The 72,089-nt window shown below is 42.8% G+C and overlaps 1 long non-coding RNA gene and 1 pseudogene across 1 annotated transcript; one reads left to right on the top strand and one right to left on the bottom strand.

The window, feature by feature from the left end:
- Window positions 1-24,218: 24,218 nt before the first annotated feature.
- On the bottom strand, window positions 24,219-26,737 carry LOC146689269 (uncharacterized). The gene is made up of 3 exons (XR_014916006.1): window positions 26,593-26,737; window positions 24,798-24,886; window positions 24,219-24,583 (listed from the first exon to the last, which is right to left on the bottom strand). It is a non-coding gene; the product is annotated as an uncharacterized LOC146689269 (long non-coding RNA).
- A 10,490-nt stretch (window positions 26,738-37,227) lies between these two features.
- LOC146689268 (uncharacterized) lies at window positions 37,228-38,483 on the top strand (annotated as a pseudogene).
- Window positions 38,484-72,089: the final 33,606 nt, after the last annotated feature.

The following is a 72,089-nucleotide window of genomic DNA, read 5'->3' as shown; positions in this document are numbered from 1 at the left end:
GAGGGTCTGGGTTTATTTGGGAGGTGGGGGTTAAGGTTCAAGGGGGTGCGATGTAATTAAAGCCGATGCTTTCTAACAGCATCTAACAGCAACACATTCAGAGACAGAACTCTTAAAACAAACCAGGGCTGGTTCACTGGTGAGTTTCTTATAGAGTGCTGCTACTCTCACACTTCATTAGGCACTTTCTTCCGAGTGGACCTGCCCACTGTGGTGCTTCCCCAATTTCAGATCCTTAAGATCTGAAGTTCTGAAGGGGGAGCAGCATGAACTCCAGCCCCTGACCCTCATATGTTCCTCCAGGTTTCTTTACCAAGAGTCTTATACTGAAAATGATTCTTTACCTTGACAGTTAAAATAAAGGGAAATGAAAGTTGCACCACCGTTCACCCCGTTGCCCAAATATGGCAACTTCTGGCTCCAAAACGCGATGTAATTAAAGCCAATGCTTTCTAACAGAACGTTGAGAGACAGAACTCTAAAAACAAACCTGGGCTGGTTCACTGGTGCGTTTCTTATAGAGTACAACATAAGATATCACATTCACCTTTAGGTGCACACCAAAAGAACCGCACCAACAGCCTCTTTAAAATGTCACGTTTTTGTATGTAAATAGATAAAAATGTCACTCATGTCACTGTTATGTGAATTTATGAGACCTCCTCGCTCAGGGTTTGATTCTCGATGTGATTAAAATGATGGCACTAAAATCTGTGCAGGAGCGATTTATATTTCCACTTGTTGATTTTTATTATTATTATTTTTATTTTTTTAGGGCACTTTTCCTCAGAGAAGGCCTGACTCTGTCAGCCAGCGTCAAATCCCCGCTGGGCTCCATCTCTAACTCCCCGTGGCATGTTTAAAGTATCAGCTCCTCTAAGCTAACTCCCTTGTTCATACCAATTGACTGGAGAAAAGAAGAAAATGCAATTTGGCCTCGAACTTTTTCTTATTTCTGGTATTTGGGCGTCTCTATGGAAACCGGGATTTGTTGACGGGACGCGTTGACAGGCGGCCTCGGCAGCCAAACACACAGAAATCCCCTCAACTCCTCATGAGGGCAATGCATGCAGGGAAAATCCTGTAAAAAGGCTCTCAGAGGGGGAGAGGAAGAGTACAAGCTTCGTCCTCTTCTGAGACCTGCAGCCGTTCGGCTTCACGCTCAGCTTCCTTCTTAAAAGACTCCAGGACAGACTCACTGTTTCTGGTTTCTCTGAAATAATACCTCTGCAAGAGAATGAATGATCACTGTTTAAATTTGGGTCAAAACAGCTCTGAAACAACGCTTTCAGCTCTTTATATGTTGATTTTAATTAGGTGCACTGGACAGAAACTTTTCCTCTATTTAAAGATTAATAACTTGTCACGTAAACATTGCAGCACCTCCATTTAAAGGCTTAAACTTTACCAAGAGCGCTTCGTCTTACGAATAAATTAATCAGCTACAGATTCTTTACACTCTGCCTAAAATCTGAATTATTAAAAGCTTTAAATCATGTCCACATGTGCACCAGATTATAGTTTAAATGCAGCGGGCCTACACATAAAGAAAACGTAACATTTTAGAGTTAACTGAACTGAAAAACATCATTCCTGTTAGCGAATTACTGGATCATGCTGGGTTAAATTTGTCACAACGAAGATGCCTTCATCACTACCATAGTACAAAACCCCCCAAAAAGCAGGAATGGTGTCTGTTTCTGCTTTAGAATAAAAGATAATTAAGATACTTTATTATTTATTTAGCAGCTTTAAAAAAGACACAAAAGTGCTAACAATGAAAAGAACTAGAAAAACAACATGAATACATACAGACATTGTCCTGTTGTTTTGGTGCAGACATCCGTTTGTGTACCCTTTTTTGAAGCTCCTGCTTAGCGACTGGTTGGCGAAAGGCTGCAGACCAGTTTTGGTCTTCCTTGCAAACTACAGGCAGTCACAGAAATCTGCTAGTTAGCCAATCAACCACAAGGAGGATTTTGGTGCAGCACGCTCTTTATGACCAATTTTCTCCCATCTGACAAACTTAGAAGGAAACATTGCTACTGCACGACTTGGTTTGAAAAAAAGCATCTTGTTTAGCATGTGGCTAAAATGCAACTTAATGTTAACCTAACCTTTACACAAAAGTTTAACATTTAGACTTTTTAATACACAACAGAGTGTAAAATATAAACTTAATATTAGTTAAGAGTCTGTCACAAATATGAAGCATAAATTCAGGGGCTCCGGGGATCCATGGGCAGGTAGGGGGAAAAAGGTGCTCCACACTTGCTCGCCAAACCATGCTCCGTTCGCTCCACTCTAAGCGCACTTGCGCACTTCACTCTGTGATCGGATTCACTTCGCAATAACACACCACGCCACACTGCCAGACACTCAGATATCCAGGAAGGAGGGTTACAGGACAGGTCCAGGACATCTATATACAAACAGACATGGAAATATCAAAACCAGGAAAACACAAGAGAAGACGGCAACAAGAAACTCTGAACTACTGTCTTAAGTAGTGGCCAGGGAAAACAGGATGTTAAGCCACAGGTGTATGATTACTTGCAGGTGCATGGGCTAAAGGCAGGAGGCCACTGTGAGCCCTAACCAAGCAGAGCGAAGACAAGAGAGAGAGAGAGAGAGAGAGAAAAGGAGGGCAAAACACAAACAAAACCATATGTAGCCTCGCTAGGCCGACTAGGCAGACACATGGACCATGACAGGACCAGGTGAACTCAATAAAGGAAGGCAGTGAAAACAGAAACACCCATCTTCAATCTTCAAAATACAACAGGAAGTAAAGTGACACTGGGACCGAACTGAAGATATTTTAATGCATTTTAAATATTTCAAATGTGAGGTCCATGTGACAGCCTCAGCTGCAAAGATGCGTCCTCCACCAAAGTTAAAGAACATGCAGCAACATTTAACAGATCCTCTCTTTGCGGTTTAAACTCGTTTCATAATGAAGTTCAGTTTGATGTTATCTGTGCAGCCTCGGTTTTCACCTTCACCGAGAAATGACAGCAGGCGTGAGCATTAATAAACTCTTGGTTTCATGTATTTCTGGGTCATTAGTTGCTCATCAGCTTCCTTCCTCTGTTGTTTTAGTTTCGCTCATTTCAAATATTTTTCTTTCGTTTCTTCCTGGCATTGCGTCCTTCTCTTCTTCCTCTTCTTGCCTCCTTGTTACCTCTCCTTTCTTCACTCGTTTTTGTTGATGACCTCTCGCCGACACGCCTCGTTGCTGTCTCTGAATCAGACCTGTAATTCGCTGCAGACCTGGCTTTGGGATGCAGGATGTTCTGGTTTCCTGCGGTGCTCAGAGAGGAGATGAGTGGGCAGAAATGGACACCAGCACCCGCTCCCACCACCACGCACACACACATACACACACACACACACATGCACAGGGGGTCTACCTGCAATGGGTGGATGGCAGGCGGTGTGGGTCAGCTCAGGTGGGTGTTTTCCCTGAGCTTTGAGCCCCGTGGAGAAAAGTTTGAATCCCACTCAGGAAATAATTGGTCTCACTTCCTTCTTCGCTGGCAGCTCCATCTGCCAGCATCGTAATGGAAGCTCTGTGTCAGATTTTCTCCAGAAGTGGATGCCTCGAAGAAAGGAGCTTAGTGAGGATTTACTGATGCACCGTCCTCCTTTTTCCCTCCTCACTCCGTCAGCCAGGAGATCGGCCGGATAACAAACCCGATTATTGACGATCGCTGGCCTGCAGCCTCCACGAGGCAGATCGGAGACTCGCTCATAGCTGGAAGCTGAGTGTGTCAGTGCTGGGAAACATCAGTAGCCTCCTTAAAGGATATTTAATGTTTAACTGGAAAATTCAATCACAAATACATTAAAACGTAAACTCTTCGCCCACTCCAACGATCATCAGTAAACCACTAAAATCTTTATTTTCTGGAATCTGCTTAACTCGCATTAAGATAATTTTTTATATAAATATATATTTTAGGGGGGCTTTTTAGCCTTTACTGGGAAAGGACAGTAAAGAGAAGTGAGGAGAGCTGGGAGAAGGAGCAGCATACGCAATAAAAAGCCAGAGAGGATTCAAACCCAGGCTTCTGCATTAAAATCACTCTTAGACATTTAGTTCTTCTGTGTTTGCACCACTGTCCTTTTATATTCTACGCTGTCATTCTAAAGCAGGGGTGGGCAACTCCAGGCCTCAAGGCCTGGTGTCCTGCAGGTTTTAGATGTGTCCTTGAACCAACACAGCTCATTTGAATGGCTAAATGACCTCCTCAACATGTCTTAAAGTTCTCCAGAGGCCTGGTAATGAACTAATCATGTGATTCAGGTGTGTTGACCCATATCTAAATATAATATGATATGATATCTAAAACCTGCGGGTCACCAGCCCTCGAGGCCTGGAGTTGCCCATCTCTGTTTTAAAGTAAAGACATTAGACAACATTATCGATCTTATGTTGGAAAGTTCTGAATGTGGAAGTGACAAACTTTTTGATGAAAACCAACTGAAAAACAATTACACGGAGCTCATGGTGAAGTATGGGCAGAAATCTGTGCCATCAGAAACTGAATTTGAATAAGTTCAATTTGAATTTGAATTGCTCAGATTGAATCTGAATTGTAACTTGAATAAATGCTTTTGAAAACTGAATTTGAATTAGTCTAATTTGAAATTGAATTTATGGTTTGAAAATGATCATCACTAAATTGAAATTGAATTTTATATTTTGAAAATGAATTGATTTGCTTTGAAACTGCATTTTATCCTTTAAAAATTCAGCTCTTGAATAATTTCAGTTTCACTTCTCACCATTCAGTTTCAGTTCTACAATTCAATTTCAGTTCCAAAATTCAGTTTTTTGGAACTTACATCCGGTTCCGGTTCAAGCGCAGATTAATAGAACTACGTTTTACTAGCGGACCGAAAGTGTTACTGACGGGAATCTACAGCGTCTTGAGCTGAATTAAGACTTCAGAAGTCATTCGTCATGTCGAATGACCAGTGGATAAACTCTCAGGTTGGTAATAAATGTACTACATGTATAAGAACAAGCGTCATGTTAACAAATGACAGCCGTACGGTAACTTTTATGCTTATTGCAGCTGCTAGCTAAAAACGCTAATTTAGCGTAGTTTGCCCTGAATTCAGCTTTGACAACAAAAATGATCGACTGTTTCTAGTAGAATTCCAAAGTTGTCATGTTGGACCCTCTCAGAGTACCCCCTCTGTATGCTTGCAGAGACCCCTACAGTAGGGAAACATGCAAAACGGTGCCCAAACCTTTGTATTTTAGCTTTATGTCTTACACAGCATCCCAACTCTTTAGCTAACTTAATAACTTTAGCTAAAGTGAATAGTTAGTCTAATTCATTAGTGCAGCATTACTGGATCACCTCTGTTTGAAGTGATATAATGTGATATACAACTATCACTGTGTTTAACTACCATAATAATTCTTCTACTGAGTGCATGCTTAATTAGATTTTTTTTTTTTTTTTTTTTTTTAAAGCATACTGCTCCATTACTATGTTTGACAGGCTGAAGTTGTCGGGTCACCTCCTAAATCGACCATCTGTTACAGGTGTTTTGTGCCAGAAATGGAGTGTCCACTGAAGACTGAAGATACTGAATCTCTACGCCTTGCCATTGATCCCTCTTGTGCCTTCATCTAGACAAGAGACATTAACTTAACCACTCTCATATGCTCTGAACCTACATCACCTTCCCTGACAGTCGTAGCTTGGCTCATCTGAGGGTGAAATTATAAGAATGTGTTATTTTGCAAAGTGCTCTCTAGGGTTCCTAAATAAAATATGGCATTGAGGTCATTTCTTTTGAATTAATCCCTTCTTCTGAAATATAAGAACCTCTCCTGGTTTTAATGGCACTTTGGATTTCTTTACTTTCTGTTCCACTTCCAAACCCAAATAGATGCTGACAAGCTGACACAGTAACATGGAAGAGGGAAAGACGTTGGAAAGGACTACTACAAATAAACCTAATGCCTAACAATGAAAAGTGTAAAATAAGAACAATAATAATAAAGATAAAAGATGAAGTAACACGTTTTTAGTATTTTATTTATTCCAAATGATCATCCAGATGTCTGTGACATGTGATGACAAACACCATAATGGAAGGCCTTAGTCATCACATGCTTAAACTCATCATATATTTTTGCATATGCTGAACAGGCAGTCAGACATGCTGTAACTGTGGGGTAGAAAACAGCATGAACACCTTACGGCAGGGGTCTCAAACTCCAGTCCTCGAAGGCATGGAAAAGTTGCATGACACTTTGACCGTTGAGGACTGGAGTTTGAGACCCCTGTCATACGGAATATGACAGGTGTGGTTGAACTGCATGAAGACTCTGAAGCTTCTCTTCTCTTCTGGCAGGACAAGAATGTGGCCTTGTCCTGTGAGCCACAGTAAGGATGTACTTAGAGTAGAACTGGACTGTCACCGGCCTCAGGCTCTTCACCCTTTTTAAAGACAAAGTAGTCATTTAGATAAAATATTAGATATTGTTTACCTGTAAATGCACAAAGTAAATTTAGAAATGTAATTATTGTCAAGAGTGAACAAGCACTGATAGTGTAATCTACAGCTGTGGCCAAACGTTTAGAGAATGAGAAGTGTTGTTTGCTTATTTACAAAGTTTGCTGTTTCAGTGATAGCTGTATATCATATTATATCACTTCAAACAGAGATGATCCAGTAATGCTGCACTAATGAATTAGACTAACTATTCACTTTAGCTAAAGTTATTAAGTTAGCTACAGAGTTGGGATGCTGTGTAAGACATAAAGCTAAAATACAAAGGTTTGGACACCGTTTTGCATGTTTCCCTACTGTAGGGGTCTCTGTAAGCATACAGAGGGGGTACTCTGAGAGGGTACAAGATGACAACTTTGGAATTCTACTAGAAACAGTCGATCATATTTGTTGTCAAAGCTGAATTCAGGGCAAACTACGCTAAATTAGCGTTTTTAGCTAGCAGCTACAATAAGCATAAAAGTTACCTTACGGCTATCATTTGTTAACATGACGCTTGTTCTTATACATGTAGTACATTTATTACCAACCTGAGAGTTTATCCGCTGGTCATTCGACATGACGAATGACTTCTGAAGTCTTAATTCAGCTCAAGACGCTGTAGATTCCCGTCGGTAACACTTTCGGTCCGCTAGTAAAACGTAGTTCTATTAATCTGCGCTTGAACCGGAACCGGATGTAAGTTCCAAAAAACTGAATTTTGGAACTGAAATTGAATTGTAGAACTGAAACTGAATGGTGAGAAGTGAAACTGAAATTATTCAAGAGCTGAATTTTTAAAGGATAAAATGCAGTTTCAAAGCAAATCAATTCATTTTCAAAATATAAAATTCAATTTCAATTTAGTGATGATCATTTTCAAACCATAAATTCAATTTCAAATTAGACTAATTCAAATTCAGTTTTCAAAAGCATTTATTCAAGTTACAATTCAGATTCAATCTGAGCAATTCAAATTCAAATTGAACTTATTCAAATTCAGTTTCTGATGGCACAGATTTCTGCCCATAGTGAAGACTTTCCAGAAACATCCATGAAAAATGGACATTTGAACATTTACAGCAGCGGTCCCCAACCTTTTTTGCGCCATGGTCCGGTTTAATGTCAGACAACATTTTGTCCATCACGGATAAATACAACAATATAAAATGACACGACCAAGACAAAAACTGTGGTATTTTGTAAATATAATAATAAACGTGAACTTACTGTGTAATTGTGTAATCTTTTTTGCGGCGTCCTCCTGAAATGCACCAACAACATTGAGAATAACATTCTCCTATCTGCCCCTTAATGCTCTTTGGTTGCTATGGTAATGTGCAAATATTTCTTTCAAAATCAGACAGACAACTACAATATGGGAAAAGACCCAGGGAAACCGAGTTAACCCTTTAAGACCTACCATAGAACCAAGTCCGCCAGAGCTTATATTATATTTTTACATACTGTGGAGCCATTTTTGGGAGCATTTCAAGTTGATATACATCAATACAACCATTATAGCCCAGATTTTAATAATATGTATTCATTAAGTGCATAGTAATTACATAAATTGCAAAAAAGTGCAATAAACTACAAAAAAATTGAAAATCGTTTTTGCTTTTTTAACATATATTTGTAGTTAGAGAAATTTAAGAGGCTTATCCCTCAAAACTGTAAATACAAAAAAGTTCCACAAAATAGTTTCCCACCACAGGAAATTTATTTTGAGTGTCTTCATAGTTTTATTTTTGAAATACACCAATTTTTATACACTGCAGGAAAAACGAAAATAAATATTATACTGCAAATTTGCAAAAAAGCAGCATATGCATCAAAATAAACTATTTCCAGCAGTGCAATATGAGTCCTAAGCATCCCAGAAACGACACAGAAAGTCAGAAAGTCAAAGATAACTTTTAAAATGACGAGTATAGGCCCTGAGGCCCTGATAGTAAAAAAGACTACATTTCCGCGAAAATGACGTCACTTCCGGTTTCGGGCAGGTAATGGCGGAAATGCAAAAGTTCGCGCTGAAGTCTATTCCAACGTAGGAAGTGTTATGACCAGCTGATTGGATCGGTAAAGCGTGTTTCTGGAATATTATGTTTTTGTTCCTGCAAGCGCTTTTTATGCAGTTTTTGCAAAGCTTTATGTGGAAGGAAACCGTGACCTAGGACAAGCTGATGGCATAAGATGTAAGTACAACTCCTCCGGTTTCATATGCAAAAAAAATTTTTGCGCTAGCTTACGTGGTTGCAGTGCTACCGGGATTTAAAAATAGTTACGCAAAACAGAGCGTGCCCGCTCCGATCGGCTGTAAAGGGTTAATGATAAAAACCCTGAAAACCATGAATTCCAAACCCGAGCCTAAACTGGTACCGGTACCAAACGACTACCGGTCCATGGCCCAGGGGTTTGGGACGGCTGATTTACAACCCTTTCTGCTTAATGCAGTTTGTCTAGCGTCCAGCAGAGGCTCTAGCAGCGAGTCAGTGCCTTCACAGCAAGAGAGTGGATCTCTTAAGATTTAAACTTTGCATTAATAGGGAGCATGGCCTGTTTGACTGTAGCTGGAAGCTGTCTTAGAGTCCCTGAGCTGGACCTCTGGACTGTGTTTGTGCTGTTGTCATTTTTAATGACATCATCTGGCCAAAAATATGGCTGCTGTGAGATTACTGTACTAACAGACCCTCCAAGAAGGCTGAGCTCCAGTTTTGGTGAAATTTAAGGATTTCATTTGGATATTAAGTAGCAGGTATCTGTGTCCTTGTGAGGTACCCGTATAGCTTGCTAACTATGCTAGCTAGCATTAAAAGATAATTTAGCAGTCCCCTCTTGTCCAAATATCGTCATTTCTCCAAAAAAACAACATTCCATTTTCCAAAAAGCTGATGCTGATGCTTTAACCCTTTAAGACCTACCATAGAACCAAGTCCGCCAGAGCTTATATTATATGTTTACATGCTGTAGTGCCATTTTTAGGAGCATTTCAAGTTGATATACATCAATACAACCAACCAGCCTTGCCCACTCCATTTTGCATAACTATTTTTAAATCCTGCAACCACATAAGCTAGCGCAATAATTTTTTTTTGCATATGAAACCGGAGGAGTTGTACTTACATCTTATGCCATCAGCTTGTCCTAGGTCACAGTTTCCTTCCATATAGCTTTGCAAAAAATGCATAAAAAGCAATTGCAGCAACAAAAACATAATATTCCAGAAACACGCTTTGCCGATCCAATCAGCTGTTTGTAACACTTCCTACGTCCATCAGCGCGAACTATCGCATGTCCGCCATGTCCTGCCCGAAACCGGAAGTGACGTCATTTTGCAGAAATGTAGGGGTGTTTGTTTTTTTTTACCATCAGGGCCTTATGAGCTTATACTGGTGTTTTTAAAAGTTATGTTTGACTTTATGACTTTCTGAATAGTTTCTGGGATGCTTAGGACTCATATTGCACTGCTGGAAAGAGTTTATTTTGATGCATATGCTGTTATTTTTGCAAATTTGCATTATAATATTTTTTTTCGATTTTCCTGCACTATATATAAATTGGTGCATTTCAAAAATAAAAATATGAAGCCACTCAAAATAAATTTCCTGTGGTGGGAAACTATTTTGTGGAACTTTTTTGTATTTACAGTTTTGAGGGATAAGCCTCTTAAATTTCTCTAACTAGAAATATATGTTAAAAAAACAAAAACGATTTTCAATTTTTTTGTAGTTTATTGCACTTTTTTGCAATTTATGTAATTACTGTGCACTTAATGCATGCATATTATTAAAATTTGGGCTATAATGGTTGTATTGATGTATATCAACTTGAAATGCTCCCAAAAATGGCACTACAACATGTAAAAATATAATATAAGCTCTGGCGGACTTGGTTCTATGGTAGGTCTTAAAGGATTAAAGGGTTAAAAGATATCCATCTTGTATATATTTAGCACATGTGTATATATTTAGCACATCTGTATATTTGTTCACAGTAGATCTGTATATCTGCCCATCTGTATAGCAATATAGAACATCTGTATGCTAAACAGATCATCTGTATATCTGTACGTATGTATACAACGGTACATCTGTACATTCGTCTGTTGTTCATCTGTAAATTACCATCAGATGTTTTGTTGTCTTGTAAAAATATCTCGTGCACTTCTTTGAGATGTGCTGTTGACTTAAAACATGCAGGCTTCTAACTCTGTGAATGTGCTGCACTTTTGATTAGTCTGAGTATTTAGCTCTACTGATCATGTGTGTAGAACATCTGACTATTGTTGAATAATAGAGTACTGCCCATGCACAGGACTCAGTTCCCATCCCAGGGGTCAAGCTGCTTGCTTGTAATGTCTCCTCAAGTAACATACAGTAAAAGCTTACAAGGAAACACAAATCCAGCGTCTTTACTTAACTCAAAAGCAAAGCAATTGAAATGTGCCAAATATTCAAGCAAACTGATCAACAAACAAAAGCTCTAGCAGCTCCAAAACAAACAACAGCAAAGATGGATCATTTGCATCACAAAATGAAGAAAAGACAACTAAAGAAATTCAAGACAAAGTCAGGCAATGGACAGTGTGCAACACAATCAGAACAGAGTCCTGCACATGCAATAACTAATTGCAACAACAGTGGCGGCAGCCATGAGGCAAAAAGAGATAAATGCCCAGCATATGTTAAGCAATGGCATAAATGCTAAAAATGAAATCACTTCCAGAAATGCGGTGAGTCATCACAAACAAGGGGATTTAAAAAGAGATTCTTAAACCCATTGAGATGCAAGCGCCCAGCAGCGATGAGGAAGTGTTCTTTGTGATTGTGGTTAGTCTGGACACTGTAAATCCCTGTTTTCTGCATAGGAATTACATATTCACTACTGTGCATGTCAATGGAAAACCAATTGTGCTCAAAGTGGATACCGGCACTAAATGTAATGTCACGCCAGCTGACCTTTTTGCACAACTGAAACAAGATGGAAAACTCCTGCTATCACAGAAAACCAAACTGGTGACATATGGAGGTGAGAAAAGTCAAACAGCTGGCACAGCTACAGTACATTCTTGGGCCAGTCTGCAGGCAAGAAATACCTCCTACAATTCTTTGTAGTGAAACGAGACGTACAACCTCTACTCAGCCTACCAGACTGTCTCCGCTTAGACTTAATCCTATTGAACAAAGAAATCCACCATGTAGCCATAGATGAGGAAAATAACTTTTTAGAACAGATCTTCTCAAGTATTCTGATCTCTTCGAAGATAAACTTGGTACACAGCAAATTCAAAAGTGTTAAATGTTTTGGTGTTAATAGTCTTCTTGCAAAAGTAGAGTTAATTTTACTCTAAGCAGAGTCACATTCTTTTAATGTAACTCTGAGGTGTAAAATGATAGTAGTTAAAATCGAGTGTTAAAAATGAGTGTTTCTCTGTCAAACCTGGAGGTGTTACAATGGAAACATTAACTCTTGACCTCTTAACTCTGAACTCCTACAGGGGCTATGACACCAATAGAGTAAATTCACAGACTCCGCCCCCAGCACGGCTCCAATCGAAGCTGAAGTGAAGCCGTTTCAGAACATTTTGCTCTACATATTTGAGTTGTTTGCCATGCTTGGTAAGTCATTTTTTCAAAGATTGTTTCAATTATTATTATGAGCTTTTACTTCTGTGGCTCTTTGGAGTTGAGACAAAGCTGTGTGAAAGGCATTAGCCATGTTGCTCACTGATAGCATAATATTCTGTTTTAGCTAGCTGAAAGGTATTGTTTGCAGGCAAATACCACAGCCTTGAAAAAAAGCTTGCATGTGAATTTTCAGTCAAACTTTTGGTCAAATACACCTAAAACAATGTCTAGAATGTGAAATGTTGGTATAATGGTGCTACTTGAAGCCTGAAAACGATCGCCCATAAAAAAAACGAGCAAACAGCAGTAGCAGACGTCCTGACTGGATTCTACGTTAGCATAGATCCCTCCAGAGTTTTGTGCACACGGTTTAGGTAAAAATGAAAAAGGTTGAGGTTTTACATTTAGTTCAGTATTACCTGTTGCCTGTGTCTTTGTCTTTTGGGAAAATACTTTACACAAGTAATGGCTCAAAGAGGATTTCTTTTTTTTTTTACTGTGCTGCAATTGTTTACTGGATTATTTGTGCCATTAATTAGTGTCAACTAATTTTTATTCAATCTCCGCACAGGATATGCTTGTGAAGATGGAATATGGGGGAGAGCAGAAGTGCGTTGAAGTTCCACAAAGGGATGAATGAAGGACATGCATATTGTATTGAAGAAATAAGTGATGAGAATGCTGTTATTTGCATTTACCATGTCAGACCTTTTGATAAACAAAATTCTAATGAAAGTGAGAACATGTATACTGTTACATCTTTCAGAAAATGTTTTGAAATTGTGGTGCACAGTTCAGAATAAATGTTTTTCAAAAACCATTGCATCTTTTTAGTAAATGTTTATTTCCAAAAGAAATTTCTAGAAGTTCAGAACAGTAAAATTCCCGCTTTTTAGAATGAATTAGAAGATAACTCTTACGTAGTTAAACTAAAATACTCTTTGTGTCATGGTCCTGGGTCATGCGACCCAGTGTTTTGTGTTTAACCTATTTTGATGATTATCATTTATTGTTTGTTTAGGTTCACTAGGTAGTCCAGCCAGTTGTATATGTTACCCTCGTATCAAGCCTCCCTTGCTCTTCGTGTGTTTATGTCTGTGTGTCTTGTATTGTCAAGTTCATGCTGTCGCGTCTGTCACCCCCCCCTGTACTACGCCTCCCCGGTTCATGTGTCATGTCTAATCTCCATGTTTCCTGTTTTACTTTGAAGGCCTGCATTCACTGTCAGTGTATTCAGTCTCACTCCTCCTGTCCTGTCGTTAAGTTCATGTGTGTCAGCTGTGTTCCCATGTGTGGCCACTTCCCCTGATCATCCCTCATGTGTATTTAGTCTCTGTGTTTCTTACAGTCTGTGTCGCGTCGTCTGTGTTCCCTCCCTCCGTGTTTCCATGCCCGGTCTGTTGTCTTCCAAGCCATAGCCTCACCATAGTTTGTTCCCAGTTTAGGTTTCTGTTTAGCCACGCTATCCCTGCTGTGTTTGTACACCTTGTTTTCAGCCATATTAAAGGCTCGCCTTCTGTTAAGCTCACTCCCGTCTGCTCACTTGTGTACGCACCTGGGTCCATTACACACACCACCGCACGGCCTGTCTCTGCAGACCGTGACACTTTGAGAGTTAATATATAAACTCTTAACACCAAGTGTTAAATTATCAACTCCAGACAGATTTGGTTTTTAACACTAAATCAGAGTTAACGTACCAACTCTCCAAAAAGAGTTAAATTAACACTCTCTGGTGTGGACCCATATAGACACTAATAGTGTTGAAATCAAATCTGACAGTGTTAATTTGGACATGCTGGATTTGCTGTGTAAGCTTCCGGTCACCTATTCCATGAACAGTGTTGGGGAGTAACGGAATACATGTATCGCCGTTACGTATTTAAAATACAAAATATGAGTAACTGTATTCCGTTACAGTTACCGTTTAAAAAGGTGGTATTTAGAATACAGTTACTTTGTTGAAATAAATGGAATACACAGCAGTATTTTCCTGTTTCATATTGTGGCGGGTCAGGACTGTTTGGGTTTTGTTTGACAGCTGTGATGTTCTGTTGTTCCAGGAGGCAGCGTTACGGTTGCCATGGTTACAGGGTGACGCTTGCCCTCTCTGCGACTGTGTGTTTCCTGGGTGAGAGAGAGGCCTTTTTGTTGTTGTTGTTGTGCTAAGCTAATAGGCAGAATGCTACAGGCATAGCCCTAAAGAATGTGGGCAGTGTAGTCCGTGCTGCTGGGAGAATGGACTGCCATACCCGTTATGTGTCTGTGAGCGCGAGGAGGGAGAAAAAGGGGAGTGGAAAGGTACGAGTTGTCATTGAGCAGAAACGGGAGCTGGAAGCATGTAAATATAATAATAACCACTGCAGCCAAAAAGAGTGCCTGACGAGCCCAGTTGTAAGTAAGCTATTAAGACTCGACTGTACACCGTGTTTGTGTTTTCCTCCAAAACAATAAGTTCCGTTGGAGCAGCCTTTCAACGCCTCTCTCTGTCCGCAAAATACCAGTACCAATGCAAGACAAGGTGTTACTAGTCTGCAGGCCGCATGTTTTCTTTCCCTCTCCCTTTGCCAGGTACACAGACTGCAGTCAATTTGGGATCAATTAGAGAAAGGAGGCTTTGATTGGACAAACCAGGAGTGCACACCCCGATAAGGAAACTCACCTGTGGCTGGGTGTATCTCTCTCTTCCTTGGAATTGTTTGGCACACATGTAGAGCTCCACTGGTGCATTTTGTTTGTTTGAAGGTTGTGGTAGGAGGACTAGGTGAGTCTGGGGACCTCATACACTTACTCACGTAGAATCTATTCTGTTAGAAACATTAGGTAAGTGGGTTGGTGCCACCCATTGTAATTTTTGAGCTTGTTTTGAGTTAAGGATTAGGGCTTTTTTTCCCTTCTTGTTTTTCTAGGGTAAGAGCTCAGCTAAGTTTTGGTTTGGTCTTTTTTTTGTGTTTTGTTGGGGGTTTTTTTGGAACAACCTAACTGTCCCTTTCTCGCCCACATATTTTTTTTGTATGAATTTGTGTAATTGTTTTTGTGAGAAAGCTGCTATTAAACTTGTCTCAGCATATAACACTTGTACTGAGTTTCTGGAGTTGTTGTAACCCATATTGAAGTATAGCTTGGATAATATGTACCAAAACATTAAAAATATATATATTAATCTTAGCATTTATACTAAGTTTATAGTGAATAAGCCATAGGTTCAGCAGTGAAAGAGTTAACTGTTCTGAAGTAAACGTGGGTTGCTCTTAGCCAATGAGCTGCTGCAATGTGGTGCAGTGCCCCGCCTTTCATCTCCATCTGAGAGAGCACAGGCTTTTCCTCCTCTCTCGTGAATCCCCCATGAGCACGCTAGCGAGGAAAAGGAGATGGAGATTCACTGAAACGAGGTACATTTAAAAAAAAAAAGTGATATAAACATAAGAGTTAGCCCATATGGAAAAGATATATATAAATCTTATAAAGTTTGTATCTGTCTTGTGTGAAACTTGTATGAAAAGCATATAAGAGTGAAAACACATATAAGATCCCTTGAAAAATTATATAATGAAACTTGTATGTTTTGGATACTTACTAAAACAATATATGAAAGTAATGAGAAAGTGGCCACTTTCATGAGTAAATCATGTAAGCCTTATATGATTTACTCATGAAAGTGGCCACTTTCATGAGTAATCACATATAAGTTTTTACTATTTCTTTTCCATATGGGAGTACTCGCTGCTTATGAAAAATTGTTTTATTGCATGTGTACTGCTAAGACGAGTAACTAGTTTGGTTTCTTTTACATTGTTTGGTCGAGGAAGGTCAGGAATTGGAGACGGCGCCATTTCATTGTTCCTGCGCCATCTCGCGCTCCTGCGCTATTCTTTTTTTGAGGTGAGCCAAGTGTTTTAATTGTTAATCGCTTATCTGCACTTTTCATGAGTTCATTGTAAGCAAAATGTTCTGGTATTTATTGGGAAATTGTTTACAGTGTTTTGTGGAAAACTTTATATTATTTACTGGAAAAAAAAAAAAGCATTTAAAACTGATGCACAGATTATTATCTGTTTTACTGTTTATTTTCCATTTGTAACATGGGTAACGTTACAAATAGTACATCTTAGGTGATAGCGAATTGTGAACTGTGATTATATGGGAATTTAATGTCCTATAACACTGTCGTTGACAGGTCAGGTTTTTTTCCTTAATGTTCTTCCTTTCAATGCATTGCAACGGATCCTGTAATCGATGGCGAGCCAATCCTGTTGACCAATTGACTTTTTCCTGTGCTGCATGGCAGAGTGTGGTAGGCCAGCTGCAACAAAAAAAAAACCACCACTTTGAACCTACTATTCCCCTTCTTCACACACATCCCCCTGGACTTACGGACGGTGATTACTGTGATTGTACCACATGGTTCTCATTGAGGAAAAACTGGTACCAAAAAGGGATACTTTCATTTGAAATGTTTTTGTATGTTTGTCATTAATTTTCTTTTTTTTCTGAATGAGTAAAAATACATAAGCTGGCATTTTCAAAACTCACAGTTGCCTTGAGTCTCATTCAGTTTGCCTTTCCTGTACACAGCCGAACCTACTAGTTCAATGCCGTGAGCCCTTTTGCATCAAATTTGGGTGAGGTACATTTTGATCTTAGCGTTTGGAGACACATTAGTGTTACACTGTGTTACCTCCTCCTGCCCTCGAGGGGGGCGTAATGCAAGGTTAAAGCAGAATTAATCTAGATGATCAATCTCCGCGTGATCGGTCCTGTCACTGGCCAACAGAAAGGGTGTTATCTGTCACGATCCTGGGTCTTAGGACCCAGTGTTTTGAGTTCTAGTTCATTTTGATGTTTATAGTATGTTTAGCTCATTAGGCCTCCTATGTTCATTTGCTTATTAGTTCCCCCTTGTGTTTCAACCCATGTTAAGTCTCCCCTGCCCTTCATGTCTCTCTGTGCCCCCTCTGTTCTGTTTATTGTGTGTCTTTGCATGTTTGAGTTTCTTGTTTTGTCACCCTGCATTGTGCATTATGTTCTCATGGTTGGTCTTTTGTTACTCCCTCTAGTCTAGTCTCTTGTGTTCAAAGCTGAGTATTTCCCTCTGTGTATTTTGGTTCTTAGACCTCTGCCTTATGGTTTGTCTCTGTTTCTTAGTTGCTGTCGCCACTGTGTCTAGTTCGCGTCTCTCTGTGATACTTCCTGTTTTACTTTGAAGGTCCATGCCTCATGTAAGTGTTTCTAGTTTTGCGTCTCTGTCTCGTCCAGCCTGATTACTCCCAGCTGTGCTCTCCTTCTGTGTCTCATTCCCTCGTTATCCCTCTGTGTATTTAAGCTCTGTGTTTCTCTTTGTCAGTGTCGTAGTCTCCCTCATAGCTGTGTGATTTTTCCCTGTGGCTCCTCGTGCTTTAGTCTCCCCAGTTTAAGTTTAGTACTGTTTTTTGTGTTTCACTTTATGCCAGCATTAAAGCTGTGTTTTTGAGTTTACGTTTCGTCTCCGTGAGTTTGCGTTTGGGTCCTTCTCCTGCCTGCCACACAGCCGAACCATGACAGTTATCTATGGTGGCAACCCACAAGAAAACTTATGCATAGATCCAAGTGATCTAAATAAAGCTCTGAAATGCCCGCAACAACCTATATGTACCATGGAGGAGGTAGCTGCACAAATGCCTAACTCCACAGTCTTTTCTGTCCTGGATGTGAAATGCTCCTTTTGGCAGATAACACTTGACCACATGTTATCCATGCACACAACTTTCAGCTCTCCATTTGGCAGAATGGCATATGAAATCAACTCAGCCAGCGAGGTGTTCCAGCGTGCAATGGAGCAGGTCTTTGCAGGATACCCCTGTGCTGTTATCATCGATGACATAATCATTGGTGGAAGAGATATGAAAGAGCATGAACATAATCTCAGAAAGGTACTTGACCGTGTGAGGGAAGTCAAACTGAGACTTAACCCCCTAAAGTGCAAATTCCACCTCAAAGAAGTCTGTTATGTTGGACATTTATTCACAAGAAAGGGCTTAAAGCGCGATTCCGCTAAGACCAAAGCAATTGATGAGATACCCACACCAGAAAACGTCACAGCCCCCCAACGCTTCTTATGGATGATTAATTATTTGGGAAAGTTCATTCCCAATTTCAGTGAGCCCTCAATCCCACTTTGTGAGCTAACATGAAAATACATACAGTGGCACTGGCTAAAGCAGCTTCAAGATGCATTTGCTTTAAAAAAAAACCAAAAAAAACCAGCCTAACCAGTCCATCCACTCTCAGCTCCAAGTCCGTACTGTGACGTCCAGAAACCCATCACATGCAAGTGATGGGACTTGGAGCTGCATGCCTTCAGGAAGGTGTCCCAATCGCCTACTCCTCTCGTACTCTGGCACAGACTGAGATGCGCTATGCGCAGATCAAGGAAGAGCTTCTTGGTGTTGTCTTCACATGTTCCGAATTCATCAAAATTGATCATCAGCCATTAGTCACAATCCTAAACAAATGTATACACGCAGCTCCAGCCAGATTGCAGTGCATGATGCTGAGACTGCAAAAGTGCAACTTCCAGATAGTATACAAAGAAGGCTCACAGATGCTGACATGCTGACATTTTGTCCCATAGTCCCACAACTTGGGCAGAGCGGCACAGTAATGAAAGGGCAGACTACGAGATCATGTCAGTCCAATACATCTCTTTCTCTAGGCTGACCGAACTGAGGGAACAAACTGCCTCTGATCCAGATCTACAGAAACTACAGGGAGTGCAGAATTATTAGGCAAATGAGTATTTTGTCCACATGATCCTCTTCATGCATGTTGTCTTACTCCAAGCTGTATAGGCTCGAAAGCCTACTACCAATTAAGCATATTAGGTGATGTGCAACTCTGTAATGAGAAGGGGTGTGGTCTAATGACATCAACACCCTATATCAGATGTGCATAATTATTAGGCAACGTTTCCTTTGGCAAAACGGGTCAAAAGAAGGACTTGACAGGCTCAGAAAAGTCAAAAATAGTGAGATATCCTGCAGAGGGATGCAGCAGTCTCAAAATTGCAAAGCTTCTGAAGCGTGATCATCGACCAATCAAGCATTTCATTCAAAATAGTCAACAGGGTCGCAAGAAGCGTGTGGAAAAACCAAGGCGCAAAATAACTGCCCATGAACTGAGAAAAGTCAAGCGTGCAGCTGCCAAGATGCCACTTGCCACCAGTTTGGCCATATTTCAGAGCTGCAACATCACTGGAGTGCCCAAAAGCACAAGGTGTGCAATACTCAGAGACATGGCCAAGGTAAGAAAGGCTGAAAGACGACCACCACTGAACAAGACACACAAGCTGAAACGTCAAGACTGGGCCAAGAAATATCTCAAGACTGATTTTTCTAAGGTTTTATGGACTGATGAAATGAGAGTGAGTCTTGATGGACCAGATGGATGGGCCCGTGGCTGGATTGGTAAAGGGCAGAGAGCTCCAGTCCGACTCAGACGCCAGCAAGGTGGAGGTGGAGTACTGGTTTGGGCTGGTATCATCAAAGATGAGCTTGTGGGGCCTTTTCGGGTTGAGGATGGAGTCAAGCTCAACTCCCAGTCCTACTGCCAGTTTCTGGAAGACACCCTCTTCAAGCAGTGGTACAGGAAGAAGTCTGCATCCTTCAAGAAAAACATGATTTTCATGCAGGACAATGCTCCATCACACGCGTCCAAGTACTCCACAGCGTGGCTGGCAAGAAAGGGTATAAAAGAAGAAAAACTAATGACATGGCCTCCTTGTTCACCTGATCTGAACCCCATTGAGAACCTGTGGTCCATCATCAAATGTGAGATTTACAAGGAGGGAAAACAGTACACCTCTCTGAACAGTGTCTGGGAGGCTGTGGTTGCTGCTGCACGCAATGTTGATGGTGAACAGATCAAAACACTGACAGAATCCATGGATGGCAGGCTTTTGAGTGTCCTTGCAAAGAAAGGTGGCTATATTGGTCGCTGATTGGTTTTTGTTTTGTTTTTGAATGTCAGAAATGTATATTTGTGAATGTGGAGATGTTATATTGGTGTCACTGGTAAAAGTAAATAATTGAAATGGGTATATATTTGTTTTTTGTTAAGTTGCCTAATAATAGTCACCTGCACACACAGATGTCCCCCTAAAATAGCTAAAACTAAAAACAAACTAAAAACTACTTCCAAAAACATTCAGCTTTGATATTACTGAGTTTTTTGGGTTCATTGAGAACATGGTTGTTGTTCAATAATAAAATTACTCCTCAAACATACAACTTGCCTAATAATTCTGCACTCCCTGTAAGCTCTGTCATCATGAAGGGCTGGCCTTACAGACAAACTTAGCTGTCCACAGAGATTCGTCAATACTACCCGTATCAAGATGAACTCACCAATTAAAGATGGCATTGTCATGAAAGGCCTGAAGACAGTGATCCCAGTCTTTACAAAAGGATTATATTGCTATCCTCCACAGAGGGCACCCAGGCACAGGATCTACTAAATGCAGGGCCCGTGGTAGCATGTTCTGGCCCACAATAATTGAAGATATAGAGCAGGAAACAACTGCATATCCAGTGGAATGATGGAATGGCCAACATCACCTGGTTGTAGTTGATTCCTACTCAGGTTGGTTTGAGGTACACTTGCTTCGTGACTTAACACCATCATTACAAAGCTCAAAAGACACTTTTCAGTCCATGGCTACCCGCACAAAGTAATATCAGACAATGCCACCCAGTTCACTAGCCAACCCTTCACAGACTTTGCTCTGGCCTAGGACTTGGTTCATGTGACAAGTAGCCCAGAATACCCACAGGCCAATGGACTAGCTCAGTGGTTCCCAAACTTTTTTTGCTAGGCCCCCCTTTATATTTACAAGAAAAATGTTCCCTAACCCTCTCTGTGCAAAATGGGTCCAAAAACATAAACAACTGTGGGATACTGTTTGTCCGGGATTTAGACAGGGGGAACAAATCGTGGCAGGATTAGCCTGATATTATTTGTATCCCACTGTAACTTTACTGTATAAAGAGCTAACATCTCCAAAATGTCAGGAGTAGTTAGTCATTTCAACAAGTGTTTGTGAACTAAAAATCAAGAATGTGGGATACTGTTTGTCCGTGATTTGAAGAGCCCAACGCTGCTCCCGACGAACGGAAAACCAATTCTGCAGGGGAGACCTACCTTGGCACTTGTGCAGGTAAAGCCAAAGGGAAGATATGCGTCACCATATTTTCATATTTTCTAGTCTTTGGCTTAGAATGAAGTTGGTTTGGAAACTTATTCAGCTATGCTTCATCTCCTGCTTTGCATCTGTGTGGGCGCCCCGTGCTAGCAGTGTCCAAGCTTTTTTTTTTTATTCCCCTTTTCATACCCCCCCCCCCCTCCCCCCAATGGCTAAACATGCTGTTTATAGTGTAAAGCAGTTGATGAAAAGGTCAAAGAGAGAGACACCAGATGTCTTCCTCAGCCTAATCAATCTCCGCAATGTGCCATGAGATTAAGCTGAGAGGCTGATGTCAAGGTAGACATGCACTATCCTACCTGTGTGTAAACATCTGTTAGTTCCCAGACCCAAAAGCAATACTGTTGTTAAGACAAGCCTATTTTTTTTTTTCTTGGTTTGTTTTTGCTATTCTTGTAAACTACATGTAACTTGATGTTGAAAAGGTGAAAAGGTGAAATGTTGAGTATGTTCTTACCAGTGAAACAGTTCCAGGTTTGAAGTGAATATAATGGTAGAATGTTATGGATAAGAATCTATTGTTAATGCATTATGCTGAAGATGATGTTAGTTGTTTATACAGCCATAAGTTAAAGAAAGGGGATGTAGAGCATCTGACTAGTGTTGTTGAATAATGGGGGTTTCCCATACCTGTTTGAAGCAAATAGTGCACTGCCCATACATGCAGTAAAATGCCTAACACAGGACTGGGTTCCCACCAACGGAGTCAAGCTGTTTGCATGTTATGTCTCCTCAGTTATACACAGTAAATCATGAATCATGAATCCAGGGTCTTTACTAAACGTCAAACGCTGTGGATGAGAAAATTTTATTTTCCCTGAAGTTCCAGGACAGTGAATTAGTGCAATCTCGGAGATTTATTCTGAGCTCTGCGATTTGTTCTATCGGGGAGGGCGGCAAGAAAACTCCTCCCATTTCTTCCTAATTGGATTTTGAGCAGAATATTCCAGAATATTCTCCACGTTTGCAGAAGAGAGAGTGGATTCTTCTTCAGATTCGGTGTCGGTTATCTCAGCCTTATTTGGAGGAGCTGTTCATTCCATCCTGCTTTTACATCTTTATGGACCTGTAGTGTTTGCTGGTTTTCTTCACGTGGGTTAGCACTGTTTGCAGGAAGTGTGGTGAAGGTTGTGTCAGGGCCACTCTGGTCCTAATGGTAATACCATAATGTGTGCACTGTTATAGATATGTGAGTGCAGTTATGTACTTTGTTGTTGTGACTCTGTGGTTGTAAATTGTTTTAAAATGTCTTGCGGATGGTCGGTGAAAGCACTGAAGGACGTCTCATGGAGGAAAGAAGAGGAAGGAAGCTTGTTCAGTGATTCTCCATATGTCCCCCAGACACTAGAGAAGCCAAACACTGAGGTTGGAAGTCATTAGGCAAAGGCTGGAGGGCACTGATGGTTCAAACAGCCCAGCAGCTTCAACACCCGGGGGTTTAAAAAAAATTCACAGCGGTTTCAAATTATTCCAGTGAAATCACAGTTCACCGTAAAATGTGCAGAAATATTTGCACACTGCGCCCATATTCAATTTAGGAATCACTATTAAACCGACATCCAGTTACATAAATTAAAACCACTGACAGCTACCAGTTCCAGAGTTCAGTCGACCGAATAAAACTTCCTCAGTTCCCCTGAGGTCCAGCAGAGGCTCCAGCAGTGAGTCAGCCCCCATAGACTCCCATGTTAAAACTTTACAGCAGAAATAAACATGTTTACAGCTTGATACACAAACTGTTTGGTCTCTATGGATCGTTTCCGTCATTCTTAACAACTGTTGGGGGGGAGGGAGATTTTAAATTAATTATGAATTATACCTCAATATTATTATTAATCAGTTATTATTGATCAGTATGAGGGGAAAGAGGATTTGGGGCCACAAACCCTGAAATCAGCAGGTTTGTTGAACTACTCTGGCTGATCTGTCATCACCAGCAGGTGAGGGTCACCACAAAACACAAACAGAATACTTCACAATGGAGGTTTCAGAACTGGAAAATAATACAATCAAAGCTGGTAAAAAAAACAAAACTTCCAAACATATATTTGTGAATACTAAAATAGCTGCAAAGCTGCAGGAGAAGTAGATTCATGGTAGGAAACATATTTAAGGTTTGTGGTGCTTTATGGAGATGTGAATGGTCACATGAAAGCAAAAGAAATCACCTGTGGTGCTTTGAACAGATGACTGGTGTCTTACAAAGACACTAGCAAAGTTGACCCAGACAACAAAGTAAAGCTAGTTTTCAGCTACGAGCCCGACACGAACCCGACGTATTAGCCAGAGGTCCCTTTACTACGGTTTGGAGCAGCTGACCTGTTTTATATACGCGCGGAATAGTTTTCTATTCGAGATTGCTGCAAAGATGAGCTTTTGAATGATTTTTGAATGTCAGAAATGTATATTTGTGAATGTGGAGATGCTATATTGGTGTCACTGGTAAAAATAAATAATTGAAATGGGTATATATTTGTTTTTTGTTAAGTTGCCTAATAATTATGCACAGTAATAGTCACCTGCACACACAGATATCCCCCTAAAATAGCTAAAACTAAAAACAAACTAAAAACTACTTCCAAAAACATTCAGCTTTGATATTACTGAGTTTTTTGGGTTCATTGAGAACATGGTTGTTGTTCAATAATAAAATTATTCCTCAAAAATACAACTTGCCTAATAATTCTGCACTCCCTGTATGTTGTGCTCTCCGGTTACTCTGGTATGAATGACTCTGAATTACTTTATGATAAATAACACACTATTGTCAAAAAACAGTGAAAGAATTCCAGATCACAAGTTTTTAGTTCAAAATACAAGTGACGACCTTTGACTTTAATCAGGTTTTATTTAATTGTGTCAGAGAAAACATCATGTGCTCTTCATGTAGCTGAGTACATTCAGTGTTTAAAACAGAAGTTGTGCAGGTCTGAGATCAGCAGTTTTCTGAAACACAAAACTGAGGTACTGTTAATGCTGATGTATAGTGACACAGTTACAGGGGTGATTAATCCTTTTGACTTTTTGTCTTTAAATTTATCAATAAAACAGCTGCAGCTTTCACTGACAACACATGCGGTACTTTAACCTTTGTACTATTTTCTTCAGTTCATTTTGGAGTTACTACAAAGATTGAAGATATAAGATGATCTGTCTGCTGTCACTGGGTGGTGCCTAGGTCTGAATCTGAGGACGGCTCCTGTAATCACAAACAGAACAGAATCATCACAAACTGAAATATAAAGTTTATCTCTCAAATCTGAAATAGAGCAGATCCTTCTCTGTCCTCACACACTCGGGATCTGAAGTTGTTCAGTCCTACAGTTCTGCCGACAGCTGACATATGAGCTGTTTATTTATTTATTTTTTTTAAAGGCATTATATACTAACACATTTTCTAATATCATGTTTACCTTTGAGTTGTTGATGCTTTATAAATGGACATCTGCAAAGATGAGATGATGGGGCAGGTTTCAGACAAGGTTCAGTCTGCTGCTGCATCCTGGTCACAACATACGGAGGTGTTATCAGCAGCAGTGTTGGTCAAGTTACTTGAAAAAAGTAATCAGTAACTAATTACTGATTACTTCCCCAAAAAAGTAATCCCGTTACTTTACTGATTACTTATTTTCAAAGGTAATTAATTATTTAGTTACTTAGTTACTTTTTAAAAACACGATTTACAACCTGAAGAGGTGATAAAGCGATAGATTTTTCAGCCCAGTTCTACTTTTTCTGCACAATTCATCGTACAAAATGTAATCAAATGGAAAAGTATCTTTTTTTTTAACTTGTTTTATCAGTTTTAATCTTTTAACTTTATGCATCAAGCAAAAATAAAATTATATGCACCATTCTCTGACTTGAATAAATTAGTTTAACATTTAAACCTATTTTCTGCACATTCCAGCACATAAAATAAAATATTTTTTGTGTTTACACTCAGTCTTTCAAATAGATGCAAGTAAAACACAGCAGAAAATAAATAAAGTCAAAGACTAGCGGTCCTGTTGCTCTATTTTCACCTGTGAGTGACGTAAATAGTGGCGTAGGCGGAGGTTTATCCTGGTGCAGGTGTGCGGCAGCGGTCAGTTGAAGAATCCGCGAGTTTCTCTGTGAATTTCCCATTACGTCGTTGCGCACTCGGTGCTTGTTTTTGGGGGGGTTTTTTCGCTGTAAAAAGAAGTTTTCTTCCCACACACAACGGACACTAATGTTTTTGTCACTTTTTATGGAATCAAACTTAAAGTAAGGTCAGTACTTCCACGCTTTAAACGCTGCACGCTCATACTCTCTGCAGCACTCGATATATTATCCATTGTTGATCTGCACACAGCTGTTGCCACGAATGTCGCACTCGCTTACGTCACTGTCATGAGACATTCTCGCAAAAAAAATCACGGTTTTAGTAACGCAGTAACGCAGCGTTCCTACGGGAAAGTAACGGTAATCTAATTACCGTTTTTGCAATAGTAATCCCTTACTTTACTAGTTACTTGAAAAAAGTAATCAGATTACAGTAACGTTACAAGTAACGCGTTACTGCCCATCTCTGATCAGCAGTGGTATTGAACAAGAAATATTAATGCTTCAAATTATTTGTCCTAAAGGATGCAAGCTGTACAGCATGCACATGTGACTTTGTGAACATAACTCATTAAAAATAATTCAGACAGTTTTTTAACCTGAATATTTGTAACAAACTCAGTAAAATAAAAATGCTAAAAAAAATAATCAGAGGAAAAATTTAACATTTAACTTAAGCTGCCAAGCGGAAGTAGTTGGTTTCAGTACATAAGTATCGGGCTTTGCTATTTAATCCGTAGCTATTGACTGATGAGGGGTTACTGAAGTGCCAGATTTTTAAAAGTTGGCGTTAATGTCCTTCCACATGTGGAAAGCGACAGAAAACATGCTGCTGTTTGCACATATTTAATAATCAGCTCTGCACAGGAGCAGAAGCAGAGTCCAGCCTGTTGCTCTTACAGTATAATACTCATAATAAAAGTACAGTAACCGTGGTTAGTCACTGAGCAGCCCGGTGCATTTCACTTGATTTCTTTAGTCAGGGTAAATTCATTCACCTGCCACGGGTTAGCTAAACGAACTTTACAAAACAAGTTTCCCCGACAGCCGAGTGCTCATCTTAGCTAGGTAGCTAGCTAAGGACCTAAATTACAGATTAGTTTACAAACACATTTAACTTACCAAAAATAATGCGGTGGGGCCTCAGGTCCTCCTGTCCGGTAGTCCAATTTACTGAAGAACACCTCAGGCTGTCACTTTGAAATAGTCGGTAATGTAAACGCTGGACCTCTCAGCATCTGCCATTCCCGAACAGACACATGCAAGTTTGTCGTGACCGCAGCCGCGACGTCAGTGTGTTCTCCAGTCATTGGTCAGCATTATAATATATGCAAATACATGCGGGTTGGAATCCCCGCCCCCCCAGCACGCCCCCGGACGCCAAACAGTGCCAGCAGAGTGAAACTGAAAAATGGATTGAAACAGAAAAAAAAATTGTAAGCGAAAACAAAAAAATTACAGTTTCAATTAATTGTTTTTCACTATCAATTTTTTTTTCAGTTTCAATACAAGATTTTTCAGTACATTTATTTCAGTTACAATATTTCTTTTCGGTTTCAATATTTTTTTCGGTTTCATTCCAAGGTGGCATCGTTCTGATCCCATACAGCTTCAGCATTGATCACAGCCTCCATCTGTTGTGCGTTTTCTCAGCATTTTTCCTCCATTTTCTATTGTGAATTACTCCCTTTGTTGTGTGTTATTTTTCCCATCCATTCCCAGGCTATTTCCATGAGTCACTCAAAGTGTTCTCTGCTGCGATCCAGGCCCAAAGTATTATTACAGACAGACTCCTTGTTTATGGTTTTCTCATCAATAAATGGCCTATTGTCTCCGGACACCGTGGGATTTAGTGTGGTGTCGTATTTTAATTTTTACTTTTAAACAGGAACACTGCTATAAATATTACATTTGTCCTCTGAAATAGTGTTTTCACAGGCAATTTCAAAAGTCAAAGCTGGGTGGGTGCCATTTATTGTAGCTTAATCCTTTCCTGCAGCACAGAGACAGTACTGTACTTTTTACAATATTACATTTATTTGACAGCTGCTTTTATGAGTTATTTTAGAGATTAACCCATAAGTGCATGCAGCGCTTGGACGCTGTGCCGCACAAGTGTGTATGTGTCTGGTTACAAAGCAGAAAAAATGTACTTTGTGTATGTTTATATTAGACAAGCTAATTAGCTTGGTTATTGGTTATTAGATAAGTTTGGAATACATTGTGAAATCATCCTCTGAATTTGGTCAGTTCACTTTTATTTATATAGCACCAAATCACAGCAACAGTTGCCTGAAGCCGCTTTACCAGTTAAAGGTTAAAGACAGAGAAAGTAGAGAAAGCCCCAACAATAAAGACAGCATTTTTCTGTGTGAGACAGTCTTCCACCATATTAACAGACACACTAGTATTCGCTAATATTAGCCAGATCTGATCTGATTGCTCCATGAATCAAAGTTAATGCTGAGTGTTATTAGGGCATCATTTATCATTATTCTGGAAGTGTCCTGAAAATTGGTGATTATGGATATTTATGCTGTCATTCCAGCTCATGTGTTAAACTACAGAAACACTTCTGAATTACCTTTGAGACTCATTCAAAATGAAGACTGTTTATATAAAAAATGAAAATACCTTCTGCATCTGGAAAGTGCGGCCATTGCTGAAGAGTTTTGCTTTCTCTCTAATGTTCAGCAGGGCACAACTCCACTGGTTGTAAAACAAAGTCTGACTGCGTGGAAGTCTATGAGACACTGATGCTATATCTCCCCTGATCTCTGCGCTTGGTAATAATCTCTGATGAGTTTAGTGTCTTATTGAATAAAGCACATTTGGCAGATTCTCATTTTCTTAAGTTATGGAACCATTAAAGTCCATTAAAGGATGATAAAGCAAAACCTTAGGGAGGGGATAGTCTACACTGCCCTGTGCTACTTCCATAACACAACTTAATGGTCTCTGGCAACATTTTTGGTCAAATTTAATAATTTAATCCCCTGAGAATATTTTGTTTTCTGACCTTTTAGTTTTTTGCACTACTGCATATATCAGCCGAAATATGGTGTAGAATGTGTGCTCCTTAGCAGTGATGTGTTGGTATATTAACCTAAGCAATCAGAATATTAACTTTTTGATTTTGGTAGTTGTTGTAAGTTTTGGCAACGAGCAGACAGCAAACTGCGTCATCGAAACTGACAAACACAAATAAATTTTCTTTTTTTTTCTCCAAAGAGTTAAAGTTAGACCCGTGGTTAAACCTTAAATGGTTAAATCCGTAACACTCTGTAGAACTCATTACTGATACAAATAAAAAATACATATTAAAATATTTTTAATCTCTGTGGGCACCAGAACACATTAGATAGTTTGAGAAATGTCAGACAGCTTCAAACTTGATGAACCTCCTAACCAAATAAAACCCTACCCCATACTTAACCCTACATGGGTTATCAATGAACTGGTGGATTTTAAGGTCCATCTGTTTTATTTTGCTGTTATTTTCCTTACATTTATCTCCATTTAGGAAAATAGAAAATCTTCTAACAGAAAAAATGTATGATACTATTCATTAGTTAAGCTGAGGTTTGCAGTTCCTCAGAGATCCACTCTGGGTCCTCTTTGTTTTGTTTGTTTGTTTGTTTTTTGCTTTTTGTATAAATTGTTCATCACTACTGTAACCACTGTGTATGTATGATAATCTTTTGAAAACTTTTTTTCTTTTCAAATATTAGGATGTGAACAAAACAAAATACAACCCTAGCTACTCTGTAACTAGTGACATGTTGGATGATCAAACCTTGAAAATCAAAAGTGTATTTCAGTTTCAGGTCAGTGCGTATGTATGCTGTATATATTTTAGATATTAGCATTTTCAGCCCTTATGAGAATCGTAAAACTCCAGAGAAAATCTTTTTGACACATTTTAAAACCGATGACAAAGACACTGCGAATGGCCCACTGGGGACACATTTATGTGGGAAGTTTATTCGATGGCTGTCAGCTGTTTATCTTCTGGTGTCAGATGTTAAAGGCAGAAATATGTCGGTGCACACATTCTGTGGTCAAACACACATTCTCATTGACCACATGTTAGACTGACGCTGCTTTCACGGCACTGGATTGGGTCTGGGTGTCTGATGATGGTCCTGGGTGGAGGATTGGGGAATTTTTGTTTAGTGGTTGGTTGGCTGGTGGATCTGGGTCTAAGCTCGAAGCGCCGCCAGCTGATGAAAAAATTTCCCGTCTGCTTTAAGTTTTAGCGAGCATTTTTCTCCTAATTACATTGTCTCGCCATGTAGGGCTGTAGAGTTTGTAGGTTGGGGGTAAAACTGGGGAAGGTGGGTGGGCATCGTTGCAAGGTCCAATACTAAACTGGCATGAAAGAAATTGGATATTGTCCTGCTCAGTGCAGGATTTGGCTCCTCGGCTATAAAAGAGGACCTCTGGCAGTCCTTTAAAGGTTTCAGGCTGTCCAAATCCACTTTTTTTCTTTTTCAGCTGAGACATGCTAAAAATAAAAACGGGCCTTTTTAAAGAGTGTGGCTTTTAATGGCAGCATGTAAAAATCTGCTATGTGTTAACAGCTTCACTGAGGCAAACCAAAGACATGCCTTAGCGGCCTCAAAACAAATTGGGAGGGCAAATGACAAAGCAGAAGGTGGCTTTCTTTCTTTCTTTCTTTTCATTTGGCTCTTTGTGCTTGTGTTTGATCAATGAAAGCAGCGGTGACGCCCTGAGACTTTACAGAAAATACACCCACTAAAAAAGCCAAAGATAAAAGAGGAACACAAAGCTCCAGAGTACACAAGCTCATAAAAAAGATCAGGATGTCGTCAGACTTTACCAGTTTACCCTTCAGTGTGCTCGTGCTCTCCAACACATTCTCTTCTGTAATATTTACTTTATGTAATATTTCACAGTCATCGAGGGTGTGACTTTTTTCTCGCCCCCGTTATAATCACACTCACAATGAATGACTGATGATGGCAGTCAGTTCATTCTGACAGCAGGAACAAAATGCTTATTTTTTGAGTTTTATGTGTTTTCATTCCAGAAGTAAATGAGATTTTTTTAGAAAAAATAGCTAGAGCTCCAGATGACAATTGATGGTGACACTTTTTTTTTTTTGTTATTTTTAAAATACTTGTCCAGTTCAGCTGCAAACACCTTTAGGGAAAGATCCAGGTTACAATAAAATGGTTGAAATTCATTTTAAAACATTGTGCTTTTTACATTTTAACCAGAAAAGAGTCAGCAGTCAGAGTTTTGTTGACCCATACCTACACCCCAATCTCCTTTGATTGTTTCTGTCATGAATTGGTGGGGAAAACGGACCCAAATGCTCGACTCTTCCAAGAAAAAAAAACAGTGAATTTATTTACAGTGAATAATATGAAGAATATATACAGTTCATTGACTACGGCCGACGATCGGCCAACCGTTTGTTCTGGTCTGCAGTCCCTAGGACCGCCGATCTAGTGGCTCACCAAGCTTGCTGACAGCGCCTCATGTGATGCTGGACGGACGGCACCACCAACTCACCTTCCATAATAGAGAGACGTGGGGGTTGGTAGCTCAGGGAAACCTTGAACGGTGAAACTCCGGTGGCTGTCGAGGTGCTGGAGTTGTGGGCGTACTCCACCCAGACCAGCTGGTCACTCCACATAGTCTGTTTCGAGGAGTCAGCTGCTTCCAGGTCTTGGTTGGTGCTCTCCACTTGTCCAGTGGTCTGGGAGTGAAAACCTGAGGACAGACTCACCTGGCCCCGGAGTTCGGAGCAGAACTCCCTCCACACTTGGGATGTGAACTGGGGCCCTCACTCAGAAACGATGTCTTGAGGGATTCCATTTAGAATTTTACAATAATTATTTTGTAAGTTTGAATGTCACATTAAAGGTAAATTCGAACCAGGAACCAGCAGTTTAAAATCTTAATCCAAGTTTTTGCTGACCCATTCACCTACCACAATCTTTTCTCCAACGCCAGTCTTTTGGGGTTTGGATCAGGAGTTATTATTATCATACTAATGAGGCAGTTAAAGGTAAATTAAACAATGCTGACTGTCAGTTTGAACCAGGAGGGAAGCAACAGAAAAAAACTGTAGGGTTTTATTGACCCAACCATGCACCCTGACCTCCTCCCAGTGCTGCTCATTCCCTGTACACCTACATCAGTCAGCTTTGATGTCCTTTGCAGGGTTTTCATTAGAAATAAAATCAATGTAGAAAACACTGGGCACAATTTTCAGGCTGCACATCTGTGCACTATCATGGCTTTATTATGCAAAAACTTCACAAGACACTGTAGCAATTACACAAGAATATCCAGTAATGTCCCTGCCTACAATTAAACACATTCACTTACCGAAAATCGGGGGCATCTGCTGTGGCAAATGGGTGCAAGATGCACTGCAAGTTGCCCTGTTGTCATCTGTTCTCGTAAAGTATAACCAAACTTTTGAGCGTTTGAGCTGCCATGTTTCCTGCCAGGTAAATGACGCTCCACAACGTGGTGACGTCATTCAGGGTGACTGGAATCGATAAGGGAATCATTTGCAAAAATGGCAAACAATTCCAAGGAATTAAAACAGTGGGAACCGGTTCTCAACAAGAACCGGGTTTCGATACCCATCCCTACTCTTCACTGTATTTATTTTCAGATTTGTAAGTTATACCTATGATTTTCTCTTTTTACCTGCACAGCTAGATTCACTGAAACTTGTAAGAGGATGTGACCCCTGACCCTCTGTCATATGAAAGTCCCACTAAGTTACAAACCAAAAAGTAAAAATGCTCTTTATTCGGGATTTGTATTAGACACCTGCTGCAGTATCAGCAGCAGGCCTGTGAGGGATCAGACAAACAGAAAGTAAAAGGACGGATTCTGTTGGATGAATAAGATTCAGGCCGGCAGGTCGGAAAACACCTTGGCCAGCCTCTGAGACAACCAGGGAAGGTTTAGGCACATGAATCCGGATCAAAACGCAGCAATCTGGCACTTTAACAGGCATTCTGACATGTTTGGCAGCACCACAGTTGTCCAATTACACCCCTTCTCATTTTTCCCCGCTGTCTTTAATAGTTAAGTGTGGACCAGTTGACCAGATGACTCCATAACGAAAAACCTCATCATATTTAACTTAATTTGCATTTTGGCCTCCTGCTTGGTGAGTTTCCGAGCTGGATAATCAGGCTGAGCTGTTCAGGAGGTGTTTTTCTGTTATGTGCTGGGAGATTTGGAAGATTTTACCACCATGATTGGATTAGGCCCGCAGGTCTAGTCTGTTGTGGTTTGAGCCTCTTCAAAGCCTCGCTCTGTGCTCAGCTTGCAGGAATGCCCATTACCTTGCGGTCGCTTGTCTCTCACAGAACTCCTGCAGCCAGCAGGTATCCCATCAGCCACTGCAGGCTGCTGTCAGAGCTCTGTGGTGGGGGTGGTGTATTTGATGGGGATACAGAGGTGAACATCACAACACTTTCCTGTGTGGGCCTCTGGAGCTGCAGGGTTTCCTTTGCGACTGACGCAGTATTTTGGTGTTTTTGTGGAGAAAATAGGACTTCAGCTGAAGGCCACACATCTATTTTTAATGCTCCAGCTTTAAATATACAGTGCTCTTTCTTTCCTCCGGGCTGAAACAATGCGTAAGAAATGTAAAAATGTAAAAGCTTTGTTTGGTTTGTGGCCTGTGGAGCCCCATGTGGCGTGCACCGTGTTATTTCCGGAGCTGGAATGAGTCGGAGTAGATATTTTGGATGTGTCATGCAGTGGGCCACCGCCCACGCCTGCAGCGGAATGCAGGCAGCGTCTTGTTTGATGTTGCAGCCGTGATGCAACCGTCGCTGCAGAAGGGTGTGCCCTCTCCGGCCCACGGCCTGACGCATTTCGCTGGGAAACTCCTTCCAAATTCCCACAGCTCCCAGTGAGCTGGGCTGGATTTGGACGACCGCCACGGCCCTGTGGGTCCGGCCGCTGTGGTCAAATAGGATTACAAACCACAAATCTGTGTTTGTAGTCCTTCAGCTAAAGTTAAAATCTTACCACATTTGTGGCCTGTTAGTTGAACGTAAACACGAGAGATGTTCAAACAAATAAATGCTTATTTTAGTTTAAAGCAACTCCACAATGAAAAAAATACCATTACAATGCATTAGGTAAGCCCAGAGGCCCATTTTATGCCAGGACAATTAAATAAATTAAAATTTTAAAAAAGAATTAACTCCAACACATATTTTGACTTGCTGTCTTCAAACACCACTCTTCAAAACTAAACAACCTCATGTGTGTACATAAGTTTAAATATCTGTATGGAAGTCAATTAGTGCCAAATAAGTAAACTACATAGATTCTAACTGGAAGTCCTCATCTTTATTGACTGTGTTCAGACAAGACACAGTAAGATTACACATATATACAATTTGCAACTGTATGGGAAAAAATCTACTTAAAATTCAAATATTCAAATGATTGAAAAAGGTCAACATAAATAACAGTATAAAAGCACCTAAAAAACGCATAAATGAGGCATAAAAATTAATTGATTTTAGCTTTGTTCGTTTATTTGGAGCCAAAATACCAATAAAATCACCTCACTCAACTGGTCTTTGATTGTTTTTTGTTTTGTTTTTTTTGTTTTTTAAGAATTTTAGAAAGCTTAAATGGAACATTTACAGTGATAATAAATACCTTAAATATAGAAGGAAACAACGAAGCCCTGAAGATTAGACCCTTAAGTAAATGTTTTAAATGTTTAAATAGAAAAAAGTCCCATCCCAGTTTTATGTTATCAACATAGCTGAGCTTCCACAGTAAAACAGGACTTGTGCAAAATATTTTAATTTGAACTAATGACACAGAAACAGCTCTTAAATGGTGATTAATTGATGTTTGTCATGTGAAATTTTATGCAACAGAAATATTTAACATCTCTGAGGCGCTCTGTGGTTTTGTAAGTCGATTCATCCTCCAGGTTGTCATGTCATCACATCTTTGTCTTTTAGTGCTAAAGGTAGACGAACAGCTCTCCTCATGGTCGTAAAAGGGGAGCCGAGACACAGCAACGCCTCTTATGAAAAAACTACAAGAGGCACAAACTGCTTCGAGGTGAAAACAGCCAATAAAAAACAGGAAGAAGCACCGACGAGAACATCAAAGCTATTTTAGCTGCACCCTGACCCAGTTTGTAGTTTATTTGCATTTAAAGCATTTTAACTTTTGTAAAAAGTCTGAAGTCAAAAGAATCCCAGAGCTTGAAACAGTCTTTACACCACAGCGCAGAGAGGTGGAAGACATTAAGAAGGGTTAAATTGGCTGTAGGTGTAAATCTGAGTGCCTTGGAAGGGTTCCTGGATAAATCACAGTGCTGGGTCACTGTGAACATCCAAACAGATGAAAACAACCTTAAACGCAACGCAGAGCTTATCCAGGCCATGAGCTCTTCTCTGCAGAAAGGATCCAGCGGACAGTTCTGTGAAGGAGGTTATCTAAGCACTGAAATAATGGAATGTGTAATTTCGGGATACATCCTAATCCTTCGCCTCTCTGTCGCTGCCAGAGGAGCGTATAAATCCCTTTCCTGGTATCAGAGCCACTGATTGATCCGTGGATCATCATTCATCATGATCACTGCGCTCTGTGTTCCTGCTCCATGTTCCAGCTCTGGCTCTGAGCCAAAAGGGTTTAAGGCTCTAAAGTATTCCAGACCCTGAAAGACTCAGTCCTTATAAGCATGAATATCATGGGAACATTTCAGCGTTTCTAAAAAGACCTCTGCATCTACTCTGTCTGACCTCACTGACCAAACACAGAGGACAGTTGTTAATGTTTATCTGTGAAGCACTCAGATCAGAGTTCCTTTAAAATATCACCACAAGCACCAGACCTCCCATTCCACTTCATTTATTTAGTGCAGTTTAATGTTACCTGTGTTCACTTTGTGCAGGTGAGCCAGGAACTGCTATATTCAGCTAAATGTGACAGAAATACAGGAGTGAATTAAACAGGATAATTTTTTCAATTATTTCAATTCCTTTTAGTTTTTTTAACCTCTGGGGGGTCCTAGAAAAATGCATACACTATCGGACCTAGAGCCACAAATCGACCACCCCCAAAAAAGTGCTATAAAAAATTTATATATTAATATTTTATTCCACTTTAAATTAGCCAATCTTTTAAAACTACTTCTCCCTGAACTATCCATGTAAAGTTTTAATTATATTTCGGGGGTTTTAACCCTTTTAATCGCAGTTTAATTACATGAGCGCACCGTTTTTTTTAGCCCCCCAAAACAAAACGAAATATTAAAAAAAAAAAACATTTGAAGTAATATTTGATTGTTATTATAATTAGGCCTTTAGATGGACTAAAGATTGGCACCAACCTTCATTTCGATCGCCTTTTTTTTTTTTTTTCAAGACCAGAAAATGGTCTCCAAGCGGCAAATGCTCCTCCTCTAGGCCGAAATCAGTGCATCCTCCCGGGTTAAGTCGCGACGATCACCGGGGCATGTTGCGTCGGACCCCTTTTTCCAACACACACGTCCGGTACCACGTCACAACAAATACGTCATTTCCTGTTGATTAAAAAAAAATGCACCCTCAAATGGTCCTAGGGGCCGAAAATGGTCCCGCCCGATCAGCGGGCGAAGCCGCTGCTGCACGCCGGAAATGAGGCTTCGTTTCCCGCAGGTCTGTTTAAGCAGCCCGCTTGTTACAGGATCCCACTTCTGACACCGCTGTTTTCCAGCCCGGGGTCAAATGTGGAGCAAGGGCGCCACCCGGTGGACAAATAAAAAAATTACAACTCTAAGGCCAGTACTGCAAACGGAAACGGAAACATAACCGATCACGATCGATTTGACCGTAATTTTTTTGCCGTGAAAAATAGCGTTTATAATGGGTTTCAATGGGGCACAAATCGACCACTAGGACCGATAGTGTAAGTTTGTCTGTAGCTTAGCCACTGAAGCTAATTTCCGGAAGTCATACTGAAATTTTAACAGTAAATGTGACCGAACTTTTTTTTGCAGACTTTCGCTATATTCCATTCAACACAGTGCAAATGGCGTGTAAATGAACAATGAAAAATGGCACAAATCGACCCAAGACCACCCAGAGGTTACAGTTTTTGCCCGTTGCTTGAACACTACAAACCCATGCTTAGACTAAAGTAACACAACTTGAAGCTTTTGTTACCATACCTCAAACACATGTACCCATACCTTAAACAAAAGCGCTGCTTTGCACCCTAGTTGCAATTATGCAACACACTTACTCCTTTATGCAACACACATGGTCCTGCATACTACACTCTATTTCATACATAAGACACTTTGTTCACAAAATGAAATTTCAGGGTGCCATTTGGAAAACACATGTATCCAAAATACAAAACACATCGGGTAATTGCAACCACTCAAATACACGCCTGAAGGACCTTACTTGCAAAACTGAACACCAATTAGCCAACTACAAAAAGCCCTCAGTTTAGCCAATTCAAGAACTTTGCAAGCATGGATGGAGGGAGAGCAAGAGGAAGAGGAGGAGGAGGAGGTCGAAGAGGAGGTCGAAGAGGCCATGCACAGACCCATATTTCTGATAAGATAAGAGCAACTTTGGTGTCATCAACCATGGCCTGACTATGAGGGAAGCTGGGCAGAGAGTCCACCCACATCTAAGCCGCTTCACAGTGGCATCTGTAATAAGAAAATTCCGACTAGAAAACAGGTCTGTCTTCATCTCACTGCCTTCTACTCTACTCAGATGGTTTTTATAGTACTGTTCTACAGTTACCATATCAAGTGTACAGGGTATTGCAGGGTGCTAATGCTCCTTTTGCAGCCAAAGTGGTAGTTTCTGTGAAACATAGCATGATTACTTATATTGAAGTACAGTGTTGTACAGTGGATGATACAGTATATACAGTAAAGTACTGTAAGAAAAATAAGCAAACCGATGACAATATGTGGTTGTATTTCTCTAGAATGACTCGAAGACCTTCTGGGGGAGGACGCCAACGGCTGTTCACACAACGGCAGGAACTTGCCGTTGTGGACCTAGTGAGGGCAGACAATGCCATCAGTCTCCACCAGCTACGAAAGCAAATACTTGCAGACAGGCAAGTGTTCAACAACATAAACCATGTGAGCATCACCACCATCAGACGCATCTTGGGAAAACACAGCATCACCATGAAGCAGCTCTACAGAGTCCCATTTGAGAGGAACAGTGACAGGGTCAAAGGACTTCGAGCTGAATATGTACCATATCAGTACCACATGAATACATTCTGAGAGCTACACAGGTACCCGTGTGATGGGGTGAGGGTTCTGTATGTGTAGCACTGTAGTACAGTAATATGTTCTCTTGGCCATGGATGGAGTTGCACAGCCTCATGAATTCATTTTCATTGATGAAGCTGGATTCGACCTGTGCAAAACAAGACGACGGGGTCGTAATGTCATTGGCCAAAGGGCAATTGTGCACGTTCCAGGGCAGCGCGGGGGAAATATCACATTGTGTGCCGCCATAAGCCTTCGAGGGCTTCTGCATCATCATGCAAAACTAGGTCCATACAATAGGCAACATATACTCACATTTCTAGATGCTCTCCATGATATAGTTGTACAGAACAGACCAGATCAGCCCAGGTTTGTGGTGATATGGGATAATGTCAGTTTCCATCGGGCTGCTCTGGTCCAGGCCTGGTTCTCCAACCACAGTCAACTTGAAGTGGTATACTTGCCCCTTACTCACCATTTTTAAACCCTATAGAGGAATTTTTTTCGGCTTGGAGATGGCGTGTATATGACCGCCAACTACATGCCTGCATGCCTCTTCTGCAGGCAATGGAACAGACCTGCGGCGACATTCAGGTGACAGCAATCCATGGATGGTTTTGACATGGAAGAGGATATTTTCCCCGGTGCCTAGCGGGAGAAGACATTGCTTGCGATGTTGATGAGGTCCTGTGGCCAGACCCCAACAGACGGCGGGATCCATGAGCCCACGTATGCACAATTGTCATAATGTTTTGTGTTTACAGTATAGTGTTTTTTCTATTACTGTATTATGGGTTTTTTGTTTTTTTTGTTTTTTTTTTGCTTTATCTGAATTCATGGTACTGCAATGTACAATATTGAGTAGGCCTATTTGCTTTTTTGGTTGTTTGCAAATGTGTCTCCTGAAAATATGCCTTCTGAATGAACAATGGAAATCAAAGACTGCAGTGTTTTATATAAAGTAGACTAGTGTGCTCCCCCTGCTCTGTAAGTGTTTGCATATGATGCAAGTATGTGTCATTTTGTCAACAGAGTTACATTTTGACAAAGGAATGTTAGGTTTTGATAGCAGAGTTTAGGTTTTGAGAGTAGAGTTTCAATTTGGTGCAGATGTGAATGGTATATTTCCCAGTGTTGTGTCATGTTTACTTGTGTTTAGGGTTTTGGCACAATGAGCAAAGTTTTGCAAAATGTGTCCAGGCAACGGGCAAAAACTGTAATATAGCGCCAAATCACAAAAACAGTTGCCTCAAGGTGCTTTATATTGTAAGATAAAGACCCTACAATATAAAAAGAAAACAATGAGATGACCTCCTATCAGCAAGCATTCCTATGGGGTCATCACAATTAAAAGGGAAAAGTTATAAAAAAAAGTTCATTATAATTATTCCGACTGGCCAGCTTTTAGAATCTTACTGAGAAATAACGAAGAAGCATCCTGCTTTGATATCCAAACCACCTTAAGTGGCTCCTTTCAGTGTGGAGTAGTCTCTACTCTAAAAATTAATTAATTAATTACATCCCTTTTTAAAACTATTTTGGAATAACTGAGTTTCCATATAACCATCAGGACTTGAATTAGTTCAGAAAAACTACAACAATAGTAATAGCCTTTAAACAATAAATACCTGATGCATGTGAGGGGTAATTTTTTTATTTTTGCATGATTCACAGTTCATAATGATCCTTCTTTATTCCACACTGGGCCTCCTCTTTCTGAAACAAGCTGCTTTAAATGACTCTGAAGTGTCACCATTTCACTGCTCTTGTCTTAATTTTGAACCCTCTCTGCTGTTACCACCTTCAGTCTGAGTTTGCTCACACTGAACTTGTATTACAGTTTTTTCTGATTGCTTAAGCACATTTTTTGTAACTATTGGCTAATTTTGCAAAACTCTTCACACAAATAAAACAACCTGTCACCCAATAATCAAAACATTGTAGTTCTCTTGCAAACGCGAACACAGCTAGGTTAACTCTTCACACCTTCGTAAAAATGGTGTTTCCGTATCAAACAGTACACACAAGCCATCATCTACTAAGCACACAATGCGCCAACTGCACACTGATGGTATGAATACAAAACACATCTGGCTTTTGCTGTCTCTGTGCACAAGGTAGGCTATGTCAGTTTGAGCTCATACTTCTGTCATAGATCCATAAGCATAGAGGGATCCAAACTTCAAGTACTGGTGTTTATTCAAACACATCAAAACAAACACAAGTGTTTATTTCCAAGTATAGGATTATTTGCAATCGCCATAATGACTATATGGGTTACTTGGTCTGCAGTGAACATGCTTCCTCTGCCCCCAGCATCTGGTCACCTAGCAATTCTGTAAAGTAACAATTTCAGTAATTTTACATCAATGGTATTGGTGTGTTTCTCATTGGCATATGGCAGTGCTACAAATCTTTGTGCGAAGTGACTGTACTAACCGATTCTCATTTCAAGATGTCCTTATGGTACTTGCTACAGTGTAGCGGCTCGAGTTAGGCTGGACCCGTTGGCCAGCTACCCTCAGGGTCATTCCACGGTTGATTACATGGTCCACTATTGTAGCTCTGATGTCATCAGCAATTCTATTTCTTACTCTTCCTACCCTTCCTCTCCCCCCTCCTCATCTTCCTCTCCCCCCTCCTCGTTTTCCTCTTGCTCCTGCTTGTCCTTGTCGTCCTCTTCATCCTACTTCTTCACCTCCACGTCCTCTTCCTCGGCCTCCTCTACTTCTCACTCTTTCTGCTCCCTCCATTGTACTCCGCACACACAGCTTACCTGTATTATAGTGCTTAGGCTGATTGCAAAGTGAACTAATTATCTAAAAAAGTTTTCACATGTGAAAGTGTGCCAGACAGTTGGCAAATTAGTGTTAATGATAGCTATACATGTGTATACTTTTGCTAGGAGTGTGTTGGAAATTTGGTAATTGAGTGTTGTGCAGTGAATTGTGCCTACAGTTTTGCAAAGTGTGTGTTACAAAATTGCAAACTGAGTGCAAAGCAGTTTTTGTGCTTTTAGTTTTGCAAACTCAGTGAGTGGTTTTGCTATAAGTCTGAATAGTTTTAGAGATTGTGCTACAGGAATCACAGTTAGGGTTTAAGCATTCAGAAAAAACTGTAATCCAGAGCCTGTTGAAATGAGGGTGGATCCAGATTTATGGCCTTCATGGAGCCTCATGTTTCCCTCAGAGGGTTCAGGTAGCAGCTAATGGGCTGTGCAGGAGCTCCATGCAGATCGGGGAATTCACCCTGACTCGTCTCATCAAGTGGAAACTCTTCAGCAGGGATGTTATCAGTGTTTTCTTTGGGCGTGTATCTCCAGTTTGAAGACTCAAGTCTATTTTTGTCATAACATTGAGCTGTTTTTAGACTCTGAAGTCAGGCTGAGGCGGGAGTTTCCAAACAATCACTCAGTGTCATCATTAGCTCTGCAGGATAGAAACACGATGCAGAGGAGCTGTGCCATAAAACCCACGTCAGACACCAGAGAAACACCACCTACTGCTCCTGCATGCTGCACACTGGACGGGAGGCAGGCAACAAAGCCCAAGAGCTCATTAACTTATGCTTGTTACAACACTTAAGCACACAGCAGCCATATTATTGGTCACATAATGTCATTAAAAATACTCCAAAAGCCTCCAACAGCACAAACAAGAGGTCCAGTTCAGGGTCTCTGGACCATGTAGCTAGCAGCTACAGCTGCCTGTGTCACCATCCACATGGTGGAGTCAAAGAGGGCACACTCCTTATAATGCAAACAATTTCTGCTGCGTTGGACACAAACGCAGATGAAGCTCTCATTCTCTTAAGGTTTGCTTTTCAAACCTTCAAGGTTTATTTAGGACTCTGGAGTTCATCAAATTCTCACAATGAATGAAGGCCAGTGAAGCAGCAAAGCGATAAAAGAGCCTCAAAGCATCATGAGAATGATTCCGAAGCAAACTCTAACAGAGATGATTCACATTTAAAGCTAAGAAGAGTCTGAGTAAATAACCCAACCTGTGGGAGCCAAGTTAATATAGTTCATATATCTTAGTATTTATATTTCGCTGTTGTTAAACTTGTTTGTGCAATTAATAATTTAAGAAGTAAATGCATGTTTATGGTGGAACTTAAATTATTTTATTGCTGTGTTGGCTTGGTTACGTAGTACCATGAATACACGTGTCTTAAAGGCTTTTGTTTATAGTTAAATCCAGGCATCATGGATGTATGCAAATGAGCGCATGCGGTGCGGGAGCGGGGAGAGAGAGAAAAGGAGTTAATACGGCATAAGCAATACGTGGCAGCCGGGGAGAACAGAGCCACACGGTTTTCCTAGCGTAGTAGGGTTTTTTTTGTTGAGGATAAGTTAAACCTGACTAGGGATGGGTATCGAAAACCGGTTCTTGTTGAGAACCGGTTCCCACTGTTTCAATTCCTTGGAATCGTTTGCCACTTTTAAAAACGATTCCCTTATCGATTCCAGTTGCCCCGAATGACGTCATCACGTTGAGTAGCGTCTTTTACCCAGTAGGAAACACAGCGCCTGAGCGGCACAAACGCTCAAAAGTTTGGTTACACTTTATGAGAAAGGATGACAACAGGGCAACGTGCAATACTTGCAAAGTAGAGATTTCATCAAAGGGAGGAAACACTACGAATATGCAAAAGCATTTGCTCAAAAAACATGCGATTGCTTTCAACGTATGTCGTGTTTTTGATCCACTCCGGACTAGCGAAGCTCAACCCAGCAGCAGCGGTAGCGTTTCAACGTCCTCTCCCGTTAATACTGCAGGTAACTAATCAATTAGCATTGCATATTATGTTAGCGCGATTTACCTTATTACAAAACCTGCTATTACTGTGCGTTGCGTTTAGATAACCATGATGAGAGAGACAGAGTCTGGCTGGCTCAGATGCTGGCAGTTCTCGCTGCAGTCTACCGGTAGCGTCTCCTTTCAGGCCAGGATAGACGAATGTCACCCAGCAGTGTCTAAGTTTGTGGTCAAAGGCTTGCACCCATTTGCCACAGCAGATGCCCCCGATTTCACTTTGGTAAGTGAATGTGTTTAATTGTAGGCAGGGACATTACTGGATATTTTTGTGTAATTGTCATGGTCCTGGGTCGGTGACCCAGCGCTTTTAGTTTGTTATCATTTTCTAGATGATGATTGTTTAAGTTCTGTGTTATTTTCGATCTGCCTCTGAGTCTGCGTCTGTATCTGTCTGTCTATGGTGTCTCCCCATCTGTTTGTGAATCTGTCAGTTTAGTTCAATGTCTTGTCTGGTTCCATGTATCTGAGTTTCCTGTTTTATTGTGAAGGTCCGTGTCATATGTGAGTGTGATCAGTTTACGTTTCCCCTGTCCCGTCAGCCCAGATTCCTCCCAGCTGTGTTGCCCTCCTGTCTCTCATCCCCTGATTACTGGTGTGTGTATTTAAGCCCTGTGTGTTCTCCTGCCTGTTGCCGGTTCGTCTGTGTTCCTCCGTGTCAGTCTGTGTAACTCTGTGTCAGTCTGTTACCCTGTGTTCCACGGTGTCCTGTTCCTCGTCTGCGTCTCTCTGCTATTCATCATCCGTTGTCATATGCTCCCAGGTCTGTTATTTTAGTTCTCCCAGTTTAGGTGTCTTTAGTTGTTTGTTATGCCCCACTGTTTGTTTGCCACTACACCTCTGTAAATAAAACCACCGGTATCTCATCCACTGCCTGCATCTTGGGTCCTCCTTCTATATCCACACGGCTCGCCTCGGCAGCCGTGACAGTACGAACCGGCCACTATGGACCCAGCAGCATTCAACCCGCCCAAGGAGCTCCGGGAGGACATTGTTTACTCCGTGGACAAATTAATCAACGCGTGGCTGGAGCACGAGGGGAGAGAATTTCGCCAAGCCGTGGCTAATCGGCTACAGCGCTTGGTTTCTGGTCTCCCCTGGCTGCTCAGCTCACTTCACCCGCTCGCACAGAATTTCATTCTGAATGGACTCCGTCTTCACCCCCCGGCTGCTACCACCCACCCTGCAGCTCATGCTTCACTGCCCAGTCCGACAGAGGATGTTCTGCCCGGCCCGTCAACCCAGCCTTCGAGGGGGAAACGGCGCTCACGCTGCCGACGCTCCTCGCCACAGTCGGACCTGGGGATTTCCGAGCAGCCAGCTGTGGTGAGTGGACAGGACAGTATTGTTGGTCTGAACTGTGGGACCGTTTACTCAGGGGTGATGTTCTGTACGGCACTGGACAAAAACTGTTTATCGCCAGAAGCTCAGTTAGCCGCCCGGCCAGAAGCTCAGTTAGCCGCCCGGCCAGAAGCTCAGTTAGCCGCCCGGCCAGAAGCTCAGTTAGCCGCCCAGCCAGAAGCCCAGTCGCCACCTCCGCCACATTCAGCCTCACAATCCATAGCTCAATTACAGTCACAGCCAGACTTATTACAAACCCTGTTACAATCCATGGCCCAGTCAGTAGCCCGGTTAGCAGAAGAATCATTAGCTTTATCCTCAGTTCAGCAGTCACCAGCCCTGCATCCTGTGTCAGTTGCTCCACTACCTGTTCAGCCATCACCTTCACCTACTCCTCCTGTACAGCAAGCCATGTCAGCCCAACCCATAACGGACAGTTCAACAACTCCGTACTCTAAGCAGAGAGACAAACCCAAGAACAATGTCAACATTCCTCAAAGGCTGGCCAGTTCTGAGACTGAGATGCACTCCAGGGCCTCCCCAGAGGCTGGGTTTCAGCCCCCATTAGACTCTGGACCCCTGGAGTTTAAGAAGCCAGCTGAGGACTGCACAGAGCTGTCGCTGCCTGAGCAGGGTCAATGCTCTGCGCAGCTGCAGGCCGCTATGTGTTTGCCAGAGGCCCGTGTGCCTGCTGGTCCTGTTCTGTCCCTGCCAGAGGCCCGTGTGCCTGCTGGTCCTGTTCTGTCCCTGCCAGAGGCCCGTGTGCCTGCTGGTCCTGTTGCGTTCCTGCCAGAGGCCCGTGTGCCTGCTGGTCCTGTTGCGTTCCTGCCAGAGGTCTCCGCGCCTGCTGGTTCTGTTCTGTGTGTGCCAGGGGCTCCAGTGCCCACTGGTTCTGAGACTGTTTTTGCTGGGGGGCCCGAGGAGCCCGTCCAGCCTTCTGCCTCATTAGCTGGGGGGCCCGAGGAGCCCGTCCAGCCTCCTTCCTCGTCAGCTGGGGGGCCCGAGGAGCCCGTCCAGCCACCAGCTGCTCCACCAGCAGCCTCATCCACGCTTGCAGCAGCAGTTTCATCCATGCCGCCACCTGCTGCAGCGCCTCCGTCTGCATCCTCCACGCCGTTGCCTGGCCCGGCCTCTGCTGCATCCTCCACGCCGTCGCCTGGTCCGGATTCAGCATCCTCAGCGTCGCCTGGTCCAGCGCATGCTTCGGCTTCATCCGCTTCACCTGGTCCAGCCACTGCTTCATCCTCGCCTGGTCCAGCCACTGCTTCATCCTCGCCTGGTCCAGCCTCCGTGTCTTCATCCTCGCCTGGTCCAGCCTCCGTGTCTTCATCCTCGCCTGGTCCAGCCTCCGTGTCTTCATCCTCGCCTGGTCCAGCCTCCGTGTCTTCATCCTCGCCTGGTCCAGCCTCCGTGTCTTCATCCTCGCCTGGTCCAGCCTCCGTGTCTTCATCCTCGCCTGGTCCAGCCTCCGCATCACCTGCAGTGGCCTCCTCTTCAGCTTCCTCATCAGCTGCTTTGCCTGGTCCAGCTTCAGCTTCCTCATCAGCTGCTTTGCCTGGTCCAGCTTCAGCATCCTCATCAGCTGCTTTGCCTGGTCCAGCTTCAGCATCCTCATCAGCTGCTTTGCCTGGTCCAGCTTCAGCATCCTCATCAGCTGCTTTTCCTGGTCCAGCTTCAGCATCCTCATCAGCTGCTTTGCCTGGTCCAGCTTCAGCATCCTCATCAGCTGCTTTGCCTGGTCCGGCCTCCGCTTCTGCTTCAGCCTCGTCTGGTCCAGCCTCTGCATCCTCATCGTCTGGTCCAGCCTCTGCATCCTCATCGTCTGGTCCAGCCTCTGCATCCTCATCGTCTGGTCCAGCCTCTGCGTCTTCCTCCTCGTCTGGTCCAGCCTCTGCGTCTTCCTCCTCCTCGTCTGGTCCAGCCTCTGCGTCTTCCTCCTCCTCGTCTGGTCCAGCCTCTGCGTCTTCCTCCTCCTCGTCTGGTCCAGCCTCTGCGTCTTCCTCCTCCTCGTCTGGTCCAGCCTCTGCGTCTTCCTCCTCCTCGTCTGGTCCAGCCTCTGCGTCTTCCTCCTCCTCGTCTGGTCCAGCCTCTGCGTCTTCCTCCTCCTCGTCTGGTCCAGCCTCTGCGTCTTCCTCCTCCTCGTCTGGTCCAGCCTCTGCGTCTTCCTCCTCCTCGTCTGGTCCAGCCTCTGCGTCTTCCTCCTCCTCGTCTGGTCCAGCCTCTGCGTCTTCCTCCTCCTCGTCTGGTCCAGCCTCTGCGTCTTCCTCCTCCTCGTCTGGTCCAGCCTCTGCGTCTTCCTCCTCCTCGTCTGGTCCAGCCTCTGCGTCTTCCTCCTCCTCATCAGCAGCGTCGCCTGGCCCGGCTTCAGCCTCCTCATCAGCAGCGTCGCCTGGCCCGGCTTCAGCCTCCTCATCAGCAGCGTCGCCTGGCCCGGCTTCAGCCTCCGCTTCAGCGTCCGCCTCGTCGCCTGGCCCGGCTTCAGCCTCCGCTTCAGCGTCCGCCTCGTCGCCTGGCCCGGCTTCAGCCTCCGCTTCAGCGTCCGCCTCGTCTGGTCCAGCCTCCGCTTCACCTGGGGCTGCAGGGGCCACGCAGCCTTCAGGTCCCCTACTACCACCTCCACATCGTCGGTCATCTGCCTGGCCGCCTGTTGGGCATCTCCGCCACCGTGGACGCTCTCCTGAACGCCGCCACTGCCTTCCACGTGGCCGGCCTCCGGACTTGTTTCCACGCCGCTGTTGCCGTCCGCACGGTCGGCCCCCAGAACTGTTTCCACGCCGCTGTTGCCGTCCGCACGGTCGGCCCCGAGAACTGTTTCCACGCCACTGCCTACTGCGTGGCCGGCATCCGGACCTGCCCCGTTGCCATTCGCATGGTCGGCTTCCTGAACTTGACCATCTGGGCCTTTTTGGACTCTGTCCCTCCGTCCTGGGCCCCCTCCGCCCGCCCTGGTCGGGTTGTTTTCTGTTTTGTTTTGGTCCATTTTTTCGTTTCTGCTGGGCTGTCTGGTGCCAGCCCTTGAGGGGGGGGGTACTGTCATGGTCCTGGGTCGGTGACCCAGCGCTTTTAGTTTGTTATCATTTTCTAGATGATGATTGTTTAAGTTCTGTGTTATTTTCGATCTGCCTCTGAGTCTGCGTCTGTATCTGTCTGTCTATGGTGTCTCCCAATCTGTTTGTGAATCTGTCTGTTTAGTTCAATGTCTTGTCTGGTTCCATGTATCTGAGTTTCCTGTTTTATTGTGAAGGTCCGTGTCATATGTGAGTGTGATCAGTTTACGTTTCCCCTGTCCCGTCAGCCCAGATTCCTCCCAGCTGTGTTGCCCTCCTGTCTCTCATCCCCTGATTACTGGTGTGTGTATTTAAGCCCTGTGTGTTCTCCTGCCTGTTGCCGGTTCGTCTGTGTTCTTCCGTGTCAGTCTGTAACTCTGTGTCAGTCTGTTACCCTGTGTTCCACGGTGTCCTGTTCCTCGTCTGCGTCTCTCTGCTATTCATCATCCGTTGTCATATGCTCCCAGGTCTGTTATTTTAGTTCTCCCAGTTTAGGTGTCTTTAGTTGTTTGTTATGCCCCACTGTTTGTTTGCCACTACACCTCTGTAAATAAAACCACCGGTATCTCATCCACTGCCTGCATCTTGGGTCCTCCTTCTATATCCACACGGCTCGCCTCGGCAGCCGTGACAGTAATTGCTACAGAATAATTTATGTTATACTTTGTTATTGCTACAGAAGAATATTTATTTTATTATTTTACATATACATTTTTTTTCCTGGGGACCCTGTGACACCCCATTGAAGAGCCGTAGGCTGGATCTCTTAAGATCTCACTGTTGGGTTTGTAAGGCCATGTTACTCCTAAATTTCTATCTTGTTCAAAGAGAAGATATAAAACACAGTTCTAAGCTAATCGACTTTAGTGTTCTCCTTTTAAAAAAAAAAAAAGAATTGATAAGAGAATCGATAAGGAATCGAATCGTTAAACAGAATCGAAAATGGAATCGGAATCGTTAAAATCTTATCAATACCCATCCCTAAACCTGACTGCTCCTGTAAGATGACCAGCAAACTGTGGAATTATTTTTTTGTTACATCTTTTCACATCGGAGTCCCGTGGAGTTCTTTTTCCTCTTCAAACTAACGTACATGAGTGAAGCACGGGAAAACTGGTCTCACGGCTATCCGATTGTTCAGTCTGACGTCACTAGCCGTGTCTGGACCTAAACTCCGCTGCAGGTCCATATATCAAACGATCACTATGGCATTACTGAGAGTTGAAAAACTGTCTAAAGTCTTAAATCTTTAATAAAATGATCAGTGTTCTGCTCTACCAGGTGTAACAATTGAGTTTAACATCCAGGCATCCATGAAAACGGAATTTATGACATTTAACCGAGTTAGAAGTTAGCAGGAAGTTAGCTCGCTAGCTTCTATCTAAATACAATATAGCATGTGCTGACTGCGGGGTTTTGGAAACAAATTAAAACGTACAGCTCTGTTATCACCAGTGTTGGGACTAACGCGTTATTAAGTAACGCGTTACAGTAACTACGTTATTATTGTGGTAACGAGCACGGTAACTAGTTATTATGCCAAAATCAGGAACGCGTTAGTCGTTACTGGGATTTAGATAGGGTCGTTACTCGTTACTTCGTGTGGTGGCTATCGCGGAGCTTCCACAGATTCAGTAACATTAGCAAGTGGTGGAGGCCAGCAGGTGGATGAAGGAAAGGGGACGCAGAAGGAAAAGAGACCCGAGGCGGACACCGGTCCAAGTGTGAACTGAACTTCAGGTAAGAAGTTATGATCTGCAGTCTATCTGGGTCAGATATAAACCAAGTTTAGGTGGAGTTTATTTTCGTTATTCTGACTTTTTCCGTACTGCGTGCTAGCTAGCATGACGGAGTTTCTATACAGCTGGGTGGTGCTATGAAGTTAATGATGTTGAACTTTATTTTGTTCATAAGTTATTAGAGTTGCCAACCGTCCCGTCTGGTATTCAGAGAAAATATTACGCGTTTCTTATAGTATGGGCTCAAAATGTGGTCATAAATATTTTGTACTTGTAAAAAAGATTTGTATGTGTAAAAAAGATTTGTATGTGTAAAAAAGATTTGTGTGTGCGTAAAAAAGATTTGTATGTGTAAAAAGAATTTGTGTGTGCGTAAAAAAGATTTGTATGTGTAAAAAAGATTTGTGTGTGCATAAAAAAGATTTGTGTGTGCATAAAAAAGATTTGTATGTGTAAAAAGAATTTGTGTGTGCGTAAAAAAGATTTGTGTGTGCGTAAAAAAGATTTGTGTGTGCGTAAAAAAGATTTGTGTGTGCGTAAAAAAGATTTGTATGTGTAAAAAAGATTTGTGTGTGCGTAAAAAAGATTTGTATGTGTAAAAAAGATTTGTGTGTGCGTAAAAAAGATTTGTATGCGTAAAAAAGATTTGTGTGTGCGTAAAAAAGATTTGTATGTGTAAGAAGAATTTGTGTGTGCGTAAAAAAAATTGTATGTGTAAAAAAGATTTGTGTGTGCGTAAAAAAGATTTGTGTGTGGACTTAGAAAAAAAAACCCTGCAAGTTACAAGTACGGATTTTGACCTTATTTTTCTTCCTTTCATCTGATTGGTTAATGTCATGTCAATCACAAATGTAACAATCCAATCAGAGTACAGATGGGTTTGGCTGTCGAGGGGCGCTTTTTTTGAACTGCAGGTCTTTGAAGGGAATAAATGCCCTTTTACATGCCAACCCAGCGTTTTCATTCATCACCACGAAGGAAAACAGTCTGTGGTCGTCCGAGTTTGGTGATTTTTGTGTCACAGGTCTACGTGTTTAATACAGGGACTTCCACAGCCTTTTCAACAGCGCTGCGGACCGCGGGGTGGGGGCGGGCAGTGTTTTGGAAATGACAGTCTTCATTACAAAGCTTTCTTCGTTATGAATTAGCATACATGTTTTTATTGAACATTTGAAGAACCAGCAAAAAAACAAACTCTTGTAGAGGACATAAAGTCAGAGATAGAAAAGACAAGGAGCAGGTGCATCTAGTACAGGTAGAGCTGCTGCAAAAAACCACAGAGCACAGCAGCCAGCGTAACAAATTCTGGATCCTTTGCTTTTAGTTAGCAGTTAGCATTAGCAGCACATCCTGCGTCCGATGTGAAAGGACTTTTATGCTGCGCACTGTGACTCACAGCAATGGTCCCGGGTCAGCCCTGACGTTGTGTTAAACTAATCCTAAAGTAATAATGGTATTTCTAACCACTGATATACCACAACTTTTTCCTTTCAACAGCTACTGAAAGTTAGGGGACCGAGCTGCTATCGGATATTTATATAGCGATCCTCCAGCTTCAAACTGTATCACCCTTCAAGGACCTTTTTACACATACAAATTTTTTTTACATATACAAATCTTTTTTACAAGTACAAAATATTTATGACCACATTTTGAGCCCATATTATTGAGGTGAAAAGGAACAGTTTGTGCCGTAATTCAGCTACAATGAAAAAGGCACAAAGCTGGAGTTATTCTGTGTCTTTGCTGCACAGCTGCCTTTTCTTCTTTCATTCTCCCCCCTCCCTCTCCCGTTTCTACTTCAGTCATGAAAACTGATCAATGATCAGCTGATCGGCTCTCTTGTTTGTTTATCGCTCACTTTGCGCCGAAAGAGGAAACCAGCGGATGTCGTGGTAAACAACAGCAGCACGTTTAAGCTTGATCAGCTGTTGTTAGAATTTATTTAATATTAATTTCTAGTATCAGCTGATGTTTGCTGGAGCCACAGCTGCAAAAAAGCTGCTGGTCATGATATGGTTTGGTTATCTGGTGAGAGGGAAACATGAAGATGAAACCAGGAGATGTCCTTACTGGATCATCAGAGTTGAACAGGTGATGGAGAAACAGGTTTACCTTTTAGGTGACATGAATGAGTTGAAGGGAAGTTATGAACTGTTTCTGAGAGACTAATAACACCGGGATCCTTTTCTAAGTAGCTGACAGCTGGTAACTGTGCAGGTGCGGATCTAGCAAAGTGTTGCCAGGGGGGCATGTAGGGCATTAACAGGGAATGGGGGGCACAAAGAAATACTTTTCTTTCTTATTCTCATTTAAAATGTCTAGCTTTTAAAAAAATAATTATCTGAATCTTACAACAAACAATTGATAGATTGATACATATATATACCATCAAAACAGTGTACATCACTGTCACAACAGCGTTTGTTTTCATTCAAAGGCTTTATGATTTTTCCTATAATGGTGGGCCAGTCTCTAGTCAAAATGCCCGGGCCAATTTTCTGTCCCAGTCCAGCCCTGTATGCAGCTCATCTGCAGTCTGGTGTTGCCTACATCTTCCTATTCAGAAGGCAGAATTTCTGAGTTTTGAGTACAATCGAAAGCACCACGACTGCAGTTGTTGTGTTGGATGTAAAAGGCGCACATGACTCTGTGACGTAGGCTAGAATCATGGCAGCAGTCAATGACGGTCCAGGCGTGGGATTTCTCTCGTGGAAATATGCACATTATCTTTTCCTTTCTATTGGTAGGTGGCACAGTGCACTTGTGGCAAGTAAGCAAGCTAGAAGACTGGCAAAGTAATGGAAGCAACACATTAACAAGAGAATTCTGAGTAAAACCAAAGTTACTTTCCCTAGTAACTAGTTACTTTGAAAGTAACGAGTAACTTGAAGTAACTGAGTTACTTTTGAGAGAAGTAACTAGTAATGCAACTAAGTTACTATTTTAAAGTAACTTACCCAACACTGGTTATCACTTCCAACATAAATGAAGACAGAAAACTAAACAGCAGTGACGTTTGTAGGGTTACTGAAGTTGGGCTAGCTGGTATATAATGATGTGCTACGTGACCGCTAGCGACACAGCTATGTTAGCATAATATAAACAAGCTAACTTTTTTTTTCACTCGATAAAAGTTAACGTGAGTGTTCTCGGTGGTCAGGAACAAATGTAATCGCATGGCAGGATGCTGTAAAAGAACCAAACTTCAGCCAGGAGAACAACTGAGATAATCCATCCACAATACGAGGTTAGTCATTCATATACTGCTGCATGGGATGGGCTGTAGCTACATCCTAAGGTTTTAAAAACTGAGCTTAAATAAATGATTAGCGGTAATAAAAGCCGAGGGAGGTCAACAGTGATCACTGACTGTTTTAGGAGCTTTTTGAGATCAAATAGAAGAAAATACATAACATTAAACATGTTAACAACACAAAAGTCATATTAAACGCAGACTACTTTAGGCCCGGAAGTAGGATTCGTCGCGTCATCACTGAACAACCGGATACACAACCAAAGAGGAGGAGGCCACACAGGCAGCGAACATAGTCCACACTGAGCAGTCTGAGCAGCAGTATTTGCTCAGGGATCATTGTTAATGAGTACATTATTGCAGTTTGATTGTATGTAGCTAGTTATAGAAGACTAGCTATATGTTTAACCTAGCACAAAAGCTACAAAAGTATATCCAATTACTGTTCAAGCTATATCTAGCTAGACATTATAGCAGTAAATATTTATTAGCTGTTGAATCTAGCCAACCCTGGGAGGTAATTATCACTGTAGTTATCCAGCTAGATGATGCCGATTGCAGTTTGCTACATATATAATTATATGTAGATGAAGTGAGTGTAGCTGTATGTAGCAAGCTATTATTAGCTATCTCTAGGTGTTGAAGCACAGCAAAGTGTTTATCAGGCAATTAGCTTTAGCACAGTGAATGTTATCAGTATTATTAAGTTAAACTATATGTGTTGATGTAAGATATCAAATGGGGTTTTTTAGCTGTAGGTAATATGCTAGACCAGCTTACTGTAGCAACAAAATAGCTAATGTCCATATTAATCAAAGTACTATAGATTATTTAGGCACAGGGTTGATTTTAGCCCATTTTTGGGGGTGCTTCAGCTTTCTTACTTTTTTTGACTGTCATGATTCGGCTGTGTGGCAGGCAGGAAGTGGACCCAAACGCAAGCTTACAGAGGCAGGAATGAACTCAAAACAGAGCTTTATTGCTGGAGGCAAACGGCGAAACAAACTGAAAAGAAACTACACTAGGAAGCCATACACTAGCACACAGAGAAACACACGGCCATGAATGAGGGAGAATGCGACACTGAGAGAGGGAGACGCGGACATAAATACACAGATTTAACGAGGGAGGTGGGAGCACACGGGGAACACAGCTGACACAGATAATCGTAACTAGACAGGGCAGGAGCAACACAACATGACGCATACTGACGGGAGACTGTCAAAGTAAAACAGGAAGTACACAGTGGCGCAGACAGGAGGAGAGAGGGAGCACGGGGAGAGCACAGACATAACGGGCTGGGGAAAACATGGAATAAAACACAAGGGGAAACGAGGGCTCACAGATACACAGAGGGGCACACAGGGGGTAAAAGTCAGAAGGGGAAGTCAAATAAGGAACAAAATACAAAAATACATGAAACTAAGAATGCTGGGCCAACATGGCCCAGGATCATGACATTGACAATATTTGCTGTCTGTGTGACACACTACTAAAAGTATAAAAAGCATACAGTACTTGATTAAGACGTAACATTTTAACAACAAAAGTATAGAATTCCCCCACCCCACCCCCCACACTCCCCCAAAATGGTTTGTTCCAGCTCGCCTCTCCCCTACTCTGGCTCTAGCTCCGTTGCTGCTAGAGCGATGGTGGCTGAGACGCAGCGGAGCGGCGGTGCCTGGCTTAAAACAGGACATATTAGCTGCATTTAACCTTCAGTTACTCTTTATATTGTTAGGTAGGAGTCAGACCATGTTTCTTTTTAGCTGAAAAACATTACACCCAGGTAATCTGCAGTGTTAAAAAAGTGTTTCCCGACTATGTTTGCTACCCTACAATCCGTCCTGCTCTGTAGTAAAATCAGCAACATTTGACCGTCCTGTTGCTCCCATTGAAATTTATATAGCCTATTTAAAATCTAAAACTTAAAATCGTCCGTAGCCTACTGTTGTTGTCCTGTTTAAAATGGAATGAGAGAAGCTGTTATTTTGTCATACGTGCATGTGCCGATATTGAATCCAAGGTACTAACTAGCTAACTGACTGGATGCCCATTAACCTCATAACCCTTGTGTGTGTGTGTGTGTGTGTGTGTGTGTGTGTGTGTGTGTGTGCAGAGAGACAGCCAGGTTCATAATAGATATGAGGAAGTTTTTTCAAAAAAAGGAGCCACATTCAGGTAAAAGTGTAAGAGCAAATGATCCATCAATAAAGGATGATGTTGGATCAGTGTATCAGTGGATCTTTTATTAGATGTTCATGTGGTTTGGTTATTTGCCTTTTGGTTGAAAGTACACTGAGAGAGGACTTTTTTTATTAGTGATCTTAATAATATTTTTTTTCATATTAATGTAAGTTTTTCATCTAATTGAATACAATCTATTTGTGTATGATTGTCAGTCCAAAGAGGGAGAGAGAAAGGGCAGGAGAAAGTACAAGGTCAGGAAGAAACAGGTAAGAAAACAGACAGGGAACAGCAGAAACTGTTAAACTGCTTGAGAGAGTTGACCACCAAAAGTGATTTGCCAAGGTGAGGCAACATAGGTTAAAATAAAAGAAAAAACTCTGCAGAGCCATAGTAGTATCTGCAGTAAAGATCTTTTCATACATAGTATACATTGTAACATAGGCAAAGCTGCCTCCATTTTTATAATTTTTTTATCGATATTTCAAGGACTCTATTTTTGGAGTGTATTTTTATATATCTGTATTGTATTATACATACACATTAAAAGTGAATTTCTGTCCAAAAAGTGCACTGAGTTTATTTCTTACTCACTATGATCATCATTCATCATTTTCCCCCAGTAATTAAGGTTAGGATATGTATTTTTTTTCTATTCAAATCCATTCTTTGTTTGCAGCATTTAAATAACCATTATCTGATTTGATGGTTTTGTTACAGACTTGAAAAAAATGTTTTGCTTTTCTTTCACAAATGTGGGGATTAAATTGTGTTAAAATGTACAAAACAGTGATTTCATGTTTTGAGATGAGGACCCAGGCACAGAGAGACGTGATGAATTTAAGAATCTTATGATTTAATAAAGAAATTTGCAGACTTGTACAGAGATGGTAAAATTATGATGACTGATAATGGAGATGAATACAACAGACGATGAGGACAGAGAGGAACAGGGGTTTAAATGCACCAAGGAGACAGTCATAGAGAACTCGGGACAACTGGAGACATTTAAGGATGCAGGGACTGACAGAGACAGGGAAGAAGTCTCATCGTGACACGTTTATCTTGCCTGGCTGGGCAGCTCTCTGGGTGCTCAGCACCCCTAAAGGTCTGATCCTAGAATCGCCCCTGTTTAAGCACATCAAATATTTATCTAGGTGTGTGCAGCATACTCATATGGTAGCTGCTTGTAACGTACATGTTTTATTTAGCTTATTCCAGTCTACCTGAAATTGCTAGCTAATGTAGCCATAAACATTTTCAGTGTTAACTTTTAAGTGCTAAAGTTGATGTTAGCATTTTAAGTTTTCTTTTAGCTATACATAATTTGTTCATAGAATGGAAATGACTGAATGACTGAGGGAAGGTTAGCGTAAGGACTGGTAAGTGACGGAAGTGACGGACAAGGTAAGCGACTCATGTTGTAACTGACGTCAGACGCCGGAGATTTTGGTGGAAAATTAAAGCAAATGGTAGTTTAGATTTGAACAAATTCATTTAAGCTTCAGTATTACCAAATACACTTATCAATTGTCTTATAACTAACAACATTTGCTTAATCATCTCCAACACCCTGGAGAACAACGGGGAGAGTTTAGAGGCTCTCCAAGATTACATTGACCAGTGCTTCCAGGATCTCGTGATGAAGAAGGCCCAGAGTGCAGCTTCCCCGGCCAAATCTGAGACGCCGTCGTCGAAAAGACAACGCCCGGCAGATTCCCCCGGCTCAACATCGCCAGCTGGCAAAGATATTGTCGACATACTGGAGTCAATTGACAAACGATTGTCCAGTTTCGATGCAAGGCTGTCCTTGGTGGAGATTCTTCACCGGAAATTTAAATCCTTGCGAGAATCCCTGGAGTTCAGCCAGCAGCAGGTGGAAACGCTCGCTGCTGAAAATGCCACGCTAAGGGAGTCGGTGAAATCTCTCACAGACAATGTTACTCAGCTAAATAGAGAAAATAAAAAAATAAAAGAAACAGTTATTGATCTACAAGCTCATAGCATGCGTGATAATCTGGTATTTTCTGGTATTCCAGAAGCCGCTGGAGAGGACGCGGAGACTACAGTAAAAAGCTTCATCAAAACCCACCTGAAGCTGCCAGAGGACACGGTGAAGAACATCGTCTTTGATAGGGCACATCGCTTCGGCCCCATGCGAGCTGCGACCAGGAGACCACGTCCTATTGTGGCCAAATTCGGCCACTTCAAACAAAAGGAACATGTGAAAAGCCGCGGCAGGGAATTATAAGGAACGGACTTAAGCGTGAACGACCAGTTCCCCAAAGAGATCTTGGAACGACGCAGGGTCCTCTTCCCAATCCGACGCGGCTTCATCCAGAAGGGCTCCCGCGCTGTCATCGCTGTGGACCGGCTGTACGTGGACGGACAGCTCCACCGCGACCCCAACATCACTCCGTGGCTGTATTAACTTCATACCAGATAAGAATCAGCTACACCCTTTCACTATCCACTCACACTAACTTGCATTAACATCTGTTTAACTTAACGGTATCAAATCGCATCTTAAGTGTGATTTCCATACTACTCATGGTGTTAGAGACCATACTAACACCATGTTTTTGAAATTAAAAATATTGAAGTTTATGGATCTTATAAAATACAAAACAGCAAAAATTATGTATAAAGCTAGATATAATATGTTACCAGGAAATATACAGAGGATGTTCTATGACAGAGAAGGAGACTATGGTAAATGGCCTGTATTTATATAGCGCTTTACTAGTCTCTAAGGACCCCAAAGCGCTTTACATATCCAGTCATCCACCCATTCACACACACATTCACACACTGGTGATGGCAAGCTACATTGTAGCCACAGCCACCCTGGGGCGCACTGACAGAGGCGAGGCTGCCGGACACTGGTGCCACCGGGCCCTCTGACCACCACCAGTAGGCAACGGGTGAAGTGTCTTGCCCAAGGACACAACGACCGAGGCTGTCCAAGCCGGGGCTCGAACCGGCAACCTTCCGATTACAAGGCGAACTCCCAACTCTTGAGCCACGATCGCCCCCCCTATGAACTAAGGGGTAAGTTAAATCTGAAGATCCTTAAAGCACGGTCAAATGTTAAAACTTTTTGTGTAACTATTTATGGAGTAAAACTGTGGAATAGCTTTACTGCAGAATTACAGCAATGCTCAGGAATTGGCAAGTTCATAAAGACACTTCGAAAATTACTTTTGGAAGGATATGATATTGAAAAAAACAATCACCCATTGTATGTATAAATATGTCAACTCGTATTGAAATTATAAATATCGTGCCAGCCTTGTTGATATAAGTTTCTTGTGTATTGTGTGGAATATGTGATGAGGAGAATTAGGTAAATATGTGGGATTAATAAGATGTTGAGCAGGGGTAGGAGTTAATAAGTATGTGTATACTTCTTCCTACTCCTTTTCAGACCAAACAATTGTTATTTCATGTTAGACGAATGTGTTTTATTTTATTATATTTCTTTTTTGCTTGTCTGTACAAATACGTGTGTGTGTGTATATCTACACATATATTCGTATCCGTAAACGAAAGTACATGTAGACGAGTATATATTGTTTTTTTTGTTTTTTGGTTGTTTGTTTTATTATGTCTGAAATAAATAAAGATACAATACAATACAATACATTTCATAGCAGAATTAACACCGCCATTCTCCGTCAGTGATTTAATTGGAATGTTTCCGGGTTTTTATTCTTCTCGGTTTTTTTTTCTCTTTTTCCCCCTCTTGTTTTTATGCTGCTCACCCTTGTCCTTGGTTCCTTTCTTTATTTCTTTCACTGCTTCAATCACCTGCTTCCACACTCATCCACAAACAACATCCTTTATTTCGACACATACGCACCGCACGATCACGCACAGTCATGCGCTCAACGGCAGCACATTTACATCAGTCAGACAGCGCACACAATCGTATAGGATACACACACTTAAGCCAAGCCTACTCATATTAGTAAGTATGCACACACATAGTCAGACTCAGGGAGCATCTCACCACACATTTTTTCTCTCTCTCCTTCTCTTTATTTATGAACAAGTGATGTATTCTCTCCACCTGTCTAAGGCATACACAGCATACATCCCTAGTTATACACAAACATCTATGGGTACACTGAGGTTCATTACATGGAATATAAATGGAGCTGGCTCCAGAGACAAGAGGTTAAAAATATTTAACCAACTCAAAAAACTACAGGCAGATGTTGTCCTTTTACAAGAGACCCACAGACCTCTTATGCTGGGCAGACACTGTGCGATTTTTTCAGTCGCGCGATTCAGCTCCTGCTCAAACTGTACAGTTGACTCGCAGGGGTTAGAAGTTCATAGGTCACGATGCAGGGTCTCACACTATACGGCCCAATGCTCTGATGCGACCTGAGTGCTAACACTGTGCGTACATAAAATGAAGGTTATAACAGAAATTCTGTCGCTCGCTCTCCCTCTCTGTCTTTCACTCACACAGACACGCACACCACCACCATCAACTTTGCTAAATTGCTAATGAAAAACATTGATCAGGCAGCTGTGATTGAGCAGCAATGTAAATCCAACTATTTTCACGGTTGTTGTGGTCGTGATAATTTTGTGAGGCCACATCGAAAAGGCTCGGATGAGCTTTCCAAAGTTCTACAAGTTGTGCCTCCATCGCTTGTGTCCAGATCACACGCTGCAGTGCCGTGCTGTGCCGTCTTTTTCGCTGACATTTGTGTTTGCGCATGCGCAGTGTGAGAAACTGCAGTGACACCCTCACGACGGTCGCGAGGATTTCAAACTGGTTAGAAATCCTCACGACCAAGCGATTGATGATCGGGAGCTGGTCGTGAGGTGTTAATCGCTTCTCATTACCCCACGTATACTACACGACGCACGATGAAGGCCAAAATCGGGCCGATCGCCAAAACGGTCGCACGACTCAAAAATCGGCTCAAAATGGGCCAAAAATCGCACAGTGTAAGCCCAGCATTAGAGGTTCGAATGAACTTAAAACACCTGAGTTTCCTAATGTGTTCTCAGCTTGTTATAATTCTAGACAAAGGGGAGTAGCAATTTTAATACATAAAAATATTAATTTCACAGTACTCGATACAGTCATAGATCCAGAGGGCAGATTCTTAATCATTAAACTATCTATACTTGATAAAAAGCTATGTATTGCAAGTGTATATGGTCCAAATGTTGATGATCCCTCATTCTTTCATGGTTTTTTCAGTGCACTCTCTGAACACTTAGATGGCACACACCTCAACCTTGGACTAAATGAAGAAATGGATAGGCTCAATACAGCAGGAACTCAGCGTAATTGGCAGTCCACAAATATAATCAAACAGTATATTAGCGACTTTGGTCTTTGCAATGCATGGCGCTCCCTTCACCCCACCAGTAAGGAATATACTTTTTTCTCACATGTCCATCACTCCTACTCTCGTCTAGATTATTTTGTGGTCAGCAGCTCACTGCTGAGCGACATTTCAGACACTGAGATTCACCCTATAGCTGTCAGCAATCATGGTCCTGTATCTTTAACACTAATGCACAAGAATAATACTACACCAAGTAAAAACTGGAGATTTAATACATCACTACTTAAAGATGAAGACTTTATTAAATATTTTTAAAAAGAGTGGACTTCATATTTAGACTATAATGACACTCCCAGAACATCAGCTTCTGTTCTATGGGAAGCAGGGAAAGCTGTGATGAGAGGTAAAATAATTTCTTTCTCATCACATAAAAAGAAAAAAGAAAACAAAAATATTCAGGAGTTAGAAAAAACCATCAAATCACTAGAAGAAGCCTACGCGTCCCACCAAGATCAGGAAACATTGAACAAAATACGCAAAGCAAAACTAGAATTAAATGAGATAATTAATAAAAAAAACAAAATTCTTAGTACAAAGACTACGCTTACAAAATTATGAACATGGTAATAAATCCGGTCAATTTCAACCAATCAGCTAAAAATAAATAAAGAAAAAACAACTATATGTGCTGTTCAAGATCCATCTGGGAACACAATATATGAACCGAAACAAATAAACAACATTTTCAGGGATTTCTATAAAACGTTGTATTCACCACAAATAAACCCATCTAAAAAGGAAATTGATCAGTTTTTGGACAACATAACTCTTCCAAAATTATTAGACACTCAAGCAGTAGCAATGGCACTGGATTCACCACTAACACCAGGTGAACTCCAGGAAGCCCTGATAAGTATGCCCAATAATAAGGCTCCAGGTCCAGACGGCTTTCCTGCAGAATTCTACAAAGAATTCTGGACGATTCTAGCACCAGTTTTCTACAGAACGGTGTTGGAAATCAAAGAAAAGGGCAGACTTCCATCAAATATGAATTCTGCAAACATTAATCTCCTGCTAAAACCAGGCAAAGACCCTGTATATCCCTCAAGCTATCGTCCAATATCCCTTATAAATGTAGACCTTAAAATAATCTGCAAAGCTCTCTCAAAGAGACTGGAGAAAATAACCCCCTTCTTAATTCATCCTGACCAAACTGGTTTCATAAAAGGTAAGCACTCATCAACAAATACACGTAGATTACTTAATTTGATAGACTACTTGTTATAATCTCAGGATAAAAATGCTCGGAAACTCAAGTGCCAGTTTTAGGACGTTTACTGACCACTTTTAGAAACAACCACAGCTAGTCGCACACATACAGGAAACTGTCCCACACATAACATTCCGGCAGGGAGAACCCTGAAAAACCTCTGAAGGTTCCGGGGTTCAACGCCCCCAAACATACATTAACAACAACACTGTCTATAACACTTCCCCCCCCCTTAAGCAAAAACCCACAACATAGCAATTATGTATAAGTACGAAAAGAGAGGGAGAATTCAACACCACATTATTTTAACAATTCAGTCTATCAGGGGGCTTGTGCTGCCTCTTTGACCTTCTCAGTCCTGCTGCTGGGTTCTCTAGGCTAGGAGCCTGCTGAGCTCCTGTGGCCGGGTTCAGCTCAGGTGACTTAGATTGCTCCACCAGCCCTTCTGGTGATACTGAAGAACCAATCCCGATCTCAGGGGTTGCTGACACGACTTCCCCTTCGGGTGAACCACTCTGAGGCCCCACAATGTCCACAGCCCTGTCTCCACCATGTGCGTGCGAACCACTCTGAGCCCTCTTCTCAGCTCCATCTGTGCGGGCTCTCACATGATCCTTGTGCCTGCGAACTTGTCTGCCATCCAACAACTCCACCACAAAAGATACTGGCCCTGAACTGTGGTGAATGACGCCAGGCAGCCACCGTGAGCCACCCGTAAAGTTTTTGATATACACACAGTCTCCCTGCTTGAAAACACAGCCTCTGGCATGTAGATCATGTCTCACCTTCTGCCCACCTTGTGACTGGGTGACTCTGGCTCCCACATCTGGGCGAAGAAGGTCCAGATGAGATCTGGGCTTCCTCCCCATCAGCAACTCCGCTGGGGACAAGCTTGTGGTTGTATGAGGCGTGATGCGATACTGAAGCAGGAAACGGCAGAGCCTCTTTTCTATGGAAAGACCTGGCATTTTTTTTAGACCGTCTTTCAGTGTCTCCACGGCGCGCTCCGCTAAGCCATTGGAGGCAGAGTGGTAGGGTGCTGTGCGGATATGTCGGATCCCATTTATCTCCATAAATTCTTGGAAGACCCCACTTGTGAACGTGGGCCCATTGTCCGTGACCACTGCCTCTGGTAATCCATGTGTTGCAAAGATTCTCCGGAGTGTGTCTGTGACGACTGGGGCTGTGATGGTCGGCATTATGTGGGCATCCAGCCATTTTGAATGCACATCCACCAACACCAGGAACATGTGGCCCAAAAAGGGGCCGGCAAAATCTAGATGAAGCCTGGACCATGGACGGCCAGGCCACTCCCATGGGTGGAGTGGGGCAGGTGGTGGTATTTTTTGGTTTGACTGACATTGAGAACAGGCTTTTACCTTGTCTTCCAAGGCACTGTCCATTCCCGGCCACCACACGAATGACCTTGCCAGACTTTTCATCCGAGAAATCCCTGGATGAGCCTCATGCAACACTTCAATGATCTGTGACCGACCTGGAGGCGGAACAATGACTCGGGAACCCCACAGGATGCAGCCATCTTGAACACTGAGCTCCTGCTGACGCTTGGCATACGGTTTGAGCTGATCTTGCTCCACTGTTGCTGGCCAGCCCTGCAACAGCCACTGTTTAACCCGAGATAACTCTGGATCCCGTTCAGTCCATGCTTTGATGTTTTTAGCACAGACCGGAGAGTTCGCCAACTTGTCCAGCAAAAATACTGGGGGCAAGTTCGACTGGTCGGGGACCTCCGGGAGGGGGAGGCGGCTGAAAGCATCTGCATTCGCATTTTCAGGTCCCGCCTTATAAACAATGCGATACTGGTATGCCGACAGTGTTAATGCCCAGCGCTGAACCCCGGCTGAAGCCATGGGTGGGATGCCTTTTGCTTCACTAAAGAGACTCAGGAGGGGCTTATGGTCTGTAACAATAGTAAATGGGCGGCCATACAGGTACTGATGAAATCGTTTCACAGCAAAAACTATTGCTAAGCCTTCCTTCTCAAGCTGTGAATAGCCCTTTTCTGCTGCTGTGAGCATGCGTGACGCATATCCGACCGGTTTCTCTTCCCCCTCTTCCATGCGATGGGAAAGAACAGCTCCTATGCCATACGGGGAGGCATCACTGGACAGGACCACCTCCTTCTCCGGATCAAAATGCACCAGGAGTGGTGCCGATTGTAACAGTTCTTTTACCTGTCTGAAGGCCTTCTCCTGTGCTTGGGACCACCTCCACTGACTGTCTTTGTGCAGCAGCCCATACAGGGGAGCAAGCATGCTGGAGAGGTCAAAAACTTCCCATAATAGTTCACTAAGCCCAAGAATGATCTTAGTTCAGCTACATTCTTTGGACTCGGGGCTTCTTTTACTGCCCTCACTTTCTCTTCCAGTGGGGACAGGCCCTGTGCAGAGATGCGATGACCCAGGTATGTCACACTAGGGGCTTGGAAAACACACTTACTGCGCTTCAAACGCAACCCAGCTTCTGAGAGCTTCTTCAACACCTGCTCAAGGTTACGCAGATGCTCCTCTTCTGTTTTACCTGTAACTAAAATGTCATCCAAGTAAACAGCAACACCAGGAATGTTTTGCAGAAGATTGTCCATGGTGCACTGAAAGATAGCCGGACTGGATGCAACGCCAAACACCAGGCGGTTGTACTTGAACAGCCCCTTGTGTGTGTTTATTGTCACATATTTTTTTGATTCCTCATCCAGCAGCAACTGCTGGTAAGCATGACTCATATCCAACTTTGTGAATGTCCGACCACCCGCCAGTGTGGCAAACAGGTCATCCACTCGAGGCAGAGGGTAGGCGTCGAGCTGAGAGGCTTGGTTCACTGTCAGTTTGTAATCACCGCATATACGCACCCCTCCGTCCTCTTTCAACACTGGTACGATCGGGGCTGCCCAGTCCGAGAACTCTATTGGCTCAATGACCCCTATCTGTTGTAGTCTCTCCAACTCTGCTTCCACCTTGGCCTTCATGGCGTATGGTACAGTGCGTGGTTTGAAAAAGCGTGGCCGGGCAAAAGGGTCCACACACAGCTTCACAGTGGTGCCCCGGAGAGTGCCCAATTCATTCTTGAACACATCTGCATACTTTCCCAGTAACTCTGCTATTACCGTTACATACCTGATTTCCCTCCAGTTCAGGCGGATTTTCTGCAGAAGGTCACGACCCAGCAGACTAGGCCCTTCCCCTTTCACCACCAGCAGTGTTGCTGCAGCTTCTTGACCCTGATATGCTGCATGCACCTCTATAGCACCAAGCAGGGGAATGCATTCACCTGTGTACTGTCTAAGGCTTATCTCAGTCGCTTGGAGGGCTGGTGCCCCGCCCGAGTGCCACAAGCTGTGGTAGGTGGCTTGGCTGATCACCGAAGCTGAAGCCCCTGTATCCACCTCCATTTGTAGCTCCTTCCCATTTACCTGGATAGTGGCATAGATGGGCTCCGCACAGCACTTATTAAAGCCAACCAGATTAAACATGTTGAAAACACACTCATCCTCTTCAGGCGCCATGCCCTGCAGGTGATGCGTGTTTAGTTTGTTTTTTGTCTTCCATTCCTTCTTTGATTTCTCCTTAGCGCCCCTGCATTTCTTGGCTAAGTGCCCCTTTTTCTTGCAGTTATGGCAGGTACTGTCTTTGAAAACACAGTCCTTGGCAAAGTGTGCCCCCCCACACCGGTAACACTCCAAAAGCTCCCTCGGTTTGCCCCTCACACTCCGAGATACATGATGCACCTCGGTTGAGTGCATATTGTTGTTAGCTTTCCGAATGTCTTTAGTGTTATTAGCTGCCGTTTCTATTGCCTGAGCAATTTCCAAAGCTTTCTTAAAGTCCAGTGTGGGCTCCCCCAACAACCGACGCTGCATGCCATCATCATTTATACCACACACCAACCTGTCGCAGAGCATGTCATCCAGCACGCCTCCAAACTCACAGTGCTCTGATAGCTGTCTCAGCTCCGTCACATACGCAGCCACCGAAACTCCCGGCTTGCGTGAATGAGTGTGGAATTTGAACCGCTGAACAATCATGGAGGGTTTCGGGCAGTGATGATTTTGCACCAACGTCACCAGTTCTTTGAAACTGAAGTCCCCGGGTTTCCGAGGCGTTGTCAGGTTACGTATCAACTTGTAGGTCCTCGCTCCACACGCACTGAGAAGAACTGACCTTTTTTTTTCTTCGTCCGAAATGTCGTTTGCCAAGAATCAGAATCAGAATACTTTATTCATCCCGAGGGAAATTAGGGTTACAGCAGGCAGCATGCTAATGGCGCATGCACACTTACAAAGGAACCTTCTGACCAACTTTACACAAACATCACATTGGGCAGACATGTCAGAAAGGTAGGCTGATAGGAAAAAACAACGAAAATACACTACATATGGTAAGAGGAGGAGAAAAAAAACTCCACTCAGACTGAGCACCGAGTGGGAGAACAGTTTGATAACAGAAAAAACACCTCAGCACAAAAGCACATGACTATCAATACACCATAGAAACACAAGACAAGCAACAGGGGCGGGTAAAGGGTAAGAGAGAGCCGGTGTAGACAGCGCATCCGGTCCTGCAGCATCTGTGCTGGTCCAGTTGACTGCTATCTTCCCCGGTAGGGCATAAGCATCGAAGGCGTTGGAAAGGGAGGGGGGATGAGTGAGTGCTTATCAGTGTAAGTGTGTGTGTGTGCGTGTCCATAGTTTAGCTGAGACAGTGTCCTTCAGCCTATCAGGCTAAGTAAACAGTCCTCCAGCCAATCCAGGTGTCCTTGCATGGGATGGGAAGAATAGCCGTAACACAGTCATTATCAGGGAGTGATTGTTCGGCTCCAGCCTTGGGCCTGCAGCTGGCGCCGTGATGGGGATCCGCAATGTTTATGTTGGTTTTGTTCATTTCCATGCGAGCAGCCCAGGAGAATTTTTCAGGCTGCTCTCTAACACTCCGACACTGGCCTCTCGATCTCCCGTTGGAGAGTCGCGAGCCTCCCCATGATGGTATCAAACTTCTGTTCCATGGTGTTATCGTTCTTTTGATTCTGAGACCTCACAACTGCAGTGATCCGTTCCGCGATGTTTTCCAACTGTTGCTCAAGGGTCTCATTTTGAGCAGGCCTCTCTCTGATGTTTCCCCTCATACGCTCAATGGTGTTGTTTTGAGCCTTCACAGCAGCTGCAAGCGTCTCCAAGGTGTTGACCATATTACGTTCGTTGTGAGAGGTTGTGCCTCGTTCCATTTCGATTCCAGCAGGCAGCCTTGGGGGGGTTTGAACAGCCGGTTCCGCTCTCTTATTTCTCCGATAAACCAGGGCTAAGCCAACTCCGATCAGCATGAACCCTGTTATCATGGTTCCGAATAGATAGATATCTTCAGTGTCCTCGATCGACAGTCCCGTCAGGCACATGATCCTCCAGTTCTGCCACCCGTCCATCGTGTATCCGGCAGGGAAAGTCCCTCCAGGGCACTCAGGCTCTCCCGAGCCCAGATTTCTCGTTGAGAAAAGGGTGTCAATAGCATTCAGAGACCAGTGTTCAAGCCTCTCGACATATTCAATCCAGTCGCAGTCTCCCTCGGCGAACTCCGTGAGCGATCCGATCGTAGCCATAGATGCGAAGCGGTAGTCCGACTGCAAAATCCGTAGCAAAAACTCAAAACTGCAGCTTTTATCCTCGTCGCCAAAAAGGTGTTATAACCTCAGGATAAAAATGCTCGGAAACTCAAGTGCCAGTTTTAGGACGTTTACTGACCACTTTTAGAAACAACCACAGCTAGTCGCACACATACAGGAAACTGTCCCACACATAACATTCCGGCAGGGAGAACCCTGAAAAACCTCTGAAGGTTCCGGGGTTCAACGCCCCCAAACATACATTAACAACAACACTGTCTATAACACTACTCATACAGTAAAAACCTAGAAACTACAATATTCTCTTTAGATGCAGAAAAATCATTTGACAGAGTTAACTGGAAATTTCTATTTGCAACTTTACACAAATTTGGTTTTGGATTCTCTTTCATTAACTGGTTAAAAATATTATATAATTCCCCAACAGCTTGTGTCAGAACACATGACCAGACATCCTCCAGCTTCTGTCTCCTGAGGGGCACCAGGCAGGGATGCCCACTCTCCCCTTCACTGTTTGCAATTTTTATTGAACCACTAGCAGCAGCAATTAGACAGAATTCAGTAATTAAGGGCATAAAATGCAAGAATGTGGAACATAAAATCAGCCTTTATGCGGATGATGTGTTACTCTTTCTCCAAAATTCACAAACCAATATATCTGTGGTGATTGAATTGATAAACTCTTTTGCAAGAATATCAGATTACTCAATTAACTGGTCAAAATCTACAGTCCTTCCAATTAATTGCTCCTTCCATAATTCCTCTTCTACACCACTGCAATCGGGAAATATAAAATATTTAGGTATTAATGTTTCTCCCAAGCTTGCAGATCGAACTAAATTAAACCATATCCCACTTTTAAAGAAGGTAGAAGGCGATCTGGCTGGGTGGAAATGTCTACCCATATCACTCATGGGAAGGGTTGCCGCTATAAAAATGATGGTCTTACCAAAAATAAATTATTTATTCTCAATGATCCCAACTAAACCACCACAAGATTGGTTCAGATCTCTAGATTCATGTATGTCCAAATTCCTTGGAAAAAAAAAAACCCACGTATAAGCTTAAAAACACTACAAAAGACCAAGGATAAAGGAGGATTAGAACTACCTAACTTTCAGCACTACTTCTTAGCCAACAGGCTTCAGTTTATCTCAGGATGGCTAAAACATACCCTCTTAGATGAACCTTGGCTAGATATAGAACAAGCACTTTGCAATAATCTAGAGATTTCAGATCTACCATTTATCAGCTCAAACATCCAACGACATAAATGCTTTAAAAGCATCAACATCAGCTCTTCTCTGACAGCATGGTGGGAGTTTCTAAAATTGAGTCTTCATTAATCCCATGCAAACGTACACCTATCTGGAACAACCCTGACATATTACAAAACAATAATATGATAAACTTTTCAGATTGGAGTGGTAAAGGAATCAAATATTTAGAACATATAGTAGAAGGAACAGAATTTATTTCATTTGACGGACTAGTTACACAATATGGGATCAACAAGAAAAGATTTTTAGAATATCAACAAATTAAATCCATAGTAAAAAAGAAATTTAAACCGGGTCAAGTTGAACTACAAACACCACCAAGTGTGGTTCAATTTCTTACTCTTAAAACCCCCAAATTACTATCCAAAATATACAGAATGCTTTCTAAAACAGATGAATCAATATCACTTCCTATTGCAAAATGGGAAGCGGATTTATCAGTTAACTTAGACCTAAACCTCTGGTCTCAGATTTGCTTAAAAACCTTTCATCTAATTAGAAATCCCAGTCTTCAATTAATTCAATACAAAATACTACATAGAGTGCATTATACAGGTCATCGGATGTTCAAGATGGGCTTTACGTCTACCAACAACTGCTCACACTGTCAAACTAATTCACCAGACAATTATATCCACGCTCTTTGGTTCTGTCCACCAGTTCAGAAGTTTTGGCGCGAGATATGTGAAGACTTATCAAAGTGTCTGAAATGTAACATTCCAACTTCCCCTTTAGTGTGTTTGTTGGGCAGCTTAGATAATGTCACTACAGATAAGAATATAGCCCATATGGTTTTCACTGCCCTATGCATAGCCAAGAAAACAGTCCTCGTGAACTGGAAAAATAAAAATAATCTTAATTCTAACCAATATAGAAATTATCTATTAGATTACATTAGTCTCGATACAGCCTCTGCCACCACATCAGATCAATTGCTCTGGGCTCCTTTGATTAGCTCCATCACCTAGTGGGGATGAGGGGTCATAGTTTGGTCCCACCTTCGCTGTTGTGATTGGTGTGGGGGTAGGGACAGGCTTAGGGCGTCGGGGCATCTTCCTTGGGGGGCTCAACCCGGGGTAGCGGTCATGGCCCATTAGGGGCTCTGTTGGCTCTTAGGTGACGGTTTCCTCGTGGCTGCGTGCAGCGGGGCTAGGGGAGGGTCTGTGCTGACGGACGTGGGTTACTGACCTGGTAGCCTGGCTGCCCCTGGGTGGGTCCGGGACGGGCGTGAGGTTCTGGGGGTGCTCCGTCTCTGGACTGGGGCCCTGGCTGGGCCTCAGGGGCTTGGGTCCTGGTTGGTATGTTGCTGGGGTTGTGGGCAGGTGGGTGTATGGGGGCCCGGCCCTGGCACAGGGTGCCGCCACTGCATCGAGCCACCTGGTGGGGGGGGGGGGTTGTTACACCTTGCATGAGCTCTCCTCTCTTCAGGAACTCACTCTGCAGGAGGGGGAGATACAGGAGAGGTGGAGGAAGATCTCAGCCTGGGCATCTATTGTCTAGTGTAGTCTGGAAGATGAGTGGATGACGAGGTGGGTGCAGTTTTCTCTATGGTGGGGTCGGGTGGGCTGTCCCGGGCTCTGTGGGGCCGGCCGGCGCTGCCTTTCTGGGCCCCGGTCCGGATGGGCCTGGGCCCCCTTTCCCTGGCGGGGAACCCCTCGGGTTGTGGAGTATGGGGGTGCCTACTGGGGTCAGCGGGGGAGCTGGCCCCAGGGAGGGGTCACTTGCCCCTCCCTTCCTTCCCTCCCCATCTCCAGCTGCCTCCCTCTTCCCGCTCCACCACAATCACCCACACATGCAGGGCCTTGGGGTAAAGGTGTGTCACCAGGGTGCAGGGAGGCATCCCCCCTTCTGTCCCCTTCTGGCTTCTTGTGCCTCAATTTTATCTCACAACTTAGATATTCACATTACTCACACTCTCATAACACATACATATAGGATCTTGGGGGTGGGCACGGTACACGGACTCCAAAAGACCATCAGGGTGTACACCTCACCCCTGGCGTTGTTGCCCACCTCTCAATTTTAAATACACGTAGACATTGAGGGCTATCAGGAGGGGCGCTTACCTGCTGCTCTCTGGCAGGTAGCTCCATGCCCTCCTGGGTTTTAAATGCACCTTAGAACACATATGCATCAACACTACATATGAGCGGGCGGAGGGAGGTTTTGGAGTCTTCTCACACCCCCGTTCTCTGCGACCTGCTGGAGCGGGGGGCCGGGAGGAGGAGTTGGCCGTTCGACTGGGGTCTGGAGTGTGGGGCCTCCCTGCTGCTGCGGAGTCGGGGTACCTAGACCCGGTTCTTAGAGTACGCTTGGGGAGTGTGATTGTGTGTACAGTGTCTCTCTATGTCTGTCTCCACGTTGATTGAGTGTTGAGTAATTGCATATGAGAGCATGAGGGTGGGAATGGATGTTTGTATCTGTGTGTGCCTGTATGTCTGTGTCTATATGTCAGGTTGGGTATCAGATGCCACCTCTCTGGGGACATCTCAGGCCCTCTAAGGTATGGAGGCCTATCTCCCCCCACCACTTCCCCTGCCAGTGGCAGACGCCCTCAGACATCGGTGCGTTGGTGGTTCTTTGTGTCCGGGGGCGCCCAGGTACACACCGGCTCACTCCTTGGTGGCTGCTTATCGGGGCCTGGAGCCTGGGGCTCGCTCGGGCCACTTCGGGGGTGGGGTGCCCTCGGCCTGGGGCTCGGTCACTCTGGCGCAGCTGGCTGCCGGCGGAGCTCACGGGCACGTCACTGCAACCTCCCCTGGCTTCTGCTCCGCGGCTGCTGAGTGACCCTTCATCTGGGACTCTCCTCAGCTCCTTCTGGGACAGTGGCGTGGCTGCCCCTCTGTTGGTCTTCCTTGGTCTCTTGTGTTCTGGGGGCCTCTGGATGTCTGGAGTCTTGATCTCCTCCATACCTGCTTCATGCCCTGGAGGACGGGGCTGTGGCTCCCCACACCCTCTAGCAGATCATTACATGAAGGAACCTTTTAAAAACAAACGTGTCCATGCTCACAGGTGTACACACGGGTGCTCACACACACAAACTACACCCTTTTTGGCTCCTACCTCAAAGCACACTGTGCGCTGTCGATCTTACGTGCTGCACAATGATGTTTAATATTTAGTATTTACTGTTATATTCCCATATATCATCGTGATGTTGTTTATTGTATTGCTCTCGTTTTCTTCTGCTTGTTTTCTTTTTTCTTTCTCAACAGGTGATCCAGGTGATTGATATATGTATTTTTTTTTTGTCTGCTTATTTAGTTGGTTTTTGGTTTTTTTGCCCTTTATCCCTGTCCCTCTTCTCCACTGTTTTTTCCCCCTCTTCCTTTCTCCCTTTTCTTTTCCTCATTCAAGTCTGTCCCGTATCTAGCAAGTGAAAATAAAAAATAAATAAATAAAATAAACAATAAAAGGTGAATCAAATAGACCATTACGGCAAGGCTGGGATGGTCAATTTGGTAAAGTAAATCCGTTGGGCATCTTTCCTCGCCTTTAGACAATAATTCTGATGGCAATCAGAATCAGAATCAGACTACTTTATTGATCCCTGGGGGAAATTATTTTTTTGTTACAGTGCTCCATTATAAACCAACATAAACCAACATTAACAAGACAGGCAATACGCTAACTAAGAATAGTACAACATATACATATATATATATACATAAGTCACTCATTAATAAATAGCTGGAAAAGAAACATGTTTAGTTGTCGCGGTAACCAGTGTGTTAAGTGGATGCATTGTAAAGGGAGATGGCCACAGGCAGGAAAGATTTCCTGTGTCGTTCAGTGGTGCTTTTCGGTAATCTCAGTCTCTCACTGAACGTGCTCCTGTGACTGACCAGCATGTCATGGAGTGGGTGGGAGGTGTTATCCAACATTGTCTTTATCTTGGACATCATCTGCCTCTCCGACACCACCTTGAGGGAGTCCAGCTCCATCCCCACAACATTACTGGCCTTACGGATTAGTTTATTGAGTCTGTTGGCATCTGCGACCCTCAGCCTGCTCCCCCAGCATGCAACAGCATAGAGGATTGCACTGGCCACAACAGACTCATAGAAAATCCTGAGCATTTTCTGGCAGATGTTGAAGGACCTCAGTCGCCTCAAAAAATAGAGATGACTCTGGCCCTTCCTGTAAAGTGCTGTGGTGTTTTTAGCCCAGTCCAGTTTATTGTCAATGTGTACTCCAAGGTATTTATAGTCCTCCACAATGTCAACACTGACCCCCTGGATTGAAACAGGGGTCAAGTGTTTCCTGGTCTTCCTGAAGTCCACGATCAGTTCCTTAGTCTTTGCCACGTTGAGCTGCAGATGATTCTGCTCACACCACATGACAAAGGAGTCGACCACTGCCCGGTACTCTGTCTCATCATCCCTGCTGATGCATCCAACCACCGCAGAGTCATCAGAAAACTTCTGAAGATGGCAGGACTGTGCAGTGGCTGAAGTCT

The sequence above is a fragment of the Copadichromis virginalis genome, linkage group LG17 (assembly GCF_057382275.1).
Source record: "Copadichromis virginalis isolate Kocher_CV1m ecotype Utaka linkage group LG17, C_Virginalis_male_GT1.1, whole genome shotgun sequence".
Lineage (NCBI taxonomy): Eukaryota > Metazoa > Chordata > Actinopteri > Cichliformes > Cichlidae > Copadichromis > Copadichromis virginalis.
The sequence above is the reverse complement of the archived record's forward strand: the minus strand, read 5'-3'. Positions and strand labels throughout refer to the sequence as shown.